This window comes from Aegilops tauschii, chromosome 7 (assembly GCF_002575655.3).
Source record: "Aegilops tauschii subsp. strangulata cultivar AL8/78 chromosome 7, Aet v6.0, whole genome shotgun sequence".
In the NCBI taxonomy this organism is placed as follows: domain Eukaryota; kingdom Viridiplantae; phylum Streptophyta; class Magnoliopsida; order Poales; family Poaceae; genus Aegilops; species Aegilops tauschii.
In genome coordinates this window covers 245458061-245530149 of record NC_053041.3, presented here as the reverse complement: position 1 = coordinate 245530149, position 72089 = coordinate 245458061, and the positions used below count along the sequence as shown (strand labels likewise).

Here is a 72089-nt window from a genome sequence, read left to right as displayed (position 1 = left end):
TTGGCAGAGTTCATGTTAGAGATGGAGAGAAACAAGCATGAGTCTAACCGCTTGTTAGCATGTATCGAGGAGAACACCGCACCCCAGTGCAAAGAGTCAGCGACCATCTATAATTTCATTGGTATGAAACCACCTACCTTCCATCATTCCGTTGAGCCACTCGATGCAGATGACTGGCTCCGTAGTATCACTCACAAGCTGCGTTCTGTGAACGTAGCTGAAGGTGACAAGGTCACCTATGCTGCATATCACCTGGAAGGTCCTGCTAGTCTTTGGTGGCAGAACTATGAGGCTATGCTTCCAGCTGGCCAGATACCTACCTGGAGAGATTTCACTGAGGCTTTTCGCAAGCATCACATTCCTCAAGCCCTCATCGATCGCAAGAGAGAAGAGTTCTGTAGTTTCACCTAGAGTAAGATGGTTGTTGATGCTTACAGTAGAGAGTTTGAGAACCTCGCCCGCTATGCTACAGAAGAAGTGTCCCCGGACGCCAAGAAGCAGGCTAGGTTCCGGAAAGGTCTAAACCCCAAGTTGCGTCGTGATCTTCACTTGAACCATTGCAATACATTCTAGGCTCTTGTGAACAAGGCCATTAACGCAGAGACAGCTCACTTATGAGGAGTCTTGTAAGAACACCCGTGATTTGGGTTCTTCCTCCGGTTCTAGTTCTCAGAAGCGCCGGATTTGGGTTCCGAACTCTGCTCTTCCACCCGGATATTCACCGAGGCCATCTTATGTGGCGCCTCACCCAGTTCAGCAGTATGCTCCACCCAGGCCTATTGGTAGACCGCCTTCCAATGCGGGTCCACGTCCTACTTCAGGGACTTGCTTCACATGCGGAGAGCCAGGACACTATGCACGTGACTGCTCTCAAACCAACTATGCTCCACCCCAGCCCGAGAAGTCTGTTGGCCGTGGTAAGCCATCACGCAAGATGATTAGTGTCAAGTCAGCTCCCATTGAACGTGGACGTGTGCATCACGTCTCAGCTAAAGACGCTCATGATGATCCGGATGTCGTCCTTGGTATACTCCTTGTCAATTGCCATCCAGCTTCGGTTCTATTCGATACCGGAGCATCTCACTCCTTCATCTCTGAAGGCTATGCTCATTTGCACGACATGTCATTTTGTGATATGCCAACTCCGCTTGAAATCCAAACTCCGGGGTCTAGATGGCAAACTACCAGAATAAGCCATGCTAATGAAATCCTTGTTGACAGACTTATATTCCTTGCATCACTTGTAGCCCTCAAGTCTTAAGATATTAACATCATCTTGGGTATGGACTGGATGGCAGCTCATCATGCCAAGATTGACTGTTACACTAGGTCTGTTCAGCTTACACACCCATCTGGCAAGATAGTCACTGTCTCCACCAGAGTTGCAAAGCGCCAACTCTATTCTCTTAATGCCAGCCCTCTTCCAGACCTTGAGGATATCCCGGTAGTCCGTGACTTTCTGGATGTCTTTCCAGAGGAACTGCCAGGCATTCCACCTGACAGAGATGTAGAGTTTGTCATAGATCTTATCCCAGGAACCGCCCCAATTTCTAGGAGACCTTACAAGATGGCACCCTTAGAGCTAGCTGAGCTTAAGAAACAACTTGATGAGTCCTTGCGAAAGGGTTTCATCCGTCCTAGTTCTTCTCCTTGGGCTTTCCCTGTCCTCTTCGTCAAGAAGAAGGATGGTACGGATCGGATGGTTGTAGATTATCGTCCTGTTAATTTGGTCACGATAAAGAACAAATATCCGCTCCCCAGGATCAACGACATGTATGATCAGCTCGCTGGATCCTCAGTCTTTTCCAAGATGGATTTGAGGTTAGGCTACCACCAAATCAAGATTAGAAACGGGGACATTCCTAAGACGGCTTTCGTCACTCGTTATGGCCAGTACGAGTACACCGTCATGTCTTTCGGTCTAACCAATGCTCCAGCCACATTCTCCCACTTGATGAACTCGATCTTCATGGAGTACTTAGATAAGTTCGTCGTGGTTTACCTCGATGATATCCTTATTTACTCGAAGAACGAGGAAGAGCATGCCGAACATCTTAGACTTGTGCTAGAAAAACTCAGAGAGCACCGCCTTTATGCCAAGTTCTCCAAGTGCGAATTTTGGTTGCCAGAAGTGACCTACCTAGGCCACGTGATCTCTGGTAAGGGCATTGCTGTCAATCCCGAGAGAGTTCAGGCCGTCCTTGATTGGACTCCACCTGAACAAGTTAGGAGTTTCCTTGGTCTAGCCAGTTATTGTCGCCGCTTCGTTGAGAATTTCTCCAAAGTGGCCAAACCTCTCACGGAACTTCTCAAGAAAGATAAAAAGTTTGAGTGGTCCCCATAGTGTGAGTACAGTTTTTAGGAACTGAAAAGACGCCTGACTTCTGCTCCCATACTTGTGCCATCGGATTTCACTAAGGACTTTGTTATCTATTGTGATGCCTCACGACAGGGACTAGGTTGCATTCTTATGCAGGATCGTCATGTGATTGCCTATGCATCTCGACAGTTGCATCCACATGAGGATAATTATCCTACACATGATCTAGAGTTTGCAGCCGTAGTCTATGCACTTAAGACATGGCGACATTACCTTCTTGGTAAACGTTGCGAGATTTACACCGACCACCAGAGTCACAAGTATATTTTCACCCAAATAGATTTGAACCTTAGGCAAAGACGTTGGTTGGAGTTGATCTCAGATTATGACTTAGGGATTACCTACACCCCAGGCAAGGGCAATGTCATGGCTGATGCGCTAAGTCGTAAGTCCTATTGCAACAATCTTATGTTGCAGCAGGGCCAACCACTTCTCCATGAGGAATTCTGTAAGCTTAACCTTCACATTGTTCCTCACGGATTCCTTTCTACCTTGGTGGAGAAACCTACTCTTGTGGATCAGATCATCTCTGCTCAGAAGTAGGATACGGGAATTTCCCGGATCAAGAGAAACATTAATAAGAGGGTTGTTGGTTGTTTCTCTATGGATGATCGAGGTGTTGTTTTCTTTGAGAACCGCTTGGTAGTTCCCAAGAATCAACATCTTCGGCAACTGATCCTTAAGGAGGCTCATGAATCTCCTCTCATGATTCATCCCTGTAGTACTAAGATGTATCAGGATCTACGCCAGAGGTTCTGGTGGACTAGGATGAAGAGAGAAATCGCTGAGTTCATTGCTAACTGTGACGTTTGCCGTCGCGTTAAGGCAGAACATCAAAGGCCTGCTGGCACCCTTCAGCCTTTAGCTATTCCTGAGTGGAAATGGGATAAAGTTGGTATGGACTTCATCACCGGCTTTCCCAGGACCAAGAGAGGGAATAATGCGATCTTCGTAGTCATTGATCATCTTTCCAAAGTGGCTCACTTCCTACCTGTTCGAGAGAATATCACTGCTAGTCAGCTCGCTGACTTATATATTTCTCGAATAGTATCACTTCGTGGTGTTCCACTAGAGATCAATTCAGACCATGGTAGTCTTTTCACTTCTCATTTCTGGGAGAGTTTCCAGATTGCCATGGGAACCCATCTTTCTTTCAGTACCACTTTCCACCCTCAGTCAAGTGGTCAGGTGGAACGGGTCAACCAAATCCTCGAAGACATGCTTAGAGCTTGCGTTATCTCATTTGGTAAGGATTGGGAGAACTGCCTTCCTTTCGCCCAGTTTGCTTATAACAACAGCTACCAATCCAGTCTCAAGAAAGCTCCTTTTGAGATTCTCTATGGACGAAGATGTCGAACACCTTTGAACTGGTCAGAAACCGGTGAAAGACAATTCTTTGGACCGGACATGATCCAGGAAGCAGAAGAGCAAGTTCACATTATTCGTGAGAATTTGAAAACAGCCCAATCTCGTCAAAAGAGCCAGTATGACCGTCGTCATAAGGAAGTGGCTTATGAAGTTGGCGACAAGGCTAACCTTCGGATTACTCCTTTGAAGGGTACCCATCGTTTCGGTATCAAGGGCAAGTTGGCTCCTCGTTACATTGGTCCTTTTCGCATTCTCGCTAAACAAGGAGAGGTTGCCTACCAGTTGGAACTACCCCCACATCTTTCCAGAGTGCACGATGTCTTCCACGTCTCTCAACTCAGGCGTTGCTTCTCGGATCCCATCCGCGGAGTGGACCACGAAACGCTTGATCTCCAAGATAACCTCACTTATCGAGAGTATCCGGCTCGCATTCTTGATCAAGCAGAGCATGTTACCCGACGTCAGAACATCAAGTTTCTCAAGGTTCAGTGGTCTCATCATTCCGAGAGAGAAGCTACTTGGGAGCGAGAAGATCGTCTTTGACTGGAGTACCCCACCTTTCCATCGACCCCTGAATCTCGGGACGAGATTCTTTCAAGTGGGGGCGAGTTGTCACATCCCTAGTTCTGGTATGACCTAGACTAGCTAGTCATGTGTGCATCATGTTTAAATTTCATTTAAATTTGAAATGGGGATTTGTGAAACCCCTAGAAATCATTTCTGGAAATGACCCAAATAAAAATTGCTCCAGAAAGGTCCAAGAAAATGTTCATGTTACTCTCTGAAAATATTGGTCAGAATTAAAATTCAAACCAATATTTTTAGGAGCTCATAGATATTTATTTTGGGCATTTGGAATTAATGCAGTAATTATTTGCTTTGGATATATATTGTTATATATATAATATTGTCCAAAAATTATGCTAGTTGATAAAGAGCTCTGGAATAATACCACTAGCTCCTACAAAAAATTGGCATAAGAAGATAAATTAGTTTGGTATTGTTTTTAAATCAAACAAATGTCAGAAAAACAGAAAAGGAATCAGAAATGGAAAAACTTACCTGTGCTGACCTCAGGCCTGGCACTGTGCGGCCAAGCTGGCCGGCCCAGCCAGCTGGCCGTGCCGGTTGTCCCCTTCCTCGCGCCAGGAGGACAGGGGCATGTGCCCGCCGCGCGCGGCCACGCCTCCTGCCTGCCTGTCCTCCCCCTCGTCGCTCTGGATGCCCCGCGCGACGCCACGCGCCGCCTTGTACCCCTCTCACTCTCCCGTGCCCATTCCTCTCCTCTCCCTCGCTCTCTCGCGCGACGCCCGAGCACCCCCGTCGCCGCCGCACGCCGTTGCTGCGCCCACCGCCACGGCCTCGCCCTCGCTTCGTGCCCAGACGCTCCGCCTGCTCGGCTCCAACCGCTCCGACGACGCACACGACCAAGGACGTGCTGCATCGCCATCGTCTTCATCATCGGCCGCCCGAGATTGCCGTCGACGCTCCGTCGACTCCAGAGCCTCCCCCAAGCCGCTGAGCACGCCTTCCGAACCAACGTGAGCTCCTGCACGTCCTGCCCCTAACCCCGTGGCTTGCCGCTCGCCGTAGCTTCGTTCCCCGCCATAGCCGTAGCGGCGAGCTCCGCTCCGGCGAGCTCCGGCGCCCCCACAGCCTCCCACCTGCTCCTCTGGATGCGAACGACGACGGGCTACGCCCCGGTGGTCTCCGCGCGTCCAGCCGCCGCTCGTAGCGCAAGCCCGGCGAGTCGCCGCCGTGGTATTGGTCGCCGCCGGCCAGAACTCAGGCGGGCTGACGTGGCCTTCTTAGTTAGGCACTAATTACCCCCTAGAGACACTGACACTGGGCCCCAGCGCCCACTAATCCTTTTTAGTTAGGTTTGGAGTTAGGATTAATTAACTCTGTTAATTAACTATGACACTGACGTGTGGACCCCACATGTCAGGTTTGACACGGTCAGCCACGGTTGACTCACTGACGTCATGCCACTAACACGCTGACGCAGATATTCATTTTCTAGTATTAAAATATATCAGGAAATTCCAGAAAATGATATAAACTTCAAAAATTCATAGAATTTCAACCGTAGCTCAGATTGAAATAATTTATATATGAAAAATTATCAGAAAAATTCAATCTATCCATCTGTACAAGTTTCATGCATGAAAAACCAATTTATACCTTCTGTATAGGTGAAAACACATGAATGGCATTTATAAAGGCTTAATTTGGACTTGCATTTGAATCTTTGGTTCAAATGGACTTCATGCAAATGAATGCTAGCTGCATTAGCTCAAACAACATCACATCTACATGCCATGTTAATGCATCATATTGTTGCATATGATTGTGTATTGATTGTCGACACTGTTCCTTCTCGATAGGTCCTGCTCCGGAGAATGTTCCAGAGTACCTGTCTGAGAAGCAGTGCCCCTCTGTTGATCTATCAGGCAAGCAAAACCCCTTGTTCATTCTGATATAATCCCACTCTCTCGCTCCTACTCTTTTTTATTGCATTAGGACAACAATGATTCAACTGCTACTTTATGTTGTGGTAGTTGAACCCATTCCTCTGCATGACCTGTCATTGCCACAGTAAATAGTTAAAACCCACTAGCATGTGTAGGAGTTCATTGAGCCATGTTGTGTTCCTACCATACCATGCCTGCTATTGCTTAGAGTTATGTCAGGTCTGATTCATTGGGAATGGATTGGAGTGTTATATATGTTCTGATGCTGAGAGTTAAGTGTGTGAACACGATTTGGTAAAGGTACGGTAAGAGGCCATGTAGGAGTACATGGTGGGTTGTCTCATTGGGACCGTCCTTAAGAACTGAGTTCTGTGTAAGTTGTCAAATGACTAGCTACACCACACATTGGGCTCCGGGCACTCCAATCTCTCTCGACTTATTAACCACCTTGATCTCTGTCCAGGAGTTGCAACTAGTTTCTGGTGTTTGTAGGTAGTGCTATTTTTCTACCAAGTGGCACCCGGCAGGGTGGACTTGGGACAGACTAGGCACACGTGGCCCGGTGTATCGAGTGGCACCCGGATGGTGGGCTCGGGAACCCTGCACACATCGTTTGGGGCTGTGAGTGAAACCCCGGCCGGATCTCCTTGCGGATGGAACCCGAATAGGCGATAAACCTGGATTAGAGTCTTGCGTGGTTACTCAGGTCGTGGCCGACACCCTCGCCAGGCTTCCGCTTGAAGGTTGCCGAGATACATGATGTGTACATGGCGGTAAGTGGCGAGTGCGTGTGTGAAGAAGTACACCCCTGCAGGGTTAACATGATCTATTCGAATAGCCGGGTCCGCGGTTATGGACTTCTTGGATGCTTACGTGGTACATAGACAACTTGAAGTGGTTACTCTAAAATGCTCAAGACAAGTGTGAGTGCTATGGATGGCCTTCTCGTAGGGAGCCGGGAATGAATCCATAGTAGTGTATTGATGTGGTGATTAGTGGACTCGTGTGCGCTTTCTCACCTCAAAGAACTTACTCGTAGTCGTAGAAAAGGATAGCCACTGAGTCAAAGCTGGCTTGCTGCAACTAAACCCCACATTGCCTTCTTGATACTAATGCATGTATGATAGGATCTGATGTAAGTCTTGCTGAGTACCTTTGTACTCATGTTTCCTTAATTTATGTTTTGAAGATGAGACATCTGTCTCACTAGTAGTTCCGCTTGGACTTCGACGAGTAGCTTGTTACCTCAGCTACGATCTTGGACCCTTGGGAGGGTCTTGTAGATAGTCAGGCTTCTCAGCCTTTTTCTTTTGTAGTTGTCTGTACTCAGATATGTAATGCTTCCGTTGCTTGTATGCTCTGAATGATGGGTCATGAGACCCCTGTTTGTATTAAATGCTATGTGGCCCTTCTGGGCCTTTATCTATATGAGTTTGAGTTATGTTGTGATGCCATGTTGTACAGCACATACTTGCATGTCATGCGTACGTGTGACGTGTATTGCTATGTGTGGGATCCGACAACCTAGTTGTCTATCCTTGGTAGCCTCTCTTATGGGGAAATGTAGTCTGGTGCTTCCACTGAGCCATGGTAGTCCGCTACAGCCCGGTTCACCGGAGTCCTGCTAGCCCAGCACTACTGCTCCGGAACACTTAGACTGGCCGGCATGTGATTCACATCGTTCCTGTGTCTGTCCCTTCGGGGAAATGTCACACGGTGACTTCCGGAGTCCTGCTAGCCTGCTACAGCCCGGATTTCCGGAGTCCTGTTAGCCCAGTTGCTACAGCCCGGATTCACACGCTAATTTCCGACATGCTCGATGTTGTTTCATGTATGCCTGTCCCCGTAAGTTAGTGCCACTTTGGGTTCACGACTAGTCATGTCGGCCCGGGTTCTCTGTCATATGGATGCTAGCGACACTATCATATACGTGAGCCAAAAGGCGCAAACGGTCCCGGGCCAGGTAAGGCGACACCCGTGGGAATACCGTGCGTGAGGCCGCAAAGTGATATGACATGTTACATGCTAGATCGGTGTGACTTAGAATCGGGGTCCCGACACTTTTCCTTAGTTTTACCTCGACCCCCTTTAACACTACGGTATTTCCTCTGACTCAAGAAAGAGAAAACAAAATTACGAAAACAAAAGTCTTCACGCTTCATGTTCCTCGCACGAATATCAAGTCTTCAGGATCACACCAATTTCTTCACTTTCAAAGTCTTCAGTTGAATACATTCATTTTTAGGGGTCGACTTTCTCTGTAAATATCAAACTCCACATAGACTTATAGACCTGTGTACACTGACAAACACATTAGTCCCTTAACCTATAAGTCTTCAATACACCAAAATCACTAAGGGGCACTAGATGCACTTACACTCTACTACATGTGTCGGGTTATCAAGGTCATGTATTTATTCAATAGGCGGTAAATTCTTAACATCTTCAGCTTTAATACCTTTTTCTTTCATAGATTTCTTTGCCTCTTGCATATCTTCAGGACTGAGAAAAAGAATACCTGTTTTCTTTGGAGTTGGCTCAGGAGTTGGTTCAGGAAGTGTCCAATCATTATCATTACTCCATATATTATTCAATAGCAATTCAGCTTGCTCAACAGTTCATTCCCTGAAAACACAACTAGCACAACTATCTAGGTGGTCCCTAGAAGCATCGGTTAGTCCATTATAAAAGATATCAAGTATTTCATTTTTCTTGAGAGGATGATCAGGCAAAGCATTAAGTAATTGGAGAAGCCCCCCCTCCAAGCTTGTGGGAGACTCTCTTCTTCAATTTGCACAAAGTTAAATATTTCCTTTAAAGCAGCTTATTTCTTATGAGCAGGGATTTTTTCCAGAGAAGTAGTAAATCATATCCTGCGGACTACGCACACAACCAGAAGCAAGAGAATTAAACCATGACTTAGCATCACCCTTTAACGAGAAAGGAAACAACTTAAGAATATAGTAATAGCGGATTTTTTCCTCATGAGCAAATAGGGTGGCTATATCATTCAATTTAGTAAGATGCGCCACAACAGTTTCAGATTCATAACCATAGAAAGGATCAGATTCAACCAAAGTAATTAACTTAGGATCGACAGAGAATTAATAATCCTTATCAGTAACAAAGATAGGTGAAGTAGCAAACTTAGGATCATATTGTATTCGAGCATTCAAAGACTTTTCTTTTAGCTTAGCTAACAGTTTTTTAAGATCTTCTCTATCATTGCAAGCAAAAAAGTCTCTAGCAGTTTCTTCATCCATAATATAACCTTCAGGTACAACAGGCAATTAATATCTAGGGGGTGAATCATAATTTTCAGTTTCAATAATATCATCAGTTTCAGTAATTTCATTCTCTCTAACCTTAGCAAGTTGTTCATCAAGAAATTCACCTAGTGGCATAGTATTATCAAGCAAAGAAGTAGTATCATCATAAGCATCATTCATAGAGAAGTGGCATCATCAATAACATGTGACATATCAAAATCAATAGCATGTGTAGGTGTCGCAAGTTTATTCAAAACAGAAGGTGAATCAAGTGCGGAGCTAGATGGCAGTTCCTTACCTCCCCTCGTAGTTGAGGGATAGATCTTGGTTCTAGTATCTTTCAAATTCCTCATAGTGATCAAAAAATATAAATCACAAGTGACTCAGAGAATAGATCTATGCTCCCCGGCAACGGCGCCAGAAAAAGGTCTTGATAACCCACAAGTATAAGGGATCGCAACAATTTTCGAGGGTAGAGTATTCAACCCAAATCTATTGATTCGACACAAGGGGAGCCAAATAATATTCTCAAGTATTAGCAGCTGAGTTGTCAATTCAACCACACCTGAAAGACTTAATATCTGTGGCAAAATATTTAGTAGCAAAGTAGTATGGAAGTAACGGTAATAGTGGCGAAAGTAACAATAGCAGTTTTGTAGCAATCGTAACAGTGGCAATAGAAAAGTAACTTAGCAAAGATCAATATGAAACGAACTCGTAGGCAATGGATCAATGATCGATAATTATGTCGGCATTCATCATGCAACAGTTATAACCTAGGGTGACACAGAACTAGCTCCAATTCATCAATATAATGTAGGCATGTATTCCGAATATAGTCATACGTGCTTATGTAAAAGAACTTGCATGACATCTTTTATCCTACCCTCCTGTGGCAGCGGGGTCCTAATGGATACTAAGGGATATTAAGGCCTCCTTTTAATAGAGAACCAGGCCAAAGCATTAGCACTTAGTGAATACATGAACTCCTCAAACTACGGTCATCACACGGAAGTGCCCTGACTATTGTCACTCCGGGGTTGCCGGATCATAACACGTAGTAGGTGACTATAACTTGCAAGATAGGATCAAGAACACAAATATATTCATGAAAACATAATAGGTTCATATCTGAAATCATGAAACTCGGGCCCTAGTGACAAGCATTAAGCATAGCAAAGTCATAGTAACATCAATCTCAGAACATAGTGGATACTAGGGATCAAACCCTAACAAAACTAACTCGATTACATGGTAAATCTCATCCAACCCATCAACGTCCAGCAAGCCTACGATGGAATTACTCACGCACGGCGGTGAGCATCATGAAATTGGTGACGGAGGATGGTTGATGATGATGATGGCGACGATTTCCCCTCTCGGGAGCCTAAAACGGACTCCAGATCTACCCTCCCGAGGAAGAACAGGAGGTGGCGGTGGCTCCATATCGTAAAACACGATGAATCCTTCTCTCTGATTTTTTTCTCCCCGAACGTGAATATATGGAGTCAGAGTTGAGGTCGGTGGAGCTTCGTGGGACCCACAAGGCAGGGGGCGCGCCCTAGGGGGGCACCCCCACCCTTGTGGACAACTGGTGGGTCCCTTTCGGTTGATTCTTTCGCCAATATTTTTTATATATTCCAAAAATATTCTCCGTGGATTTTCAGGTCATTCCGAGAACGTCTATTTCTGCACAAAAATAACACCATGGCAATTCTACTGAAAACAACGTCAGCCCGGGTTAGTTCCATTCAAATCATGCAAATTAGGGTCCCAAACAAGGGCAAAATAGTTTGGAAAAGTAGATACGATGGAGACGTATTAGCCACCTCCATTGCCAACCTGGGGCCACCCCCTGGGTCACTGACCCGTGGGCCCCTTGACCAGTTGACCCGGTCAACCTGCTGACTGGGCAGCACCCAGCCGCTGAAAGGTGGGGTCCACCCCCTCAAATTAACTAAAAGTGTTTTAGAATGAATTAATTAACCTAATTAGTGGCTGACAGGTGGTCCCAAGAGATTAATTAGTTTAACTAGATTAGTTCTTAACTCTGTTACCCCTCTATCAATGACATGTGTGGCCCAGACATCAGTTTGACCAGTCAACTGGCTAGTTGACTGCTGACGTCAGGATGACATCATGCTGATGCAATAACTCTATTTTTGAATTAATTTAAATAATAATAATTCCAGAAATTCAATGAAACTTCTAAAATTAATATAAAATAATTCGTAACTCACATGAAAATACTTTATACATGAAAGTGGATCAGAAAAATATGAAAAATCCGAATATGTCCTCTGTTCGTCTGCCATACATCCCTAGAATAGAGAACGTGGAACCGTCCCCTCCGTTTCATCTGTCCAAAAATGCCAAACTTGGGAAAACATTCCCAGATGTTTTTGTTAGGGAACATAGTAATTTCAAAAAATTTCCTACGCACACGCAAGATCATGGTGATGCATAGCAACGAGAGGGGAGAGTGTTGTCTACGTACCCTCGTAGACCGACAGCGGAAGCGTTATCACAACGCGGTTGATGTAGTCGTACGTCTTCACGATCCGACCGATCAAGTACCGAACGCATGGCACCTCCGAAGTTCTACACACGTTCAGCTCGATGACGTCCCTCGAACTCCGATCTAGCCGAGTGTTGAGGGAGAGTTTTGTCAGCACGACGGCGTGGTGACGATGATGATGTTCCACCGACGCAGGGCTTCGCCTAAGCTCCGTGACGGTATTATCGAGGTGTAATCTGGTGGAGGGGGGCACCGCACACGGCTAAAATATCGTATATCAAGTGTGTATAGAGGTGCCCCCCTGCCCCCGTATATAAAGGAGCAAGGGGGAGGCCGGCTGCCTATGGGCGCGCCAAGGAGAGGGGGGAGTCCTCCTCCTAGTAGGAGTAGGACTCCCCTTTCCTAGTCCTACTAGGAAAAGAAGGGGGGAAGGAAAGAGAGGGAGAGGGAGAGGGAAAGGGGGCTGCGCCCCCCTCTCCTAGTCCAACTAGGACTCCTCCTGGAAGGGGGCGCACCACCTCCTGGCTGCTGCCCTCTCTCTCCCCTCAAGGCCCACTAAGGCCCAATACTTCCCCGGGGGTTCCGGTAACCCTCCGGCACTCCGGTTTAATCCGAAACTTCTCCGGAACACTCCCGGTGTCCGAATATAGTCGTCCAATATATCAATCTTTACGTCTCGACCATTTCGAGACTCCTCGTCATGTCCGTGATCATATCCAGGACTCCGAACAACCTTCGGTACATCAAAACATATAAACTCATAATAAAACTGTCATCGTAACTTTAAGCGTGCGGACCCTTTGGGTTCGAGAACTATGTAGACATGACCGAGACACCTCTCCGGTCAATAACCAATAGCGGGACCTGGATGCCCATATTGGCTCCCACATATTCTACGAAGATCTTTATCGGTCAGACCGCATAACAACATACGTTGTTCCCTTTGTCATCGGTATGTTACTTGCCCGAGATTCGATCGTCGGTATTTCGATACCTAGTTCAATCTCGTTACCGGCAAGTCTCTTTACTCGTTCCGTAATACATCATCCCGCAACTAACTCATTAGTCACAATGCTTGCAAGGCTTATAGTGATGTGCATTACCGAGTGGGCCCAGAGATACCTCTCCGACAATTGCAGTGAAAAATCCTAATCTCGAAATACGCCAACCCAACAAGTACCTTTGGAGACACCTGTAGAGCACCTTTATAATCACCCAGTTACGTTGTGACGTTTGGTAGCACACAAAGTGTTCCTCCGGTAAACGGGAGTTGCATAATCTCATAGTCATAGGAACATGTATAAGTCATGAAGAAAGCAATAGCAACATACTAAACGATCGGGTGCTAAGCTAACGTAATGGGTCATGTCAATCACGTCATTCTCCTAATGAGGTGATCCCGTTAATCAAATGACAACTCATGTCTATGGCTAGGAAACATAACCATCTTTGATTAACGAGCTAGTCTAGCAGAGGCATACTAGTGACAATCTGTTTGTCTATGTATTCACACATGTATTATGTTTCCGGTTAATACAATTCTAGCATGAATAATAAACATTTATCATGATATAAGGAAATATATAATACTTTATTATTGCCTCTAGGGCATATTTCCTTCAGTCTCCCACTTGCACTAGAGTCAATAATCTAGATTACATAGTAATGATTCTTACACCCATGGAGTCTTGGTGCTGATCATGTTTTGCTCGTGGAAGAGGCTTAGTCAACGGATCTGCTACATTCAGATCCGTATGTATCTTGCAAATTTCTATGTCTCCCACCTGGACTAAATCCCGGATGGAATTGAAGCGTCTTCTGATGTGCTTGGTTCTCTTGTGAAATCTGGATTCCTTTGCTAAGGCAATTGCACCAGTATTATCACAAAAGATTTTCATTGGTCCCGATGTACTAGGTATGACACCTAGATCGGATATGAACTCCTTCATCCAGACTCCTTCATTCGCTGCTTCCGAAGCAGCTATGTATTCTGCATCACATGTAGATCCCGCCACGACACTTTGCTTGGAACTGCACCAACTGACAGCTCCCCCGTTCAATGTAAATACGTATCCGGTTTGCGATTTCGAATCGTCCGGATCAGTGTCAAAGCTTGCATCAACGTAACCCTTTACGATGAGCTCTTTGTCACCTCCATATACGAGAAACATATCCTTAGTCCTTTTCAGGTATTTCAGGATGTTCTTGACCGCTGTCCAGTGATCCACTCCTGGATTACTTTGGTACCTCCCTGCTAAACTTATAGCTAGGGACACATCAGGTCTGGTACACAGCATTGCATACATGATAGAGCCTATGGCTGAAGCATAGGGAACATCTTTCATTTTCTCTCTATCTTCTGCAGTGGTCGGGCATTGAGTCTTACTCAATCTCACACCTTGTAGTACAGGCAAGAACCCTTTCTTTGCTTGATCCATTTTGAACTTCTTCAAAACTTTGTCAAGGTATGTGCTTTGTGAAAGTCCAATTAAGCGTCTTGATCTATCTCTATAGATCTTAATGCCTAATATATATGCAGCTTTACCGAGGTCTTTCATTGAAAAACTCTTATTCAAGTATCCCTTTATGCTATCCAGAAATTCTATATCATTTCCAATCAGTAATATGTCATCCACATATAATATCAGAAATGCTATCGAGCTCCCACTCACTTTCTTGTAAATACAGGCTTCTCCAAAAGTCTGTATAAAACCAAATGCTTTGATCACACTATCAAAGCGTTTATTCCAACTCCGAGAGGCTTGCACCAGTCCATAAATGGATCGCTGGAGCTTGCACACTTTGTTAGCTCCCTTTGGATCGACAAAACCTTCCGGTTGCATCATATACAACTCTTCTTCCAGAAATCCATTCAGGAACGCAGTTTTGACATCCATTTGCCAAATTTCATAATCATAAAATGCGGCAATTGCTAACATGATTCGGACAGATTTAAGCATCGCTACGGGTGAGAAGGTCTCATCGTAGTCAATTCCTTGAACTTGTCGAAAACCTTTCGCAACAAGTCGAGCTTTATAGACAGTAACATTACCATCAGCGTCAGTCTTCTTCTTGAAGATCCATTTATTTTCAATGGCTTGCCGACCATCGGGCAAGTCAACCAAAGTCCATACTTTGTTCTCATACATGGATCCCATCTCGGATTTCATGGCTTCAAGCCATTTTGCGGAATCTGGGCTCACCATCGCTTCTTCATAGTTCGTAGGTTCACCATGGTCTAGTAACATGACCTCCAGAACAGGATTACCGTACCACTCTGGTGCGGATCTTGATCTAGTTGACCTACGAAGTTCAGTAATAACTTGATCTGAAGTTTCATGATCATTATCATTAACTTCCTCACTACTTGGTGTAGATGTCGCAGAAACTGATTTCTGCGATGATCTACTTTCCAATAAGGGAGCAGGTACAGTTACCTCATCAAGTTCTACTTTCCTCCCACTCACATCTTTCGAGAGAAACTCCTTCTCTAGAAAGGATCCATTTCTAGCAACAAATATTTTGCCTTCGGATTTGTGATAGAAGGTGTACCCAACGGTCTCCTTTGGGTATCCTATGAAGACACATTTCTTCGATTTAGGCTCGAGCTTATCAGGTTGAAGTTTCTTCACATAAGCATCGCAGCCCCAAACTTTAAGATACGACAACTTTGGTTTCTTGCCAAACCATAGTTCAAAAGGCGTCGTCTCAACGGATTTCGATGGTGTCCTATTTAGAGTGAATGCAGCCGTCTCTAAAGCATAACCCCAAAACGATAGCGGTAAATCAGTAAGAGACATCATAGTTCGCACCATATCTAATAAAGTACGATTACGACGTTCAGACACACCATTACGCTGTGGTGTTCCGGGTGGCGTGAGTTGCAAAACTATTCCGCATTGTTTCAAATGTAGACCAAACTCGTAACTCAAATATTCTCCTCCACGATCAGATCGTAGGAATTTTATTTTCTTGTTACGATGATTTTCAACTTCACTCTGAAATTCTTTGAACTTTTCAAATGTTTCAGACTTATGTTTCATTAAGTAGATATACCCATATCTGCTCAAATCATCTGTGAAGGTGAGAAAATAACGATATCCGCCACGAGCTTCAATATTCATCGGACCACATACATCTGTATGTATGATTTCCAACAAATCTGTTGCTCTCTCCATAGTTCCGGAGAACGGTGTTTTGGTCATCTTGCCCATAAGGCACGGTTCGCAAGTACCAAGTGATTCAAAATCAAGTGATTCCAAAATTCCATCAGTATGGAGTTTCTTCATGCGCTTTACACCGATATGACCCAAACGGCAGTGCCACAAATAAGTTACACTGTCATTATTAACTCTGCATCTTTTGGCTTCAACATTATGAATATGTGTATCACTACTATCGAGATTCATTAAAAATAGACCACTCTTCAAGGGTGCATGACCATAAAAGATATTATTCATATAAATAGAACAACCATTATTCTCTGATTTAAATGAATAACCGTCTCGCATTAAACAAGATCCAGATATAATGTTCATGCTCAACGCTGGCACCAAATAACAATTATTTAGGTCTAAAACTAATCCCGAAGGTAGATGTAGAGGTAGCGTGCCGACGGCGATCACATCGACTTTGGAACCATTTCCCACGCGCATCGTCACCTCGTCCTTAGCCAAACTTCGCTTAATCCGTAGCCCCTGTTTCGAGTTGCAAATATTAGCAACAGAACCAGTATGAAATACCCAGGTGCTACTGCGAGTATTAGTAAGGTACACATCAATAACATGTATATCACATATACCTTTGTTAACCTTGCCATCCTTCTTATCTGCCAAATACTTGGGGCAGTTCCGCTTCCAGTGGCCAGTCTGCTTACAGTAGAAGCACTCAGTTTCAGGCTTAGGTCCAGACTTGGATTTCTTCTCCTGAACAGCAACTTGCTTGTTGTTCTTCTTGAAGTTCCCTTTCTTCTTTCCTTTGCCCTTTTTCTTGAAACTAGTGGTTTTACTGACCATCAACACTTGATGCTCCTTTTTGATTTCTACCTCCGCTGCCTTTAGCATTGCGAAGAGCTCGGGAATTGTCTTATCCATCCCTTGCATGTTATAGTTCATCACGAAGCTCTTGTAGCTTGGTGGCAGTGATTGAAGAATTCTGTCAATGACGCAATCATCCGGAAGTTGAACTCCCAGTTGAATCAAGTGATTATTATACCCAGACATTCTGAGTATATGCTCACTGACAGAACTATTCTCTTCCATCTTACAGCTATAGAACTTATTGGAGACTTCATATCTCTCAATCCGGGCATTTGCTTGAAATATTAACTTCAACTCCTGGAACATCTCATATGCTCCATGACGTTCAAAACGTCGTTGAAGTCCCGGTTCTAAGCCGTAAAGCATGGCACACTGAACTATTGAGTAGTCATCAGCTTTGCTTTGCCAGACGTTCATAACTTCTGGCGTAGCTCTTGCAGGAGGCCTGGCACCTAGCGGTGCTTCCAGGACGTAATTCTTCTGTGCAGCAATGAGGATAATCCTCAAGTTACGGACCCAGTCCGTCTAATTGCTACCATCATCTTTCAACTTAGCTTTCTCAAGGAACGCATTAAAATTCAACGGAACAACAGCACGGGCCATATATCTACAATTAACATAGACAAGCAAGATACTATCAGGTACTAAGTTCATGATAAATTTAAGTTCAATTAATCATATTACTGAAGAACTCCCACTTAGATAGACATCTCTCTTATCATCTAAGTGATTACGTGATCCAAAGCAACTAAACCATGTCCGATTAACACGTGAGATGGAGTAGTTACAATGGTGAACATCACTATGTTGATCATATCTACTATATGATTCACGCTCGACCTTTCGGTCTCTGTGTTCCGAGGCCATATATGTACATATGCTAGGCTCGTCAAGTTTAACCTGAGTATTCCGCGTGTGCAACTGTTTTGCACCCGTTGTATTTGAACGTAGAGCCTATCACACCCGATTAACACGTGGTGTCTCAGCACGAAGAACTTTTGCAACGGTGCATACTCAGGGAGAACACTTTTATCTTGAAATTTTAGTGAGAGATCATCTTATAATGCTACCGTCAATCAAAGCAAGATAAGATGCATAAAGGATTAACATCACATGCAATCAATATAAGTGATATGATATGGCCATCATCATCTTGTGCTTGTGATCTCCATCTCCGAAGCACCGTGCTTGTGATCTCCATCTTCGAAGCACCGTCATGATCACCATCGTCACCAGCTCGACACCTTGATCTCCATCGTAGTATCGTTGTCGTCTCGCCAACTTATTGCTTTTACGACTATCGCTACCGCTTAGTGATAAAGTAAAACTATTACATGGCGATTGCATCTCATACAATAAAGCGACAACCATATGGCTCCTGCCAGTTGCCGATAACTTGGTTACAAAACATGATCATCTCATACAACACATTATATCACATCATGTCTTGACCATATCACATCACAACATGCCCTGCAAAAACAAGTTAGACGTCCTCTACTTTGTTGTTGCATCTTTTACGTGGCTGCTACGGGCTTAGCAAGAACCGTTCTTACCTACGCATCAAAACCACAACGATAGTTTGTCAAGTTGGTGCTGTTTTAACCTTCGCAAGGACCGGGCGTAGCCACACTCGATTCAACTAAAGTGAGAGAGACAGACACCCGCCAGTCACCTTTAAGCAACGAGTGCTCCGAACGGTGAAACCAGTCTCGCGTAAGCGTACGCGTAATGTCGGTCCGGGCCGCTTCATCTCACAATACCGCTGAACCAAAGTATGACATGCTGGTAAGCAGTATGACTTATATCGCCCACAACTCACTTGTGTTCTACTCGTGCATTGCATCAACGCATAAAACCAGGCTCGGATGCCACTGTTGGGGAACGTAGTAATTTCAAAAAATTTCCTACGCACACGCAAGATCATGGTGATGCATAGCAACGAGAGGGGAGAGTGTTGTCTACGTACCCTCGTAGACCGACAGCGGAAGCGTTATCACAACGCGGTTGATGTAGTCGTACGTCTTCACGATCCGACCGATCAAGTACCGAACGCACGGCACCTCCGAAGTTCTACACACGTTCAGCTCGATGACGTCCCTCGAACTCCGATCCAGCCGAGTGTTGAGGGAGAGTTTCGTCAGCACGACGGTGTGGTGACAATGATGATGTTCCACCGACGCAGGGCTTCGCCTAAGCTCCGTGACGGTATTATCGAGGTGTAATCTGGTGGAGGGGGGCACCGCACACGGCTAAAATATCGTATATCAAGTGTGTATAGAGGTGCCCCCCTGCCCCCGTATATAAAGGAGCAAGGGGGAGGCCGGCTGCCTATGGGCGCGCCAAGGAGAGGGGGGGAGTCCTCCTCCTAGTAGGAGTAGGACTCCCCTTTCCTAGTCCTACTAGGAAAAGAAGGGGGAAGGAAAGAGAGGGAGAGGGAGAGGGAAAGGGGGCTGCGCCCCCCTCTCCTAGTCCAACTAGGACTCCTCCTGGGAGGGGGCGCACCACCTCCTGGCTGCTGCCCTCTCTCTCCCCTCGAGGCCCACTAAGGCCCAATACTTCCCCGGGGGGTTTCGGTAACCCTCCGGCACTCCGGTTTAATCCGAAACTTCTCCGGAACACTTCCGGTGTCCGAATATAGTCGTCCAATATATCAATCTTTACGTCTCGACCATTTCGAGACTCCTCGTCATGTCCGTGATCATATCCGGGACTCCGAACAACCTTCGGTACATCAAAACATATAAACTCATAATAAAACTGTCATCGTAACTTTAAGCGTGCGGACCCTTTGGGTTCGAGAACTATGTAGACATGACCGAGACACCTCTCCGGTCAATAACCAATAGCGGGACCTGGATGCCCATATTGGCTCCCACATATTCTACGAAGATCTTTATCGGTCAGACCGCATAACAACATACGTTGTTCCCTTTGTCATCGGTATGTTACTTGCCCGAGATTCGATCGTTGGTATCTCGATACCTAGTTCAATCTCGTTACCGGCAAGTCTCTTTACTCGTTCCGTAATACATCATCCCGCAACTAACTCATTAGTCACAATGCTTGCAAGGCTTATAGTGATGTGCATTACCGAGTGGGCCCAGAGATACCTCTCCGACAATTGGAGTGACAAATCCTAATCTCGAAATACGCCAACCCAACAAGTACCTTTGGAGACACCTGTAGAGCACCTTTATAATCACCCAGTTACGTTGTGACGTTTGGTAGCACACAAAGTGTTCCTCCGGTAAACGGGAGTTGCATAATCTCATAGTCATAGGAACATGTATAAGTCATGAAGAAAGCAATAGCAACATACTAAACGATCGGGTGCTAAGCTAACGTAATGGGTCATGTCAATCACGTCATTCTCCTAATGAGGTGATCCCGTTAATCAAATGACAACTCATGTCTATGGCTAGGAAACATAACCATCTTTGATTAACGAGCTAGTCTAGCAGAGGCATACTAGTGACAATCTGTTTGTCTATGTATTCACACATGTATTACGTTTCCGGTTAATACAATTCTAGCATGAATAATAAACATTTATCATGATATAAGGAAATATATAATACTTTATTATTGCCTCTAGGGCATATTTCCTTCAGTTTTCCCCCTTCGTTGGTATCGTATAGCACTGCGTTAGAACACCCCAAGCTCTGGATGTTATCGTGTTATGCACTTGTATGCTATGTATTTATTGTTTCTTCCCCCTCTTCTCTCCGGTAGACCCCGAGACCGCTGCTGATGCCACTGTGATCGTCTACGTCGCCGACGACCCTCCTTCCCTTTCAGCAGAGCTTCCAGGCAAGCAACCCCCCTTGATCATTCTGATATTGCCCATTCTATTCTCTCTCATGCTTGCATTAGATTTTGCTACTGTTATTGTTTGCTCCTATTCTGATGCATAGCCCGCTTTTGTAACCTACTCTTGTACCTTACCTGCATATCCTAAACTGCTTAGGATAGGTTGGTTGGTGATTCACAAGTGCCCCCCCCCCACTTTGTCCCAGTTGCCTCGGCTTGTTGACCGATGACTCTGATCGACGTCCACGGCCCGACACAGCACATCACACCCCCCTTTTGTTGCTTGACTCTGCAGAGCTACTATCGAGCGCCGAGGGTGATACCTCGTAACGCACTCCTGATGATAACTCTGTAGTGTAGCTATTCGGTCGTGGTCATCGAGGGTGATTCCTCCCTCACCACTCCCGATACAGCTCTGTCGTGAAACGCCTCAAGTGTGAACCTCGAGGGTGATTCCTCCTAAGTTCACCTTAACGATTTCATCAAGTGGATTCCATCGAGGGTGATTCCTCGGATTCCCCCTTGATGTTATGGACACACGGTTACCTGGACTTTACTTGAGACCATTGTTGAAGTTGGGTCACCCCTGAGGGGTACCCGCGAGTTGATGTGAAAGTCGGGCGGGCCCGAAGAGCACCCGTGAGATAATTACGAGGCACGGCCGGGCAGGTAGACCGCTATAGAGAGAGAGAGAGAGAGTTGGGCCTGGCCCTTGCCGTATTTCCTCGAGACGGGGCGACCGGGTCACATTATCATGAGTCTCTGCTAGTCTCTGCGAGCTCCTAATACGCTAAGGGTTTGGGTATTTGTTCTGAGTTGGCCACTGGCCTTTACGCACTAACCACCACGTGGGAACAGTTATGGGCACTCGGCGTCGCAGTATCAGTCGAAGCTTTGTCAGACGTCTAGTTCAGCATTGCGGCACGACCAGGCCGACACCATCCATGACTGTGGTGGAGCCTGGGTCCGCCCTGCTCGCAACGGCCCAGAGTGCAACGGGCGATGGGCCCAAGACCCTGGAGTGCTTAGGATGTAAACCGGCAGGGACCTCTCTGCTGAGCCTAGGTAGGGATGCGACATGTTGATCTTCCGAGGCCGGGAATGGACCCAAGAAAGTGTGTCTGGCCAGAGTAATCAAGCGTGTTGGGTAATGTCGTGCACCCCTGCAGGGAAGTTATCTATTCGAATAGCCGTGTCTAACGCTTGGAGTGGCATTCCGATCTATTACAACTAGAAATGGATACTTGAGGTATGTGATGGATATGTTGGCTCCGGGATTGCTTTCTCGCAGGGAGTCAAGGAAGGATCTTTGGGCATTAATGCTACAACATGCTTGTTAAATGTTAAAATGTTGTTCTATACTCTTCTGAATGCTGCAAGATGCTTGAAGATGCTAGTCTTCGATAGGTTAGGCTTTTTCCCTTCTTCTCTGGCATTATGCAGTTCAGTCCACGGATACAACCCTTCCATTTGATACTCATGCATACTTAGTATAGATCTGATACTTGCAAGTACTTTGGATGAGTACTCACGGTCGCTTTGCTACCCCTTTTCCCCCTTTCCCCCCTTCTTCTCCCTTCTTTCCGGTTGCTGCGACCAGATGGTGGATCCCAGGAGCCAGATGTCCGGAATATAAAGCCTGTATTCGAGCCCTCAAGGCCCCTGGCTTGTAATATAAAGCCTGTATTATTTTATTTGTGTCTAGAGTTGTGCTCTGATATCTTCCCGCGAGTCCCTGATCTTGATCGTACACATTTGCGTGTATGATTGAATCGGGGCGTCACAAAAATCTTGAGAATGCCAGACCTCTTGCCTTCTTCTTCTTCTTCTTCTTGCTCGTGTTGGGATCGGTTGTTGTCCCAACTTCAAATGCGGTGGTGGCCTCCAATTCATACTCCATTTCGGTCGGATCTTCATTGTCATTGATCATGTTCGACAAGAACGCCTCCTACATGATTAAGATTTATAAGCATTCATCATGAGCGAAATGAACTAGTTGTCCATGCTAAAATATGATCGGACAAGAGCAAAGAAAACGCACCGACTCTTGTTCAGTCATTTCGTCGAACATATTGAGGGCAGCCCGGGCACTGCCGGAGCCCATGCTCATCCGCGCCCGAACGAGCTGCAGCGAGTCACACACGTCGACCGCCGGCATCTGCGTGGGCGGAAAGCTGTCCGGAATGGCCCAGCCGGCGGTCGGATCATCCTGTGTCCCAAGGGGGTCGGACAGCGTAATCCGTGTAGGCGCTCGGAGGGAAGGGGTGCGGGGATCCGGGCGCGACGGAGGAGATAGCTGCTCCACCACGTCTGAATCTTCCTGCGCCCCCGCCGCCTCTCTCTCTTGCTGTCGACATCGCCGCAACTTGCGGGCGACGTTCTCCGCCTTGCAAGTCACCGCCGACGAGGACGAGGCGGACTGTCTCTGTCGCGGCGGTATGGGTCAGGTTGGACGACATCTCCGGTGGTGGATCGGGACTAGAGGTGAGGATTGGGAGCAAGGGTGGAGTCCGACGAGGGTCCGGGCATGGGAATGGTTGGAGAACGGCGGGAGGAGGAAGAGTTTGGTGGATTTGGTGCAATTTGGGGTGGGGTCGGGCTGTCGGGTCCGACGTGGCTGGCGTGCCCGGACGCCCCATATTTGGGCTGGATATGGGGGTGCCGGTCAGTCCGAGCGTTTGAGGGCCGTTTGAGAGGCCCGTCTGGGTCAAAAAACCGTGACCGGACAGTGACCAAGCGGCCCACCCGGATGTATGAGATGGGTGTGAGAGGTCCAGATGTAGATGCTCCGGCTAGCAGACCCGCAAAAGAACCTATCAATTTTCCCGGGGAAAAAAAAAGAACCTATCATTTTTTTTGAGCTAAAGAACCTACCAGCTACACGTATCTCACCCTTCTCCCATACACCCCGTTGAAAGCCAGCAAACGCGCGCCGTGCCCCACGCTTCATCACACTTCACACCTCACGCGCGTACGCCTGTGTGCTTCGTCCCCCTCGCCGGCGACCCACCCATCCACTGATGGCAGCGACGGCCGCCGCTAGGGGCGCCGCTTCTCGCTCCCCTCTCCTCCTCCACCACCACCGACTCCCTCAGGTCGGCTGCCCAACCTCTCGCCCCCCATCCCCCCCTTCGCAATTGAGTTTTGGGTTCTGTTGCGTAGCGTAGTCCGTCTCTAACCAATTCGGGGGTTTATTGGCCTGTGGCAGGTTCCAGCCGGTGGGGGAGGTTCGCTGAGGGTGGGCGCGCTCGGGGCAGGACGGGATTGGAGACGACGGGTCCGGGTTCGGGTCGGGGTTAGGGTTTTCGCGCGCTACTCCTCCCAGTCACAAGACTTCTCCAGTCGACTCCAAGGTAATTTAATGATTACTAATCGCGGCGTCTGTGACTCTGAATATTTCATTCCATGCAGAAATGGCTAGGTATTTTCCATACGAGTGATACGAAAATGGACATAGATATGTTGTGTGGCTCTGGGGATGGTTGTAGTTTTGGTGTGATGTTGGTGACTATGTTTGAGGTGGATAAGGGGTACTAAGGGCAATTTGGTGATGGAGTAATACATGGACATGGGTTGAATGTGTGGAGTTCAGTTTGCTATTGTCTGAAAAACTTACCTTAGAGGTTTCCAATTTTCGCCCAATTGCAGATAGAGCTGGCGAATTGCCGAAATTAGTCGAGGATCTTCTCCAGACGTCGATTAGCACAGGGCCTCGAGGTGCCTTTAGGATGGCGCAAGGGATCCAAGCTCTCCTTGGGGTTGGTGGGGAGTGGCTAAACGACTTCTCGAAGGTTGTTACTCGTTTTATTCTTCTTCTGTTATTTCTGTAAATCTTGGTATGAATGAAAATATAAATGCTCTTCGTACATTTAAAAAGGGAGACAACCCACGCAGTGTAGACTCATTAATATAGTTTGTTTTCTGATGCATTTGGTGGCATGTAACTGATCATACAAGCATAACTGATAATAACACTAAGAAAGATGAGCATGCATGGATTCATTCAATCCTTTGTAGTTTATTCTAGTCACAATGCCATTCCTGTTGCTAAAATCAGTTGCAAAATAATAATACCATATTACATACTCATTGTACATTCCAGTTTTCTCCGATGTTTTCTTTTGTTCATGTGAATAGCTTATTGTGGATCAAACTTACTAACCATTGATGATAGCCCAAATCAATTGAAAACCTTTCATGAATTACTTGCTCTATACCGACTTATAATTTTTTTTGTAAAAGAACTAATTATAATTTATGAAACTCTTGTTCTGACAAGAGTTACTCTACTTATCTGTGAGCATAGTTCCATGTCTGTCTCTGCTTATGTTGTCCTTTCGGGTCTCTACCATATTACATACATTAAATTGAACTGGAAACAAATGGCAGTCACCAGTATTAGGTTGTTGAGTGCAGGTTTTGATTTCGAAATGAATTGCTTGGACTATGTAAAATTTAGGTCGAGTCTACTGTGTCATCTCAAGTTGACATTCAAGCCAGTGGACGAAATATCTCTGCATGTGCATGCCCCACATATGTGCTTGCACAGGCGTATGCAGGCATATTGAGGACCCCCAAAGGGTCACAGAGGGCATTGATAGGTTTAACATCAAACTGCTGAAGTACTGGTGGGTTGAGTTGGGTTAGGTGTAACTTGTAAGGAAGAGTATAAGATATTGTTGTATTGAGGCCTACTCTTTATAGAAGATGGTGCTGTTTGCTTTGGGTTGGTTTTGCACAATTTTCAGTTTTAACTGGTACAGCTATTAGTGGTCTTGGTTGTTTCAGCAGACTTTTTTATATTACCGTGTTGTCAATCAAATGCAGACAGCTAACACGTCAGAAGGAATTCCAGCTCAGATGCGGCTTGGTTTGCTTTCCCCTCTTTATCTCAGAAGGCTTTTTGAACGCATGGGTGCAACTTATATAAAGCTAGGTCAGGTAAGGGCATGTTCATACTTTATACTACCATCAAGAGATAAGGTTTACACCAGAATTAATAGCATGTCTTCAAATGTATACCTATGCGTCAGAAAAGAAATTCGGCTGAAGCGGGTCTCAGAAAAAGGGTGTTTTGTTGGTTTCAGCTTTTTTCATGGGAAGCCACTATGGAAGCCCACCAAATAGGGCCTAAGTTGTACAACTAAGAATTCATATTCACACGCCATCCATCTAAATTTCTAATGATGGTTAGAGTTTCGAAGGGTACCATATGGAAAATTTGAGAGCACATGACCTTTTTGGGGGCGGTGTTTTGGGGCAGGTGCGGAGAGGGTGCCTACTAAGTATTTGTTCTGTTCATAATCATATGCTTGTGTCTGATTACTTGGCCTGCATAGTCAACTGACTGAGTGATTGTGCAGTTCATAGCGTCTGCACCAACTTTCTTTCCTGCAGAATATGTTGAAGAATTCCAGAACTGTTTTGACCGAGCACCACCTGTTCCTTATAGCGAGATCGAGTCGATATTGCATGAGGAGTTGCAGCGGCCATTGGATAGTGTTTATGAGTACATTGATCCCGTGCCAATAGCATCTGCTTCAATAGCACAGGTTTCTGTTGGGAGCATCTCAATTGCCTTCTTCAGTCTAGCATCAAAGTATTGAGGTATCTTTATTATCATCCAGGTTCATGGGGCTAGGTTGAAGAGCTCTCAGAAGGATGTGGTAATTAAAGTCCTGAAACCTGGAATTGAAGATACTTTGGTTGCCGATCTGAATTTTATCTATCTTGTTGCACGTGTTTTGGAGTTTCTAAGCCCTGAATTAGAGAGGACATCACTGGTAAGAGATCTCTTAATCATAGTTCCATATACGTCGACATCCTTGACTTTCTTGTAGCATAAAAATATGTTGGTAAACTTGAATTCTCTCTGTTTTAAAATAACAAGCATGCAGTCTGTTTTTTTTTAATGAGGGGTAAACCTTATTTTTATACAAAATGACCGTTCAACCAAGTGGTTCTTGGATCACAAGAGACCAAATTCCACTAAAACTGAAGTTTATGTCCTTTTTACGGCTTCCTGTGTACCATATTTATTTGGTTTTTGGTTTGATTATGCAGCTTGCAAAACTTGCCAATGAACAAACTTGCTCCTATGAGCATATGCTCGTTTTGTTTTGAAAAGGCCGAGCCAAGATACAATGATGTAGATTGGTACGAGAGTGAATTAGTCACTGCGATAGAGTGATTGCATTTAGGTATATCAAACAATACACGTTACATCAACAAATCCAGAGTACTGCCATTAATCAGAACATTACAATGAGTTATTTTTTTCCGAGAAAGTTACAGTAAATTTGTGTCCAGAAAGAATTTGATTCTGCAAATAACTCACACACCATAGTATTTTGTGGTTCAAGCATGTCAAAATAACAGATAGCTTTGTGAAAACATCTTAGACATGTTCCTGTATTTTTGGAGGTCAACATTTTGTGATGCCGTTGAGTTAGATAATGCAAACTGGAAGTATATATTACTCAATTCTGAGATGCACTGCAAAAAAAAGGATGCTCTATATATTCTTTTCTTAGGTAGCTATCATCAAGGACATAAAGGAATCAATGCTTGAGGAAGTTGATTTTAGAAAGGAGGCTGTAAATATGGAGGCTTTCCAGAGATACATCGAAGCAATGGGATTTGATAGGCAGGCCAAATCTCCATTTGTATATCACCACTGTAGCACAAAGCGTGTCTTAACTATGGAAAGATTGTATGGTGTTCCACTCACCGATCTTGATTCTATAAGGTCTCTTGTTCCTGATCCTGAGTTGACTTTAGTCACTGCGCTCAATGTCTGGTATGTTTCACTTCCACCAGCTGCCTCGGTTTATCTTCTGGTATAACAATTGATTTGGATAATTATGTGGTAGTAGTCAAATCTTGGTATAAGCATATTGATAGATCCACTTAATGTGTAGGTTTGGAAGCTTGATCTCATGTGAATCCTTCCATGCGGATGTGCATGCAGGAAACCTATGGTTGCTTCGTGATGGACGTGTTGGATTTATTGATTTTGGTATGTTTAAGACTTAAGTTCCTCCTACAGTGATCTTACTATTGCCATTTTGCGGGCATTATGTTCTCATTGGAATTTATGATAAGAGTCTTTACTTACTCGTTAGCATTTAGCCATAACATCTTGTCGACAAAGTATAATAATATTAGTTAATATACTTAACAGGAATTGTTGGTCGAATATCCCCAAGGACTTGGGCTGCTATGGAGATCTTTTTGGCTTCTTTCGCAACTGAGGATTACAATGCTATGGCATCAGCCCTTTCCGAAATGGGTGCTACAGGGAATGATATAGATGTTGACTCCTTTGCAAAGGACTTGCAAAAGATATTCTCATCGTTACAGGTAATGTCTACTGAAGGGCACAAGGATACTTCCTTTTATCACCAACAGAAGGATACTTGATTTGATATTCGAAAGGCTTGATCAGCCTTATTGATTGTGGATGGTGTGCTTTAATGAAGAAACATCCTGCCGAAGTCCAAAAGTATAAAACTCGATGCCAGAGCAGACCTGGCCTGAATGCTTGTGGCAGCTCAATTTGGATTTAGGTAGCTTATGTGAAGCAACTAATGTGGCTAGCCTTGTAGTATTTCTTAAGTACTTGACATCCCACTGTACTAGTTTATTTTATGGTGCACAATACCCATGCATTTTTTTTTTGTGAAGCAGGAGCTGGACACTGAAATTATAGTGGCAGCTGCAAGAAGTTCTGATGCTACAGCTGTATCTGCTAATGTTGTTGTAGACGAGAGGCAGATGAATGCACTGTTTCTTGATCTGGTGAGCTTCTTGATTTTCTGATCCTATCTAGAGAACACAATGTAGAACTACGAACAAAATGTTCAAGTATAGTTTTATGAAATGCCATTCCTCCCGCTGCTAGTATTCCTTATTGTCAGACATTTTCCGCTATAGTCAATAGTTAGGGAGATATGCAGATCTGTATATGTATTCTTGTTCTATTTTTTTTTAAACTCGGTCAGTAGGCGTATTCTTACCTTTAGGACTGCAGTTCACAATGGGTTAAGATCCTCTGTTTCGCACTCCAAACTGTTGAGTCCAAACCACGAGCTCAACAAGATCGGGCGCAATTTCAACTGGCACGATGACATCGACAGCACGTCGGGTGGGTTGGTCAACTAGCCCACGACCTGTCGCTCGAAATCGCTTGGCCGCCTTGGCTTTGCTGGTCAGGAGAAATTTGATCGGGTGCTGAGGCTGAGAACTCCGTCTATGTTGTCTCTGTTAGGAATAAGCAACTTGTATTCCCATGAGGCCATAGGCCGATATATATACATGTACAGGTGTGGTACATATGCAGGAAACCCCTTATACTACGGGATAAATACAAAGGGGTATACATGACTTATATTATAACTCTAACACCCCCCCTCAAACTCATGGTGGAGGAACAACACTGAGTTTGGAGAGATAAAAGCCATGTTGTGCTCTAGTCTGGGCCTTCGTCAGGAAATCCGCCAACTGTAACTCGGAAGGCACATACTGAAGAGCAACAACCTGATCCTGCACAGCAACGCGCACATAGAAAGCATCAACACCAATATGCTTGGTGAGCTCATGCTTCACAGGATCGCGCGCAATGCTAATAACACCTGTACTGTCAGATAAGAGCATAGTCGGTGTAGTGACAGAAACACCAAAGTCCTGAAGTAACCACCGTAACCAAGTCACCTCTGCCGTCAAAAGAGCCATAGCTCGCAACTCAGCCTCAGCACTCGAACGGGAAACTGCAATCTGTTTCTTCGTCTTCCAGGCAATGAGAGAACCACCAAGAAAAACACAGTAAGCAGAAAGCGAACGGCGATCAGAAGGAGCACTAGCCCACGTAGCATCCGCATAGGCCTGAAGCTGTAAAGAACTGGAGCTAGGAAAGAAGAGACGGTGAGAGATCGTGCCCCGAAGATATCGGAGAACACGAAGGAGATGACTATAATGAACCGATGTGGGAGCAGAAACAAACTGACTCAGAATATGAATCGGATAAGAGATGTCCGGACGAGTGACAGCTAGATAGACAAGACTGCCAACGAGATGACGATAACGCGTCGGGTCAGGAGAGGATCACCATCAGTAGCACGGAGGTGAACATTGAGCTCCATAGGAGTCTCAACAGTGCGCTCGTCAGAAAGAGCAGCACGAGCAAGGAGATCCTGGATATACTTTTCCTGGGATATAAAAAAGCCATCAGAGGTAGAAGAGACTTCAATCCCAAGAAAATAGCGAAGAGGTCCAAGATCAGACATAAGAAACTGCTCACTAAGACGGGCCTTTACAAAGGCAATATACTCGGGGTCATCCCCAGTGATGACCATATCATCAACATAGAGAAGAAGAGTCCGGCCACGAGGAGAAAGGTGAATAAACAATGCGGGATCATGAGCACTTGCTGAAAAACCAGCAGTAGTGACCACAGAAGCAAAATGCTCAAACCAGGCGCGAGGGGCTTGCTTAAGGCCATAGAGAGAGCGATGAAGACGACACACCATGCCATCAGGAACAGAATACCCAGGTGGTGGCTGCATGTACACCTCCTCACGCAGCTCACCATTAAGAAAGGCATTCTTAACATCAAGCTGAGATATAGACCAGTGGCGTGCAGAGGCAACGGCAAGAAGTGTACGAATAGTGGTCATATGGGCCACAGGAGCAAAAGTCTCGTCATAATCACGACCATGCTCCTGCTGAAAACCACGAGCCACGAGACGAGCTTTGTGACGCTCAAGAGAACCATCGGAGCGAGTCTTAACCTTGTAGACCCACTTACAAGTGATGGGACGGACTCCGGGAGGAAGAGAAACAAGATCCCAGGTACCAGTGCGTTCAAGAGCAGCAATCTCCTCCGCCATCGCAAACTGCCATTCAGGATGAACAACAGCCTGACGGTAAGAAGTCGGCTCAAGAACAGCAGCACCAGCGGTGGGAAAGCCAAAGCGATCAATAGGCGGACGAGGACGAGCACGCAGGCCATAAGTAGGCTGAGAGGAAGAGGACGACTCATCCAAGGAAGCATCCACAGGTCGTGAACGACGAGTGTAATGCTGCGGAAGAGATGGAACAAGAGAAGGAGGAATCACCAAGGTAGAATCAGGGGGTGGCGACGAAGAAGTCACCGGAGATGAAGGTGTAGAATCCGGTGACATGCTAGGTGAGGAGACCGGGGAAGATGGTGGCAGTGAATCGACGAGGGGTGGAGAAGCAGAGGGAGTGGGACGAATAGGCACAGGCGCGACGGGAGTGATAGGGGAGTCAGGAAAAGTGAGAAAAGAGATATCCTTCACTGAAAAGACCGAGGAAGATGGTCGTGGATAAAAAGGACGAGACTCATCAAAAGTCACATCTCGAGAGATACGCATCCGACGATCGACAGGATCCCAACAACGATAGCCCTTATGCTCATCACTGTAGCCTAAGAAGACACACTCAACAGACTGAGCGGTCAGTTTGGTGCGTTCGCGAGGGGCAAGAAGAACATAGCAAACACAACCAAACAAGCGAAGCATCGAATAATCGGGAGAGCGATCAAACAGACGCTCAAAAGGAACACCACCCTGCAAAGCAGCAGATGGCTGAAGGTTGATGAGATAGACAGAAGTGGAGATAGCCTCGGCCCAAAAATGAGGCGGAAGAGAGGCGGCGATCATCATAGCACGAGCCGTCTCAAGAAGGTGACGATGCTTGCGCTCAGACACACCATTCTGAGCATGAGCACCAGGACAAGAGAACTGGGCAAGAGTACCCTGCTCAGCAAGGACACCACGCAACATCTTAGAGATATACTCACCAGCGGAGTCAGCACGAAAAACACGAATGGGTGAAGAGAACTGAGTATGAACCATGGCAGCAAAACGCTTATAAATAGACAACACCTCACTACGTGAAGTCATGAAATAAAGCCATGTGTAACGAGAAAAATCATCGATGAAAATAATATAGTATTTATGACCACCTTTCGAAGTGAAAGGAGCCGGACCCCATACATCAGAATGGACTAAATCGAAAGGACGCTGAGACACTGACTCACTATGAGAATATGGTAGCTGAATCTGCTTGCCAAGACGACAACCCTGACACTCTAAAGAGACATCTCCTGAGACAGACCCCAGAAGACCTCGACGAACTAAAGACGATAATCGAGAACCACACAGATGACCAAGTCGATGATGCCACTGCTTGAAGGAACCAGTAACAGAAGCGACAGCAGCGGAGGAACTGGCGATGGTGGTGGCAGCGGAAGGAACATGAAGCCAGTCTAACTCCCAAAGACCCTGAGAATCACGGCGGCGAGGGCCAGCCCCAACCAGAGTGTGCGTGCGACGATCCTGGACAGAACAAGAGTCAACATCAAGGATGACACGACAACCAGAGTCAGTAAGTTGACCGGCAGAAAACAGATTCATAGTAAGTCGAGGAACATGAGCAACATCAGGAACAGAATAAGGAGTAGAAAGATGGCCTCTACTAGCAACAGAAAGTGGAGTACCATCAGCAGTGAAGACATGAACAGGAGAATCCAGCGAGCGAAGAGAAGACAAAGCGGAAGAATGAGAAGACATATGAAAAGAAGCTCCAGAATCCAGAACCCATGGGGATGTACCTGACTGTGTAGAGGGCGGGTGCTCAGTGCGGGAAGCATCAGTCACAGAACCAGCAGTACCCGTCGAGGAAGAACCTGAAGCCGCGAGCAGACGCTTAAGTCTCAGAATATCCTGCTCGGTCAAAGCAATGGATGAAGCTGGCGAGGGAGATGACGAAGTCCCTGAGGAGGATGATCGCGCCTTGCGCAGGTGTTTCCGCTTTGTGTAGCACTGGGACTCAATATGACCATCATTGTTGCAGTAGTCACAATGTGAACGGGGCCGACCTGAGCCTCCAGAAGGAGTGGGCAAGAGCGGCGGAGCACTCGAGCGAGAATGGGGCGGTGCAGCAGGTGGAGTGGAAGAAACCCGAGTAGCGAGCACAGAGGGAACCTCCAGCAAACCAGCACCACGTAGGCGAGTCTCCTCAGCACGAATCTCTGAAAGCGCCTCCATGAGAGAAATACGGCCACGAGCAAACAACTGAGCACGCCGGGGCTCAAACTCCTTACGGAGCCGAGACAGGAACTCATAGACGCGATGAAACTCCAAATCGGCCTGGACAGCCTGGCAGCAGGGGCAAGTACGACAACCAGCACTGCGGAGAGAATCAAGCTGGCGCCAGATAGCAGAACTCTGTGCATAAAAGTCATCAACAGTAGAGTCACCCTGCTGAAGAGCATGCTCCTGACGAACCACAGAAAGATATAAGGCATCACCAGAGGGCTCATAGCGCTGACGAAGACAGGTCCACATCTGGAAGACAGTAGGAAGATCCAGAAACTCAGAAGCAAACTGAGGCAGAACACTAGCAGTGAGAACAGCTGCAGCACGAGCATCATCATCAAGCCACCGAGTGTAAACAGACAAAGCACCATGATACGTCTGAAGAGCCTCCTCATAAGCCAAAGCCCGCTCATCATAGGCACGATCAGCAGCCTCATCAGCAATCTTAGCCGCATCCTTGGCGGCCTGATTAGCATCCGTAGGAAGAACCAGTGGAGTCGGCAGAGTAGGGGCCACCGGAGGAACCGGACGTGGCGGACAGCAGACCTCGCCAGAAAGAACACCCCAGAGACGGATGCCACGCATGTGAATGCGCATGAAGCCAGCGAACTCGGTGTAGTTAGTACCATCAAAGATCACCGGACAGCGAGGGACAGAAACATAGCCCGATGCAGCAGACATTTTTTTTTGAAGAGACCCGGAATCAGAGGAACCACCGAACAGCAAGCGGAAGACCACGGGAGACCACGCGCGAACAGCGGCCGCGGGGCCTGGTACGGGGGCGCGCGAGGGAGAGCACGAAGGCCCGCAGGTCACGGTGGCCGAGCACGGGGAGAGCTGCGGCGGCGGCCTACTTCGAGCGGGAGGGAGCTTCGGGCGGGAGCAGCCGCAGTCGACGACGACTTCGAGCGGGAGGACGGCGACTTCGAGCGGGAGCAGCGGCGGCCGACTCCGCGGGAGCGGGAGGGAGCGTCGGCGGGGAGGGAGCTTCGAGCGGGAGCAACCGCGGTCGACGACGACTTCGAGCAGGAGGGGTGACTTCGAGCGGGAGCAGCGGCGGCCGACTCGATCAGGACGGATCAATAGCACGAGTTGCGGCGTGCAAAAAATTGACCTAGCCCTAATACCATGTTAGGAATAAGCAACTTGTATTCCCATGAGGCCATAGGCCGATATATATACATGTACAGGTGTGGTACATATGCAGGAAACCCCTTATACTACGGGATAAATACAAAGGGGTATACATGACTTATATTATAACTCTAACAGTCTCAACATAACCGGTCCCAAGCCCGGGTAAAGGAGGAGGGTTGTGATAGGCTTGGCGAGTCAACGTAAAGACTCAACCACTTTTATGGAGATGAAACCCAGAGTTGCAGTTTCAGTACTACTAGGCGCGAGGAAGAGGTTAGCCTTGATGGGCAGGTGGTCAGAAGGACACCTTTCGATATTTGGGGTTAATGCTGCAGATGGATGGGGGTACTGATGAAAATGTGAACCATCGAATCAAAGCCGGATGGATGAAGTGGCGCCAAGCTTCTGGCATTTTCTGTGACAAGAGAGTGCCACAAAAGCTGAAAGGCAAGTTCTATAGGACGGCGGTTCGACCCGCTATGTTTTATGGCGCTGAGTGTTGGCCGACTAAAAGACGACATGTTCAACAGTTAGGTATGGCGGAGATGCGCATGTGTTTGGCCACACGAGGAAGGATCGAGTCCGGAATGATGATATACGAGATAGAGTTGGGGTAGCACCAATTGAAAAGAAGCTTGCCCAACATCGGCTGAGATGGTTTGGGCATATTCAGCGCAGGCCTCTAGAAGCTCTAGTGCATAGCGGACAGCTAAAGCGTGCGGCTAATGTCAAGATGTCACGACCCTCGTCGGATCGGACCAGGGGAGGTGGGGGGGGGGGGGGGATCAGAGAGGAAGGAGGGGATCGGGGAAGACGTTGAGGAGAGGGGATGAACTTGTTGAACGAGAGAGAAAGAGTTCAAAAGATTCAATTACAATCGCTGACTTGGCCTCTGGCAGCACACACATTTATAACACTCTCGGTGGCCTAGGCCCCACTTGCCATACACACCCGCCTATACGAAGACTAGTCTTCCCTCACTGACTATGGCCCCTTTCGTTCTTCTCTGGTAGGCGCACCAGCGGTGCCTTGCTGTCCACCTTCTCCACTGTGGAGACAGCAGGGGAGTAGGGCGTGACACAAGAGAGGTTGGGTAGACCGAATTTGACATGGGAGGAGCCCGTAACGAGAGATATGAAGGACTGGAGTATCACCAAAGAACTAGCCATGGACAGGGGTGCGTGGAAGCTTGCTATCCATGTGCCAGAACCATGAGTTGGTCGCGAGATCTTATGAGTTGGTCGCGAGACCATGAGTTTGGACCAATCCCGAGCGGCTGTGGGTGCGCTCCACCTTGCAATGTGATGATTCAGGCATGGATTTTTATAGGCATCGGCCACTATCACAATTGGAAATGGCGCAAAGACTGTTCTGGCATGACAACTGGAGGGGCAAAGGTCTGCTCAAGTCTTACGCCCCCGAGCTGTACAGAAGCGCCACTAGGAAGCAAAGGTCAGTTATGAAGGGGCTTCAGGATGATAACTGGATTCGAGCCGTAGCACGCATGCACACCCTGTCCCAGCTATACGAATTTGTCAACCTTTGGACTTTGTTGGCTTGCACGAACCTTGACCCTGATGGGGATGATATCATCTCCTGGAAATGGACTTCCAGTGGCGTCTACTCTCCGGCCTCCGCCTATGCTGTTCAATTCCACGGACCTCACCCCAAGTTCCTGTGCACGAAGATCTGGTGGGCGCATGCTGAGCCAAAATGCAAGTTCTTCTCCTGTCTCGTTCTTCAGGGTAGAATCCTCATTGCCGACATGCTTGCCATCCGTGGGTGGCCGCACGACCCGATCTGCAAGCTATGTCCGCGTGCCCCTGAGACTGCCGTGCATCTCTGCAAAGACTGCCCCTTTTCCCAGGCTGTCTGGAGCAACGTTCAAGCTTGGAATGGTGAGATCATCCAGGCTACTACCGTGCAGGGCACAACTCAGGGGGTCTCGGATTGGTGGAGACCATGATTGAAGCTGCACCGAAAGAGTTTAAGAGGCGCCGCAGTGGGAGACCTCTCTACACGATTTGAAACATCTGGAAGGAAAGAACCATCACACTTATAATGGGATCCGCCTAACCCTCCGGGTGGTCGCCGCGCTGGTCTTCAAGGGCATAAAGCAGCGTCACATGGCATTTGGCCACGCAAGGGCAAGTGAGGGTATCGGTTAGACTCACGTGCTTTTCCTCATGTTTTGGGGGTCCTGATGAGTCCCTTCACAATCTCATCACATTTCTGTACAAAACCCTTCTATTCGTTTAATATGAAAAGGCAGCGCTCCTGGCGGTTTCTCGAAAAAAAACTGCTAAGGTAGGTATGGGCTCCTTCCTTTTGGCTTTCTGAAATATATTGTTCTATCCTTTTATTAATGTCCTCTTTAAGCCGGATAAAAGATGCCATTCTGAGAGGCAAATGTTGTTTAATACTAATTGAGTATCTAGTTGCAGATTTGAATCCTGAGCAGGATATATTGTTCTTGGAGAACAAAATAAACTAAGCTAACTTTTTAGTTGTTGCATCTCCAGGTAAGGGTTAGCGAGTCATATGGGCTGAAATTTCCTAGGGAATTCGCTCTTCTCATGAAGCAGCTTCTTTATTTTGACCGGTACACAAGACTGCTGGCTCCCAGCATGAACATGCTGCGAGATGAGAGGATTAACATTACTTCCAACAAGCAGACAAGAAGAATGAATTGATTCTATCTTCCATCATCGGAGGAATTGGTGCAAGACATGGACAAGTGACATTGTGAGTTGTGACAAGCTTATGTAACCATGCTAGAACTGTATATAATTTAATACGACCAGCATAGAAGTGAATCACGTAAGAAGAACAGTTTTGCTAGAACTCATCTAGATGAGATATAGTTTGGTCTCATTCACCTTTTATAGCCATTGGATGTGATGCTATAAGATGCGTGTGTGCTGACGTGGGTTGTTTTTGTTTTCGTTTTCAAGGTGAATGAGACCAAATTATATCTCATCTAAATGAGTTCTAGGCACTCCCTAAGAAGAAACATAACACTGGCTCCTGTTGTGGAACTTAGGCATCTTGGAGCGGAAATTGCTTTTGGATCTCAGGCTCCATGGAGACTGGAATTTGAAAATTATAAAATCATAGTTTCAAGTTCAAAAAATTTCTGAAAACATACACACCTACAATGGGATGTATACTACTGCTCTGTTCACTTATATATTCACGTCCATGTACAAAATCAGGCACGTAATGATTTTTTTTCCACTTTTCCGTTATACGCCACACTACTCCGTCTCTTGTTCCCATCCTCTCTATCCCTAGCTAGTCTCTGATTGTTGGGTTGTCGCTGTCGGAGTTATGGGAACCAGGGTATCCAGACTTGCCTGCCTGCGGTCCATGACGTGGCTTCATCAACGGCCTGGTACGACCTATCTTCAGCATCGACAAAGCAAGTCCCTCACGGGAGGCCAAGCCTTGCGAGGCGGACGGCGTCAAGACCTCCAGAGGGAGCGGCCTCCCTAGGTTGGCTCCTGAGGAGCGGAGATTCCTATGCAGGTGCTCATCTCATGAGGTTAAGGTGACGCAAGCCATGACGACCAAGGCCAAGCGGGCGCAGTATTGCAGGTTTCCTCTTTGGTGCTACAGAGGCAAGCGCAGGCGCGGAGTCCCGAGGAATCAGCCAAAAGTTCCAATTCCTGTGCTACAAGACCAAGACTGCCAGGAGGGCGGGACGGAGGTCATCGCTGAGCCCACCACGACGTCACGACCAGAAGCTTTGCAGGCGAAGACCACCTTTCGTTAGGATAAGATATACTATTTATCTTCCTTCAAACTTGGCTGTTGTGGGATCCCTTCCCGCCTTCATTTTGGGGAAAGAGGACCAAGGCCACTATACATATAGCTTAGCCACCACCATAGGAGGGAGAGATCCAATCCGAAACCCCACCAGCTCACTCCAACACAAGAACAGACCTCCTGAGATAGTTCTTTCTCGGTACTAGTTCATCCTCAGCCCACCGCGAGGCTAATCCACCACAAAGCAGGAGTAGGGTTTTACACCGCAAGGTGGTCCGAACCTGGGTAAACTGTCGTGTCTCTTTCCTTTCCCGTTCATCGAGTTAGGCTGAGAGAGCGACGAGTTGGTAGGTTGGGGAGATCGAGTTCTTCGCACGCACCCCAGAGTTCGAATCTTTCTTGGGTCCGCGGAGCCTTGAATTCGACAGATGGCGCGCCAGGTAGGGGCGCGTCGGAGCCTCTCTCCCGCCGGTTGATTCGCCACCGTTCTGTTGTTCTCATGGCTGACGCTCGTCGAGTTCGCGCTGAGCGCCCCTCGCCGCCCGCGTCGCCCAGACAGCACCTGCGGGCGACGGCGCCCCCCGTCATTCCCCATCGCCTGCGGCAAACGCTGCCACCGACCCCGCGGCCATGAGCAGCAGGCTTCGTCGCTGCAACCTTCTGTGCGGCGTGATGGACGCACCGCCACTCCATCGCTGACTCCGGCGGCTGCTTCGTCTTCCCATCCTCGTGGCGGGCCGGCGAACGCGCAGGCTGCATTGCTCATGGCACGCGAGCTTCTGCGCTATCACCAAACCGATGACCTCTACGAGGACTGGCTGGACCGCATCGCCGAGCTTGTCAGCGCCGCTGGAGAGGCCCCTGCACCGTCTCGCTCGCTGCCTCCCCCGCTGCCTCTTGCGGGCGACGTGGCCCACGGTGCGCCTCCTCCACCTCCCAGGCAAGATGTTGTCCTCGAGCCAAGGCGTGAGGCCCCTCGGCGCGACCCGCCGCGCAGGGCGCCGGCGCACGACGAAGAAAGGTGCCAAGTGGCGCATCGGCCCCAAGGAGAGGCGCATGCGCTCCCAGCACCGTCACGTCAAAACCGCGTGCTGCCCGAGGCGGCGGTGCGCGAGCGCCAAGACCAGGCTCCCCCTCTACGGCCCTCCCCAAGCTCGAGGCGTCGCGTCCGCTCAGGTGGTCCAAGTACGCCATCACCTTCGACTCTACTGACCAGCTCAAGTGCGCGGCCACTGCCGGCGCGCTCCCAATGCTCTGCTCGCCCACTATCAGCAACGTCCTCGTTACCAAGACACTCATCGATGGCGGTGCGGGGCTTAATGTCCTCTCCGTCGAGACGTTCGACACGCTCCAGGTGCCGTACGACCAGCTTCAGCCTACCAAGCCCTTCTCGGGAGTGACCGACGGCTCCACCGTCCCCATAGGGCAGATCCGCCTCTCTGTCACCTCCGGCAAGCGCGACAACTATCACATTGAGCTCATCGACTTTGACGTCGCCCACATTCGCCTCGCCATCCTTGGATATCCAGCCCTGGCCAAGTTCATGGCCCTGACTCACCACGGCTACAATGTCCTCAAGATGCCAGGGAGCGGAGGCATCATCACGGTCGCCTGCGACGAAAAGGATGCAGTGTGCTCCCTCGAGCGCGCTTACCAGGCTGCGGCGGTCGAGAACCTGGATGACGAAGGCGCAGTCTTACCCCCTGAGGTCATCCCCAAGAAGAAGCAGTTGCTCCACCGAGGATCTCAGGAGGATGGGGCGTCCGATTACCGTGCCTTAGGCCCCGCGCCCATCGATGGGGCGCCATCCCCTCTCGCATAGGAAGGCGCGCCCGGCGCACCTCTCAGGCTGGGCTCAGGGGCTCTTCTCTGGAGGGCCTCAGACCTGGCCAGCGTCGCGAGGGAGGCGTTCGGGCACCATGTGGAGGCGTGCTTCAACTCGCGCTTCCGCGAGAGGAGCACAGGGCGTGAGGCGCCGGGTGCTCATGAAGGAAATATGCCCTAGAGGCAATAATAAAGTATTATATATTTCCTTATATTATGATAAATGTTTATTATTCATGCTAGAATTGTATTAACCGGAAACATAATACATGTGTGAATACATAGACAAACAGAGTGTCACTAGTATGCCTCTACTTGACTAGCTCATTAATCAAAGATGGTTATGTTTCCTAGCCATAGACATAAGTTGTCATTTGATTAACGAGATCACCTCATTAGGAGAATGACGTGATTGACTTGACCCATTCCGTTAGCTTAGCACTCGATCGTTTAGTATGTTGCTATTGCTTTCTTCATGACTTATACATGTTCCTATGACTATGAGATTATGCAACTCCCGTTTACCGGAGGAACATTTTGTGTGCTACCAAACGTCACAACGTAAATGGGTGATTATAAAGGTGCTCTACAGGTGTCTCCAAAGGTACTTGTTGGGTTGGCGTATTTCGAGATTAGGATTTGTCACTCCAATTGTCGGAGAGGTATCTCTGGGCCCACTCGGTAATGCACATCACTATAAGCCTTGCAAGCATTGTGACTAATGAGTTAGTTGCGGGATGATGTGTTACGGAACGAGTAAAGAGACTTGCCGGTAACGAGATTGAACTAGGTATCGAGATACCGACGATCAAATCTCGGGCAAGTAACATACCGGTGACAAAGGGAACAACGTATGTTGTTATGCGGTCTGACCGATAAAGATCTTCGTAGAATATGTGGGAGCCAATATGGGCATCCAGGTCCCGCTATTGGTTATTGACCGGAGACGTGTCTCGGTCATGTCTACATAGTTCTCGAACCCGTAGGGTCCGCACGCTTAACGTTACGATGACAGTTTTATTGAGTTTTGATGTACCGAAGGAGTTCGGAGTCCCGGATGAGATCGGGGATATGACGAGGAGTCTCGAAATGGTCGAGATGTAAAAATCGATATATTGGACGACTATATTCGGACTTGGGAAAGGTTCCGAGTGATTCGGGTATTTTTCGGAGTACCGGAGAGTTACGGGAATTCGTATTGGGCCTTAATGGGCCATACGGGAAAGGAGAGAAAGGCCTCAAAAGGTGGCCGCACCCCTCCCCATGGTCCGGTCCGAATTGGACTAGGGAAGGGGGGCGCACCCTTCCTTCTTTCTCCTTCCCCCTTCCCTTCTCCTACTCCCACAAGGAAAGGAGAGTAGGACTCCCCCCTATGGCGCGCCTCTCCCCTTGGCCGGCTGCCTCCCCCTTGCTCCTTTATATACGGGGGCAGGGGGGCACCCCAGAGACACAACATGATCCTTGAGATCTCTTAGCCGTGTGCGGTGCCCCCCTCCACCATATTACACCTCGATAATACCGTTGCGGAGCCTAGGCGAAGCCCTGCGTCGGTGGAACATCATCATCGTCACCACGCCGTCGTGCTGACGAAACTCTCCCTCAACACTCGGCTGGATCGGAGTTCGAGGGACGTCATCGAGCTGAACGTGTGTAGAACTCGGAGGTGCCGTACGTTCGGTACTTGATCGGTCGGATCGTGAAGACGTACGACTACATCAACCGCGTTGTGATAACGCTTCCGCTATCGGTCTACGAGGGTACGTGGACAACACTCTCCCCTCTCGTTGCTATGCATCACCATGATCTTGCGTGTGCGTAGGAATTTTTTTGAAATTACTACGTTCCCCAACAGTGGTATCAGAGCCTGGTTTTATGCGTTGATGCTATGCACGAGTAGAACACAAGTGAGTTGTGGGCGATATAAGTCATACTGCTTACCAGCATGTCATACTTTGGTTCAGCGGTATTGTGAGATGAAGCGGCCCGGACCGACATTACGCGTACGCTTACGCGAGACTGGTTTCACCGTTCGGAGCACTCGTTGCTTAAAGGTGACTGGCGGGTGTCTGTCTCTCTCACTTTAGTTGAACCGAGTGTGGCTACGCCCGGTCCTTGCGAAGGTTAAAACAGCACCAACTTGACAAACTATCGTTGTGGTTTTGATGCGTAGGTAAGAACGGTTCTTGCTAAGCCCGTAGCAGCCACGTAAAACATGCAACAACAAAATAGAGGGCGTCTAACTTGTTTTCGTAGGGCATGTTGTGATGTGATATGGTCAAGACATGATGTGATATAATGTGTTGTATGAGATGATCATGTTTTGTAACCGAGTTATCGGCAACTGGCAGGAGCCATATGGTTGTCGTTTTATTGTATGCAATGCAATCGCCATGTAATAGTTTTACTTTATCACTAAGCGGTAGCGATAGTCGTAGAAGCATAAGATTGACGAGACGACAACGAGGCTACGATGGAGATCAAGGTGTCGCGCCGGTGACGATGGTGATCATGACGGTGCTTCGGAGATGGAGATCACAAGCACGGTGCTTCGGAGATGGAGATCACAAGCACAAGATGATGATGGCCATATCATATTACTTATATTGATTGCATGTGATGTTAATCCTTTATGCATCTTATCTTGCTTTGTTTGACCGTAGCATTATAAGATGATCCTTCACTAAATTATCAAAGTATAAGTGTTCTCCCTGAGTATGCACCGTTGCGAAAGTTCTTCGTGCTGAGACACCACGTGATGATCGAGTGTGATAGGCTCTATGTTCAAATACAACGGGTGCAAAACAGTTGCACACGCGGAATACTCAGGTTAAACTTGACGAGCCTAGCATATAACAGATATGGCCTCGGAACACGGAGACCGAAAGGTCGAGCGTGAATCATATAGTAGATATGATCAACATAGTGATGTTCACCATTGAAACTACTCCATCTCACGTGATGATCGGACATAGTTTAGTTGATATGGATCACGTGATCACTTAGAGGATTAGAGCGATGTCTATCTAAGTGGGAGTTCTTAAGTAATATGATTAATTGAACTTAAATTTATCATGAACTTAGTCCTAATAGTTTTTTACAAATTATGTTGTAGACCAATAGCTCGCGTTGTTGCTTCCTTGTGTTTATTTTTGATATGTTCCTAGAGAAAATTATGTTGAAAAATGTTAGTAGCAAAGATGCGGATTGGATCTGTGATCTGAGGATTATCCTCATTGTTGCACAGAAAAATTATGCCCTTGATGCATCGCTAGGTGACAGACCTATTGCAAGAGTGATGCAGACGTTATGAACGTTTGGCTAGCTCAATATGATGACTACTTGATAGTTTAGTGCACCATGCTTAACGGCTTAGAATCGGGACTTCAAAGACGTTTTGAACGTCATGGACCATATGAGATGTTCCAGGAGTTGAAGTTAATATTTCAAGCAAATACCCGAGTTGAGAGATATGAAGTCTCCAACAAGTTCTATAGCTAAAAGATGGAGGAGAATCGCTCAACTAGTGAGCATGTGCTCAGATTGTCTGGATACTACAATCGCTTGAATCAAGTGGGAATTAATCTTCCAGATAAAATAGTGATTGACAGAATTCTCTAGTCACCATCACCAAGTTAGTAGAACTTCGTGATGAACTATAGTATGCAAGGGATGACGAAAGTAATTCCCGAGCTCTTCGTGATGCTGAAATCGACGAAGGTAGAAATCAAGAAAAACATCAAGTGTTGATGGTTGACAAGACCACTAGTTTCAAGAAAAGGGCAAAGGGATAGAAGGGGAACTTCAAAAGAACGGCAAGCAAGTTGCTACTCAAGTGAAAAAACCCAAGACTGTACCTAAGCCTGAGACTAAGTGCTTCTACTGCAAAGGGATTGGTCACTGGAAGCGGAACTACCCCAACTATTTGGTGGATAAGAAGGATGGCAAAGTGAACAAAGGTATATTGGATATACATGTTATTGATGTGTACTTTACTAGTGTTTGTAGCAACCCCTCGGTATTTTGATACTGGTCCAGTTGCTAAGAGTAGTAACTCGAAACGGGAGTTGCAGAATAAACAGAGACTAGTAAAAGGCGAGGTGACGATGTGTGTTGGAAGTAGTTCCAAGATTGATATGATCATCATCGCACACTCCCTGTACTTTCGGGATTAGTGTTGAAACTAAATAAGTGTTATTTGGTGTTTGCGTTGAGCATGAATATGATTTGATCATGTTTATTGCAATACGGTTATTCATTTAAGTTAGAGAACAATTGTTGTTCTGTTTACATGAATAAAAACCTTCTATGGTCATACACACCAACGAAAATGGTTTGTTGGATCTCGATCGTAGTGATACACATATTCATAATATTGAAGCCAAAAGATGCAGAGTTGATAATGATAGTGCAACTTATTTGTGGCACTGCCGTTTAGGTCATATCGGTGTAAAGCGCATGAAGAAACTCCATACTGATGGACTTTTGGAACCACTTGATTATGAATCACTTGGTACTTGCGAACCGTGCCTCATGGGCAAGATGACTAAAACACCGTTCTCCGGAACTATGGAGAGAGCAACATATTTGTTGGAAATCATACATACAGATGTATGTGGTCCGATGAATGTTGAGGCTCGTGGCGGATATCGTTATTTTCTCACCTTCACAGATGATTTGAGCAGATATGGGTATATCTACTTAATAAAAACATAAGTCTGAAACATTTGAAAAGTTCATATAATTTCAGAGTGAAGTGGAAAATCATCGTAACAAGAAAAATAAAAGTTTCTACGATCTGATCGTAGAGAAGAGTATTTGAGTTACGAGTTTGGCCTTCAGTTAAAACAATGTGAAATAGTTTCACTACTCACGCCACCTGGAACACCACAGCGTAATGGTGTGTCCGAACGTCGTAATCGTACTTTATTAGATATGGTGCAATATATGATGTCTCTTACCGATCTACCACTATCGTTTTGAGGTTATGCATTAGAGACAGCTGCATTCACGTTAAATAGGGCACCATCAAAATCCGTTGAGACGACGCCTTATGAACTGTGGTTTGGCAAGAAACCAAAGTTGTCGTTTCTTAAAGTTTGGGGTTGCGATGCTTATGTGAAAAGTTTCATCCTGATAAGCTCAAACCCAAATCGGAGAAATGTGTCTTCATAGGATACCCAAAGGAGACAGTTGGGTACACCTTCTATCACAGATCCGAAGGCAAGACATTCGTTGCTTAGTATGGATCCTTTCTAGAGAAGGAGTTTCTCTCGAAAGAAGTGAGTGGGAGGAAAGTAGAACTTGATGAGGTAACTGTACCTGCTCCCTTATTGGAAAGTAGTTCATCACAAGAAACGGTTCCTGTGACGTCTATACCAATGAGTGAGGAAGTTAATGATGATGATCATGAAACTTCAGATCAAGTTGTTACTAAACCTTGTAGGTCAACCAGAGTAAGATCCGCACCAGAGTGGTGCGGTAATCCTGTTCTGGAGGTTATGTTACTAGACCATGACAAACCTACGAACTATGAAGAAGCGATGGTGAGCCCAGATTCCGCAAAATGGCTTGAGGCCATGAAATCTGAGATGAGATCCATGTATGAGAACAAAGTGTGGACTTTGGTTGACTTGCCCGATGATCGGCAAGCAATTGAGAATAAATGGATCGTCAAGAGGAAGACGGACGCTGATAGTAGTATCACTATCTACAAAGCTAGAATTGTCGCAAAAAGGTTTTCGACAAGTTCAAGATGTTGACTACGATGAGAGTTTCTCACTCGTATCTATGCTTAAGTCTGTCTGAATCATGTTAGCAATTGCCGCATTTTATAAAATATGGCAAATGGATAAACAAAACTGCATTTCTTAATGGATTTATTAAAGAAGAGTTGTATATGATGCAACCAGGAGGTTTTGTCAATCCTAAAGATGCTAACAAAATATGCAAGCTTCAGCGATCCATCTATGGACTGGTGCAAGCATCTCGGAGTTGGAATATACACTTTGATAAGTTGATCAAAGGATATAGTTTTATACAGACTTGCGGTGAAGCCTGTATTTATAAGAAAGTGAGTGGGAGCACTACAGCATTTCTGATAAGTATATGTGAATGACATATTGTTGATCGGAAATAATGTAGAATTATTCTGCAAAGCATAAAGGAGTGTTTGAAAGGAGTTTTTCAAAGAAAGACCTCGGTGAAGCTGCTTACATATTGAGCATCAAGATCTATAGAGATAGATGAAGACGCTTGATAAGTTTTTCAATGAGTACATACCTTAACAAGATTTTGAAGTAGTTCAAAATAGAACAGTCAAAGAAAGAGTTCTTGCCTGTGTTACAAGGTGTGAAATTGAGTAAGACTCAAAGCCCGACCACGGCAGAAGATAGAAAGAGAATGAAAGTCATTTCCCTATGCCTTGGCCATAGGTTCTATAAAGTATGCCATGCTGTGTACCAGATCTATTGTATACCCTACACTGATTTTGGCAAGGGAGTACAATAGTGATCTAGGAGTAGATCACTGGACAACGGTCAAAATTATCCTTAGTGGAATAAGGATATGTTTCTCGATTATGGAAGTGACAAAAGGTTCGTCGTAAAGGGTTACGTCGATACAAGTTTTGACACTAATCTAGATGACTCTAAGTCTCGGTCTAGATACATATTGAAAGTGGGAGCAATTAGCTAAGAGTAGCTCCGTGCAGAGCATTGTAGACATAGAAATTTGCAAAATACTTACGGATCTGAATGTGACAGACCCGTGGACTAAAATTATCTCACAATCAAAACATGATCACACCTTAGTACTCTTTGGGTATTAATCACATAGCGATGTGAACTAGATTATTGACTCTAGTAAACCCTTTGAGTGTTGGTCACATAGAGATGTGAACTATGGGTGTTAATCACATGGTGATGTGAATTATTAATGTTAAATCACATGGCGATGTGAACTAGATTATTGACTCTAGTGCAAGTGGGAGACTGAAGGAAATATGCCCTAGAGGCAATAATAAAGTATTATATATTTCCTTATATCATGATAAATGTTTATTATTCATGCTAGAATTGTATTAACCGGAAACATAATACATGTGTGAATACATAGACAAACAGAGTGTCACTAGTATGCCTCTACTTGACTAGCTCGTTAATCAAAGATGGTTATGTTTCCTAGCCATAGACATAAGTTGTCATTTGATTAACGAGATCACCTCATTAGGAGAATGACGTGATTGACTTGACCCATTCCGTTAGCTTAGCACTCGATCGTTTAGTATGTTGCTATTGCTTTCTTCATGACTTATACATGTTCCTATGACTATGAGATTATGCAACTCCCGTTTACCGGAGGAACATTTTGTGTGCTACCAAACGTCACAACGTAAATGGGTGATTATAAAGGTGCTCTACAGGTGTCTCCAAAGGTACTTGTTGGGTTGGCGTATTTCGAGATTAGGATTTGTCACTCCAATTGTTGGAGAGGTATCTCTGGGCCCACTCGGTAATGCACATCACTATAAGCCTTGCAAGCATTGTGACTAATGAGTTAGTTGCGGGATGATGTGTTACGGAACGAGTAAAGAGACTTGCCGGTAACGAGATTGAACTAGGTATCGAGATACCGACGATCAAATCTCGGGCAAGTAACATACCGGTGACAAAGGGAACAACGTATGTTGTTATGCGGTCTGACCGATAAAGATCTTCGTAGAATATGTGGGAGCCAATATGGGCATCCAGGTCCCGCTATTGGTTATTGACCAGAGACGTGTCTCGGTCATGTCTACATAGTTCTCGAACCCGTAGGGTCCGCACGCTTAACGTTACGATGACAGTTTTATTGAGTTTTGATGTACCGAAGGAGTTCGGAGTCCCGGATGAGATCGGGGATATGACGAGGAGTCTCGAAATGGTCGAGACGTAAAAATCGATATATTGGACGACTATATTCGGACTTGGGAAAGGTTCCGAGTGATTCTGGTATTTTTCGGAGTACCGGAGAGTTACGGGAATTCGTATTGGGCCTTAATGGGCCATACGGGAAAGGAGAGAAAGGCCTCAAAAGGTGGCCGCACCCCTCCCCATGGTCCGGTCCGAATTGGACTAGGGAAGGGGGCGCACCCTTCCTTCTTTCTCCTTCCCCCTTCCCTTCTCCTACTCCCACAAGGAAAGGAGGAGTCCTACTCCCGGTGGGAGTAGGACTCCCCCCTATGGCGCGCCTCTCCCCTTGGCCGGCTGCCTCCCCCTTGCTCCTTTATATACGGGGGCAGGGGGCACCCCAGAGACACAACAATTGATCCTTGAGATCTCTTAGCCGTGTGCGGTGCCCCCCTCCACCATATTACACCTCGATAATACCGTTGCGGAGCTTAGGCGAAGCCCTGCGTCGGTGGAACATCATCATCGTCACCACGCCGTCGTGCTGACGAAACTCTCCCTCAACACTCGGCTGGATCGGAGTTCGAGGGACGTCATCGAGCTGAACGTGTGTAGAACTCGGAGGTGCCGTACGTTCGGTACTTGATTGGTCGGATCGTGAAGACGTACGACTACATCAACCGCGTTGTGATAACGCTTCCGCTATCGGTCTACGAGGGTACGTGGACAACACTCTCCCCTCTCGTTGCTATGCATCACCATGATCTTGCGTGTGCGTAGGATTTTTTTTGAAATTACTACGTTCCCCAACAGCTCAGGAGTTCATCACCAAGGCAATCGAGGAGCTTCAGGAAGCGAGAGCCATGCGGGGCGAGCGCCGCCTCACCCCACCCAGCGCAGCTCTCTTCCCTAGCGAGGGCAACGAGCTGCGCCCCTGCGTCAACATCCCAGGGCTCAATAGAGCCGCGTCTCAGGAGCTCTTCTGGCCATCCCATGTTGGCCGGTGCGAGCACTACAAAAAAAGACACATCCGTGACATTTTGGGCCGACCGAATTTTTTCTGTCATGTTTATGACACTTCTATGACGATAATTGTGACAAAACCCGGTATCATCATAGGTGTGGTGGGCTCCTAATTCTATGACTAAAAATCATGACAGAAAATGGGCTTTTCGTCCTAGGTGGGCCGGAGACGCAGCTGCATGACATTCTTTGGGCAGTCCATGACGGAAAAAATCGTGGTAGAAGCGAGGGCGAGGAAAATATCACAGAGTTCCCAGTTACTGTGGGTGGTCGGTGTGACGCCCCTGAATCAATCGTACACTAATCATGCACGCAAACATGTACGATCAAGATCAGGGACTCACATGAAGATATCACAACACAACTCTAAAACATAAATAAGTCATACAAGCATCATAATACTAGCCAGGGGCCTCGAGGGCTCGAATACAAGTGCTCGATCATAGACGAGTCAGCGGAAGCAACAATATCTGAGTACAGACATAAGTTAAACATGTTTGCCTTAAGAAGGCTAGCACAAACTGGGATACAGATCGAAAGAGGCGCAGGCCTCCTGCCTGGGATCCTCCTAACTACTCCTGGTCGTCGTCAGCGGGCTGCACGTAGTAGTAGGCACCTCCGGTGTAGTAGGAGTCGTCGTCGACGGTGGCGTCTGGCTCCTGGGCTCCGACATCTGGATTGCGACAACCAGGTAGAAGGGAAAGGGAGAAAAGAGGGAGAAAAGCAACCGTGAGTACTCATCCAAAGTACTCGCAAGCAAGGAGCTACACTACATATGCATGGGTATATGTGTAAAGGGCCATATCGGTGGACTGAACTGCAGAATGCCAGAATAAGAGGGGGATAACTAATCCCGTCGAAGACTACGCTTCAGGCCACCTCCATCTTGCAGCATGTAGAAGAGAGTAGATGGTAAGTTCACCAAGTAGCATCGCATAGCATAAACCTACCCGGCGGTCCCCTCCTCGTCGCCCTGTTAGAGAGCGATCACCGGGTTATATCTGGCACTTGGAAGGGTGTGTTTTATTAAGTATCCGGTTCTAGTTGTCATAAGGTCAAGGTACAACTCTTGGTCGTCCTTTTACCGAGGGACACGGCTATTCGAATAGATAAACTTCCTTGCAGGGGTGCACCACATAACCCAACACGCTCGATCCCATTTGGCCGGACACACATTTCTGGGTCATGCCCGACCGCGGAAGATCAACACGTCGCAACCCTACCTAGGCACAACAAAGAGGTCAGCACGCCGGTCTAATCCTAAGCGCGCAGGGGTCTGGGCCCATCGCCCATTGCACACCTGCACGTTGCGTGGGCGGCCGGAAGCAGACCTAGCAACCTCCATTACAAAGGAAGTCACGTTACGCGGTCCAATCTGGCGCACGCCGCTCAGTTGCTGACGTCACGAAGGCTTCGGCTGGTACCACGACGTCGAGTGCCCATATCTTTGCCACGTAGTTGGTTAGTGCGTATAGACCAAATGGCCAGACTCAGATCAAATACCAAGAACTCGTTAAGCGTGTTATTTTGAAGTAACCGCGGACGCCGACCAGGGCCAGGCCCACCTCTCACCTAGGTAGTCTCAACCTGCCATGTCGCTCCGCCACAAAGATCCACCCAAAGGGCCATCGGGACAAAGGTCCTTTCAGCCCCCAATCCGTGAATCACTCGCGGGTACTCCTCGAGCCGACCCGACTTTAGTCACCACATGTATCATGTATAAAGTATATAAGTATATACCCGTGATCACCTCCCAAGTGATCACGGCCCGATAGTATAGCACAACAGACGGACAAGAATGTAGGGCCACAGATGGAAAACTAGCATCCTATACTAAGCATGTAGGATTGCAGGTAAAGGTAAGAACAGTAGTAGCAAGGACAGGCTATGCATCAGGATAGGATTAACGGAAAGCAGTAACATGCTACACTACTCTAATGCAAGCAGTATAGAGAAGAATAGGCGATATCTGGTGATCAAGGGGGGCTTGCCTGATTGCTCTGGCAAGAAGGAGGGGTCGTCAACAGCGTAGTCGGTCGGGGCACCAGCAGCGGCGTCGGTCTCGTAGTCTACTGGAGAGAAGAGGGGGAAGAAACAATAAATACAATGCAAACAAATGCATGACGATGCATGACATGACAAAGCGTGATGCTAGGCGTGCCCAATTGCGGTAGTAGGTGATACCGGCGAATGGGGGAAACATCCGAGAAAGTATTCCCGGTGTTTCGCGTTTTCGGACAGATGAACCGGAGGAGGAAAGTTGCGAGTTCGATAGGTTAGGGATGTGTGGCGGACGAACGGGCTGCGTATTCGGATTCGTCTCGTCGTTCTGAGCAACTTTCATGTATAAAACATTTTCATCCGAGGTACGGATTAATTTATATGATTTTCTAAAGATTAAAGTATTTTCTAAAATTATTCAAAATAACAGAAATGGAATATGACGCAGCATGATGTCAGTTGAGGTCAAAGGGTCAACCGCGGCTGTTCAGGTCAAACCTGGCAGCTAGGTCCCACCTGTCATAGACAGTGGGGCTAACAGCAGTGTAATTTAGCTAAACAGAGTTAATTAGTGGTTGGGCCCCACATGTCAATGACTAATTAGATTAACTAATTAATTTTAGTTAAAAAACGTTTTAATTAACTTAAAAATTGTGGGGCCCGCATGTCAATGACACTGGGTTGTCCAGTCAGCATGTTGACTGGGTCAACCTAGTCAACTGGGCCCACGGGGCCCACTGGCAGTGGCCCGGAGGTGGGGCCAGGCCAGCCACGTCGGCGTGGCCGGCAGTGAAGCTCCGGTGACGCAGATCGCGGCGGCGCAGCTCGGGACTTCGCCAGAAAAGCGCCACAGGGGGCCGTTTCGAGCTCGGCCGGGCTCGTTCGAACACGGGAGGAGCGGCGCATCCAACTGCGGCCTTAGCTCAGGCGGGGGCGGGCTGCAACGACGACGGCGTCGAGCGGGGCGGACGGCCGAAACGGGCGTTGGCGGGGATCGGGCTACGGGGCTTGGCGAGAGCAGCGGACGCGCGCGTTGGGCCCCTGGGAACCCCAGGAGCACGATGCGGCGCTCGGCCGCATGTGAAGGCGACCATGGCCACGGCACCGAGCTCGTCGGCGGCAACGCGCTCGGGCGACGGCGGGCGAGCTAGCTAGGAGGCGCGCGAGAGCGAAAGGAGAGGGGGAGGAGGGGGAGAAGCTCACGGCGAGGCTGTAGGGGGACGACAGCGTGCTCGGGGAGGTCTCGGTGCAGTGAATCGAGGCGGCGGAGGTCGGCGATCGAGAGATGGGGAAGACGGCGTCGACGGCGATCTCGAGCCCCCGAGCGCGAATAGTGGCGTGTAGATGACGCGGAGGACGACGGCGGTCCACCTGTGCACAGGTGGACGGCGAGGAGGGCACTGCGGTTGCGTGGGCGAGCTCGTTCATGGCGGCGCAGCTCGGGTGCGCTCTATTGGGAGGAGAACGAGAGAGAGGGGGGGGGGGAAACTGAGGGGCGTCTAGGGTGAGGGTTCGATCGGGGGCGTCGTCGGGGACTTGAGGTCACCGCGGAGCTGCCGGATGGTCGACCCGTGGCCGATCCGAGCTGTGGACGACACACAGGCGTCCACCGTGCTCCTGTGAACAGGAGGTAGGTGATGACCCGGTTAGCGGGCTGGGCCGGCCACTTTGTTGGCAGGCCTAAGTGCACAGAGCACTTTGCCCCTTTTCTTTTCCTCCTTTTCCATTTCCTTTTTCTGTTTTTGCTTTTATTTTTAACAGAGAGAGAAAGGGAATTATTTGGTCAACTATTTCACTTAGGAAAAATTGGGGAGGTGTCCCATTAAATCCCTGGTGATTATAGATAGTGCCATAAATATTTGGGAGACCAGAGGAATTCATTTGTATTTTTCAAAAATAGGATAGCATTAAAAATGCTGAATTGGTGCTGTTATTATTGCTAAAGCTCATCTCTGCAGGAAAGTGATGTGGTGTTCCTTAACAAATAATTGTTATGGGTTTTAGACAAATGATGAACATTTTGCCAGCAACTTTTGATCAACTTCAAACTTCACTTGAATTTGAATTGACTGGAATTTCAAATGGGATATAGAACAAAGGTGATTAAGCACTGTTGGAAAAAAAATGATTAGCTTAATCACGGAGGGTTACTGTAGCATGGCATTGGGGGTGTTACAAATCTCCTCCACTACAAGAAATCTCGTCCCGAGATTTAAGTGCGGAAGTAAAGAGTAACTTCGGGAGAACTGACCCTTATAGGGTTAATTATCTGGTGAACAATTCAGGGAATGTGGCAGAAGTATATCTCGAGTAGAAACTTAAGAAAACATCGAGAGCAAAATATGAAGGTACAATAGGAAGTTTCAAGCGGATGGACTATCGTTCGATGTCTGAAACAGAGTGTGAAAGGGGTTCAGAGCATCGAGAATAAGTTTTGCATCTGGTAGCAGAACAGATCACAATAAGGTGGCTCGTGATTTACATACGAAGCCAAGCGTGAGGATCAATTTTGGAAGACAGGGATGTACAGGAGAGTCAGGTTTCGATCCTGTGGAACTGTGGGTTATGGGCCCACCATGTGAGTTAAAAGTAGAAAGGTGCTAACATCTTGCACGACCATGATAGCAAGGCAGGTCAGAGAATAGCCTGTCAATTATGTTGGCAACAAAGTTTGGTACCAAGGGTGTGGGACGAAGAGAACCATTTTCCTGCTCGTTGAAACGAGGCGGACCAATAGGCAAAGTTCTCGTCCATCGGTGGTTACCGGAATGTCACCAACAATAGTAATAGGGTCTTACTAACAAAGTTGCACACCGTGGTGTTTGCACAAGCAGGGAATTAATACTGCTTAGATCATAATGATCACCAGAAACGTTAAACCAACCAATGGAAAGGAAAATATGATTATCAGATTAAACAGAACAATGGAAAGGAAAATGTGTTTAAACACATATTTCAGGGGTATATCCTTCCCAAGGACAATGGTTAGAAGAGAACCATTTAGGTTAGGGAAGAGGAAGTTCATGACATTACCCAAACAACGGTGTTTGAATAATTGATAACGAAAATTTAGCATTGTGCTTCAAATGTTTTTATTGAAGATCGGAGTACCACAGACATGCTTCGAGATAGCATTGATATGGTCTTCAAGCAAAGGTCGGACTTGGATAAACAAAGGATCCATTTTAGAATAAGTCTTACAATTTCCTCATGAAAGAATGGATAACCTTGCAGAAAAGGAAACTATAACGATAGGTCCTCCGCCCAGGTGTACCGAGCATGACATCACCTTACCGGGTCATGTGAAGACCAATGTTATAACTCTTCGAAATATGTCCCAACCATCATATCTGACCAAGATCCAGATCTGATTGGCGTCGGGATACCGCAGACTCGGGATGCCTGAGAAGAGAGGTGCAACACAAATTGTCGAGAAGACATTGTAAGATTCTCGGGAAATGAACGATCGAAGCGAGTTCCGAAACAAGAGTTCATCATTAAACCAAGGAGAGGATGAGGGGGTGGCTGATGGACTCAGCGACAATTCCTCGAGATTTCCAAAAAGAGGGATTTCCACACTTATGTGAACAAGGAGATAACATTTGTTAGATCAAATGATATAATGAGGTATGCTCGAGGAAAACATACACAATTAAACATTGGTTGAAAGGTGCACCCGAAATATGGGCTTAGGTAGAATGATCAATGTTAGAATGGTGATTCGATAACCAATGGTCTAAGAATGAAATATCGACCATTAACTTCAAAGCAATAGGGTTGCTAGAAGTTTTGAAGTCGCACATCATAGTTCAATTGTCGGTTTTCCGGTTAGAAACAACACGGGGACCAAGAAGAATGGTGATGTCGAGAAGCATCACTTTATCAAGAATTCTTAAGAGGTGGTGAAATTCTCACAACATTCTTGACATAAAAGATGGTAATACTCCAAGGTAAAGAACAAATGCTGGATAGCAAGGAACTCAAGGTACAACACAAACCGTGAACCCTTTTTGTGTTGCGGAAATGCAAGAATGTTGTCGATGTTAACACAATCATCGTGGGGGCAAGGATGATATCTCCCATAATGAATTCGATATATATCCTGGAAATGCTCAGAATGTTGATTATGATCACGACACATTTGTCAAGAGGTTTCATGAAGATGTAATCGGTCGGCGATGACATCAAGTCAAAGGAATGATGAAGCAAAGGGTTATTGGAACCATGGGTACGACACAAACTTGAAATCAAGTTTGCTGTTCAAGGAGAAATGATATGACGAGAAAGATTGTCATAAGATTAGCTCATCGTCGAATTTTGTGCTCCGAGAAGAAGAACCAGGTAGCATAGTTAAATTTAGCACGATAATGATGTAGCGATCAGGCTAGGAATGACATGATGGAGTATTAAACTCGTAAGCAAAGAAGACTACTAACAGTTGTTTAATCGCGATGCGGACTCGATTCAGTTATCGGTGTTTCTTGAGTGTTTAATGACTCAGAGCCCGTGAAAAATTGGAATCAGTGAGAATATAGTACTTGATGGAGGACTCATAAGAAGTTATGCAGTTCCGTGATAATCTCGAGATACCAGGGTGTAATACTCGACGAAAGATCAAAGTAAAGGTTGGACTGGTGCATTGATCTGTAGAGGATAAGTGGTTTTAACTTGTCTGAGAAATTGATTCAAAGGGGAACAATATGGTCAGAACCACATTTGTAAATGATCAAACCACAGATACAAGCACTTATAACAAGGGGGTAACTATTTTGTGAGAAGCTTCCATGATAAGATCTACATCATGTCCATGGGCATGAACGCAAAGTTCAAGGTCGACTCCCACTTCTTCAATGCATAACCTTTCATTCACTTCTCGCGTTTGATGAAGTTGCAGTGTTGAAAATTTTATCTGGCAAAAATACCAGAAGAGTATGACTCATGAAAACTTTTGAGTTCACACATATTATGGAAGGCATAGGTTCAACCCATCGGGGCATCGTGGAAACATATACCACAAGCTTCAATAGTAAATATCACCAGCTCGAAAGCAGAGCATGGTTGGCCAAATCAAGGAATAGGATTTACCAAAGGCATTATGTATCAGGGAAAGAACTTCCAAAGTGATTGAATATGAAGGACATTGTCGGATAAAATCCAACAAGGTTCTGATGGTCCATAAAGGATCTGATGTGAGTATCGGCACACAACCAGAGGAAGAATCAATGCAAAGACCTTGGATTATAGAAACAACTAAGTAACTTAGAGCTCAATTGCAAAGGAATTATGATTTACAAAGCGAAGGATCAGAAACAGACGCTCTGATCAAGGATGGATAAGTTCAATAGACATAGGGGCACAATCGACGACAATTTGATTGGCGAGAACCAGCTCACGTTTCAAATGACGTCTGAGCCGGAAGGATGAATTCTAGGATCTGATTGAGGATTGCGAGCATTCGCAACAAATTGAATCAACGGACTCAAAATGATAATGACAAGAGATGCCAATAAGATTACGAGACTTAAGATTAATCATAATGCAAGTAAGCAAGAATTTCAATAGCAAAAAGGCTCCTGAGGATTTTCGGAAGATCGAATGGTATTTTGAACACTTTTGTGAAATACTTGAATCAACTGGGGATGAGCGGATACTCGGCAAGTGCGAGAATTATCCGTAGGGGTATTTAGGTGACAAAGAACAGCAAGGCAGTAAGCTCAAAGGATTCTCGGAACAACAGAGAGAATTTCGGGGTATCTTGTAATAACAAGATCAACTGGGAAACATTGTATGAATGGCGAGTATACGTGGTTATCCATAGGAGTTTATCGATGGAAGGGAATTGCAAAAGCGATGAACACAAGTTCTCGGGTTAACAACGGAGAGTGTCTTCAGGGTCTTCACGTGCAGCAGACGATCATCAGTAATAAGGGGCTCTCCGGGTGAAAGTGATAATGATATCCTAATGTTAGATTTAGCAAAATTCATTTAACCCGAATAGGAGAGAGTTCAGAGTCCCAGAGTAAAGGTCGAGGAGTAAAAGATCCTAGTACCACCCAATGGCGACGTGGGCCCGTAAGACACACAGCCATGTTAGTAAATTTTTTTGCAATGTCTAGACTCGACTTCGGCCAAGGAGTGTGGAAGGGGGATTCCTACAGGCAGTCGGCTCTGATACCAACTTGTGACGCCCCCGAACCAATCGTACACTAATCATGTACGCAAACGTGTACGATCAAGATCAGGCACTCACAGGAAGATATCACAACACAACTCTAAAACATAAATAAGCCATACAAGCATCATAATACAAGCCAGGGGCCTCGAGGGCTCGAATACAAGTGCTCGATCATAGACGAGTCAGCGGAAGCAACAATATCTGAGTACAGACATAAGTTAAACAAGTTTTCCTTAATAAGGCTAGCACAAACTAGGATACAGATCGAAAGAGGCGCAGGCCTCCTGCCTGGGATCCTCCTAACTACTCCTGGTCGTCGTCAGCGGGCTGCACGTAGTAGTAGGCACCTCCGGTGTAGTAGGAGTCGTCGTCGACGGTGGCGTCTGGCTCCTGGGCTGCGACATCTGGATTGCGACAACTAGGTAGAAGGGAAAGGGGGAAAAGAGGGAGAACAGCAACCGTGAGTACTCATCCAAAGTACTCGCAAGCAAGGAGCTACACTACATATGCATGGGTATATGTGTAAAGGGCCATATCGGTGGACTGAACTGCAGAATGCCAGAATAAGAGGGGAATAGCTAATCCTGTCGAAGACTACGCTTCAGGCCACCTCCATCTTGCAGCATGTAGAAGAGAGTAGATGGTAAGTTCACCAAGTAGCATCGCATAGCATAAACCTACCCGGCGGTCCCCTCCTCGTTGCCCTATTAGAGAGCGATCACCGGGTTATATCTGGCACTTGGAAGGGTGTGTTTTATTAAGTATCCGGTTATAGCTATCATAAGGTCAAGGTACAACTCCGGGTCGTCCTTTTACCGAGGGACACGGCTATTCAAATAGATAAACTTCCCTGCAGGGGTGCACAACATAACCCAACACGCTCGATCCCATTTGGCCGGACACACTTTTCTGGGTCATGCCCGACCGCGGAAGATCAACACGTCGCAGCCCTACCTAGGCACAACAGAGAGGTCAGCACACCGGTCTAATCCTAAGCGCGCAGGGGTCTGGGCCCATCGCCCATTGCACACCTGCACGTTGCGTGGGCGGCCGGAAGCAGACCTAGCAACCTCCATTACAAAGGAAGTCACGTTACGCGGTCCAATCTGGCGCGCGCCGCTCAGTCGCTGACGTCACGAAGGCTTTGGCTGATACCACAACGTCGAGTGCCCATATCTTTCCCACATAGTTGGTTAGTGCGTATAGACCAAATGGCCAGACTCAGATCAAAAACCAAGAACTCGTTAAGCGTGTTATTTTGAAGTAACCGCGGACGCCGACCAGGGCCAGGCCCACCTCTCACCTAGGTAGTCTCAACCTGCCCTATCGCTCCGCCACAAAGATCCACCCAGAGGGCCGTCGGGACAAAGGTCCTTTCAGCCCCCAATCCGTGAATCACTCGCGGGTACTCCTCGAGCCGACCCAACTTTAGTCACCACATGTATCATGTATAAAGTATATAAGTATATACCCATGATCACCTCCCAAGTGATCACGGCCCGATAGTATAGCACAGCAGACGGACAAGAATGTAGGGCCAAAGATGGAAAACTAGCATCCTATACTAAGCATGTAGAATTGCAGGTAAAGGTAACAATAGTAGTAGCAAGGACAGGCTATGCATCAGGATAGGATTAACGGAAAGCAGTAACATGCTACACTACTCTAATGAAAGCAGTATAGAGAAGAATAGGCGATATCTGGTGATCAAGGGGGGGCTTGCCTGATTGCTCTGGCAAGAAGGAGGAGTCGTCAACAGCGTAGTCGGTCGGGGCACCAGCAGCGGCGTCGGTCTCGTAGTCTACCGGAGAGAAGAGGGGGAAGAAACAATAAATACAATGCAAACAAATGCATGATGATGCATGACATGACAAAGCGTGATGCTAGGCGTGCCCAATCGCGGTAGTAGGTGATACTGGCGAAGGGGGGAAACATCCGGGAAAGTATTCCCGGTGTTTCGCGTTTTCGGACAGATGAACCGAAGGGGGAAAGTTGCGAGTTCGATAGGTTAGGGATGTGTGGCGGACGAACGGGCTGCGTATTCGGATTCGTCTCGTCGTTCTGAGCAACTTTCATGTATAAAACTTTTTCATCCGAGCTACGGATTAATTTATATGATTTTCTAAAGATTAAAGTATTTGCTGGAATTATTCAAAATAACAGAAATGGAATATGATGTCAGCATGATGTCAGCTGAGGTCAACAGGTCAACCACGGCTGTTCAGGTCAAACCTGGCAGCTGGGTCCCACCTGTCATAGACAGTGGGGCTAACAGCAGTGTAATTTAGCTAAACAGAGTTAATTAGTGGTTGGGCCCCACATGTCAATGACTAATTAGATTAACTAATTAATTTTAGTTAAAAAATGTTTTAATTAACTTAAAAATTGTGGGGTCCGTATGTCAATGATACTGGGTTGTCCAGTCAGCATGTTGACTGGGTCAACCCAGTCAACCGGGCCCGCGGGGCCCACTAGCAGTGGCCCGGAGGTGGGGCTAGGCCAGCCACGTCGGCGTGGCCGGCAGTGAAGCTCCCGCGACACAGATCGCGGCGGCGCAGCTCGGGACTTCACCGGAAAAGCGCCACAGGGGGCCGTTTCAAGCTCGGCCGGGCTCGTTCCGACGCGGGAGGAGCGGCGCATCCAACTGCGGCCTTAGCTCAGTCTGGGGCGGGCTGCAACGACGACGGCGTCGAGCGGGGCGGACAGTCGAAACGGGCGTTGGCGGGGATCGGGCTACGGGGCTTGGCGAGAGCAGCGGACGCGCGCATTGGGCCCCTGGGAACCCCAGGAGCACGATGCGGCGCTCGGTCGCATGTGAAGGCGACCATGGGCACGGCGCCGAGCTCGTCGGCGGCAACGCGCTCGGGCGACGGCGGGCGAGCTAGCTAGGAGGCGCGCGAGAGCGAAAGGAGAGGGGGAGGAGGGGGAGAAGCTCATGGCGAGGCTGTAGGGGGACAACAACGTGCTCGGGGAGGTCTCGGTGCAGTGAATGGAGGCGGCGGAGGTCGGCGATCGAGAGATGGGGAAGACGCCGTCAACGGCGATCCCGAGCCCCCGAGCGCGAACAGTGGCGCGTAGATGACGCGGAGGACGACGGCAGTCCACCTGTGCACGGGTGGACGGCGAGAAGGGCACGGCGGCTACGTGGGCGAGCTCGTTCATGGCAGCGTAGCTCGGGTGCGCTCTATGGGGAGGAGAACGAGAGAGGGGGGGGGACTGAGGGGCGTCTAGGGTTAGGGTTCGATGGGGGGCGTCGTCGGGGACTTGAGGTCGCTGCGGAGCTGCCGGATGGTCGACCCGTGGCCGATCCGAGCTGTGGACGACGCACAGGTGTCCACCGTGCTCCTGTGAACAGGAGGTAGGTGTTGACCCGGTTAGCGGGCTGGGCCGGCCACTTTGTTGGCAGGCCTAAGTGCACAGAGCACTTTGCCCCTTTTCTTTTCCTCCTTTTCCATTTCCTTTTTCTGTTTTTGCTTTTATTTTTAACAGAGAGAGAAAGGGAATTATTTGGTCAACTATTTCACTTAGGAAAAATTGGGGAGGTGTCCCATTAAATCCCTGGTGATTATAGACAGTGCCATAAATATTTTGGAGACCAGAGGAATTCATTTGTATTTTTCAAAAATAGGATAGCATTAAAAATGCTGAATTGGTGCTGTTATTATTGCTAAAGCTCATCTCTGCAGGAAAGTGATGTGGTGTTCCTTAACAAATAATTGTTATGGATTTTAGACAAATGATGAACATTTTGCCAGCAACTTTTGATCAACTTCAAACTTCACTTGAATTTGAATTGACTGGAATTTCAAATGGGATATAGAACAAAGGTGATTAAGCACTGTTTGAAAAAATGATTAGCTTAATCACGGAGGGTTACTGTAGCATAGCATTCGGGGTGTTACAGTCGGGGCCAAGCGATGCATTGTGGTTTGCGCGTTTGTCTCGTGTACGGGCGTGTGTGCGAGGCGTTGGCTAACTGAACCCGAGCGATCGCACGTTACTGAACCCGAGCAATCGATCCCTTGGCTGTTAACTGAACCCGAGCAATTCATTCGCTGCTGACTGAACCCGAGCAATTCCTTCGTTGTTGCTGCTAACTGAACCCGAGCGATCGATCATTGCTGCTGCTTACTGAAGCCGATCGAGCCCACGTGCGAGACGTAGCCAGCCGGTGTTGGGTTGCCTCTCGATGAACAGTGATTGTTGCTACCGTGCGCGCGGTACGTAGAACGAGTCGAGACGTGGTGAGTCGAGCGGGTTGGTTGGCTGTGGATGAACAGTTCCCGATGGGGGTTGGATAAACAGGACCCCGTGGTAGTAGGCCGTTGCCGCTGGATGAAGAGGACCCCGAGGAGGCCGCCGCACCCCAGCCGGTTGGGGGTGGATGAACAGGACCCCGTGGAGGCTCTATGAACAGCAGCCGGTGGAGGCTGGACGAACAGTAGCCATGGATGGACAGTAGTCCGTGGAGGCCGGAGGAGGTCGACGGTGGATGAACAGTATCCGTGGAGGCTGGAGCGAGGCAGTAGACGGTGGATGAACAGGACCCCGTTTCGACCGTAGGCGCTCCAACACAAGTCCGTTTCCTTCGTTTTGCGGTAGGCCACACCCCTCCCGATCAACAGGACCCCGTTTCGACCGTAGGCACTCGAACACAAGTCAGTTTCCTTCATTTTGCGGTATGCCAGACCCCTCCCGATGAACAGGATCCTGTTTCGACCGTGGCCGGTCGAACAGAACTGTTTCCTCCATTCTACGGTACGCCAGACCCCGTTTCGGCTGTTCCATCCAAGCCGGTTGGCTCCCATTGAACAGGACGCATTCTGACCCAGTCGGTTACTTCCCGATGAACATGACGTTGTTTCTCCGTTTCGACCCAGCTGGTTCGCTGCCCAATGAACAGGACGCCGTTGCTGCTGTCTGTTGCTGTCACAACCCTAGAATTTGATTGCAAATAGTTGCACAAGCATCCATGCGTCATGTTTAAATTTCTCAGAAACTTGAAATGGGGATGACAGAAACCCCCAGCACCACTTAAACCAACTAGGGTTTACTAAAATCCTTTTCAATGAACCTGAAATGCCCTTCTAAAATGTTCATCATCTTTGCCTTGGTCTAGAACCTCTGACAAAAATGGTGCACAATTTTCTAGGACATCATTGGGTCACTGGATTAAATCATACTCTATTTGCATTTGGGCATTTAAATGCTATAAAATATTTTAAATGTCCAAATAATCGTAAACTAAAATGTTTACTGTTGGATATACTCTAAACAGTAGCCATGAGTAGTGTCATGATTTTTGAGAATGTCTAGGTATTTTTAATAAAGCCCTGAAGCTACAGAAGAAATAGAAAACTGAAACAATAGAAAAGAGAGAGGGAGAAAGCACTTACCTGGCAGCCCATCTGGCCGGCCCAGCCCACCAGGGGCAGGGAGGTCTTCTTCCTCCTGTCAGTCGGATGCACAGCGCGTGCCCGACGCGCGCACGGCCACCGCACGCCACCTCCTTCTTGCCGCTTCTCCCTCTGGACGCCCTGGACGTCGACAAGCACCCCCTGGACCCCCTCGACCTTTCCCCTCACTCCCTGGTTCTCTCTCCCTCTCTGGTTCTCTCCCCACAGCCGCCCAAGAACGCCGCCGTCGCGCCGACGAGCACCACCGCGGCCATCGCGCACCCCGCACCCTTCCGCTGAGTCCAGAAGCACTGCCGAAACCTCCTCGTCCTCCCAATCGAGTTACGAGATGCCAGGAGGCCCTGCTTCATCATCATCGCGGTCATCTTCAACCTCGGGCACCCGAGCCCCTCGCCGTCGATTCGCGCCGTCAAGGACGTCCCGAGCCCACTGACCTACTGCGCTGCCTCCCTGTGAGCTCCTGCTCCCAACCCCTCTCTCCCCGCCGTCGAATCCATCCTCTAGCCCCCCTGGCCACCGCGGCCGAAGCTCGCCGCCGCCGTGCCTTGTCGCCGTCGTGGCTAGAGACACTATTGCTCGAAGCCAAGCACACCACTGTGCTCAACGCAGCTCCAGGAGCCCGCCCAGCCTCTTAGCGAGCTTGCTAGCCAAGCGTAGCCCGTGCCCGCGCATAGCCGTGCTCCGGCCGCCGCTGTCGCCTTTGCCGTCGTCGCTGTAGCCCGTCCCGGCACCACCAACGGCAACCACCCGATGCGCCTCGACGCGCTGCATCTTGCTTAGCATTGAGATGGCCGGACGAGGAGCGCCGCCGCGTCCTGCTTAGCACCGGCGGCTAATCGCCAGTTAGGTGACGTGGCGGATTTGTTTAGCCACTAACCCCGCGATTAGTTTAACCAGGTCACGCTGACAGTGGGCCCAACCATGTTAATCATTACATTAGGTTTATTTTAAAACCTGTTAGCTAACTGAGCCAATGACATGTGGGGCCCACGGGTCAGGTTTGACCAGGACTGACCCTGTTGACAAGCTGACGTCAGCATGACCTAGAGCTGACGCAGTAAGCATTTTCTGGAATATTTCTAATTCAAAAATGATTTGGAAATTTCAGAAAATGTTGCAAACTTTGAGAAATCATAGAAATTCAACCGTAACTCCAAATGAAATAAGTTATATATGAAAAATGATCAGAAAAATCCAATCTATCCATCTGTACTGGTTTCATGCATTTTTAAGCAACTTAACCTTGCTGTTTAGTGCAAAACATGATAAGGCACTATTTAAATTCATAAGTTGAGTTTGGGATTGAACCTTTGGTTCAAAATGGCTCAAACCCATCTGGTTCTAGCTGCATTAGCCCAACACACTCATTTTGCCATGTCATCATCATGCATCATAATTTTTGCATTGCATTGATTGTGTTCTTCCTTGTTTGCCGGTATTTGTCCCCTTTGAGTAGACGTGGTTCCGACGATGAGTTCGATGACACTGATGAAGAGCTATGCTATCTTCAGAAGTGCCAGGCAAGCAAAACCCCCTTGTTCATTCCGGTACAATCCCACTCTCTCGCTCCTGCTCTCTTTTACTGCATTAGGACAACAACGTTTCAACTGTTACGTGCTGCTGTAGTTGAACCCCTTTCCTCTGTATGACCTGTCATTGCCACAGTAAATAGATGAAACCCACTAGCATGAGTAGGAGTTGTTTGAGCCCTGATGTGCCTACTCATTCATGCTTTTTTGTCATGCCTGCTATTACTTAGAGTTGAGTCAGGTCTGATTCATCGGGGATGAATTAGAATGTGGTGAACATGTCCTACTATTGAGAGCTAAGTGTGTGAACACGATTTGGTAAAGGTAGCGGTGAGAGGCCATGTAGGAGTACATGGTGGGTTGTCTCATTGCCGCCGTCCTCAGGAACTGAGTCCTGTGTTTGTGATCCATGAACAGTTACTACCACACATTGGGCTCCGGGCGCTCCAAGCTCTCTCGACTTATTAATCAACCTGATCTCTGTCCAGGAATTGCAACTAATTTCTGGTGTTTGTAGGTAGTGTTAGTAGTCTACCAAGTGGCACCCGGTATAGGTGGGCTTGGGACAGACTAGGCACCGTGGCACGGTGTACCAAGCGTAGATCCATCCGTCGAGGTGGGCTTGGGAACCCTGCACACATCGTTCGGGGCCGTGAGCGACACCCCGGCCGGATCTCCTTGCGGATGGAACCCGAGTAGGCGATAAACCTGGACTAGAGACTTGTGTGGTTAGTCAGGTCGTGGCCGACTCCCTCGCCAGACTTCCGCTTGAAGGTTGCCGAGATACACGACGTGTACATGGTGGTAAGTGGCGAGAGCGTGTGTGAAGAAGTACACCCCTGCAGGGTTAACATCATCTATTCGAATAGCCGTGTCCGCGATAAAGGACTTCTGGGTTACCTGTATAGTTCATAGATAACTTGAAGTGGATACTCTAAAATGCGCAAGATAAGCGTGAGTGCTATGGATGGTGTTCTCGTAGGGAGACGGGAGTGGATCCATAGTGGTGTATTGATATCGTGAATATGTGGACTCGTGTGCGCCACCTCAAAAGAGTTACTTGCAGTCGTAGTACAGGATAGCCACCGAGTCAAAGCTGGCTTGCTGCAGTTAAACTCCACCACCCCTTTGTTGATACTGATGCATGTGTACTTAGTTCTGATGTAAGTCTTGCTGGGTACATTTGTACTCACGTTTGCTTAATTTATGTTTTGCAGAGAGACTTCAGTCTCACTAGTAGTTCCGCATGGACTTCGACGTTTAGCTTGTTACCTCAGCTATGATCTTGTACCCTTGGGAGGGTCTTGTAGATAGTCAGGCTTCTCAGCCTTTTTCATTTGTAGTTGTCTGTAATCAGACATGTTTATGCTTCCGCTTGATGCTTGTATGCTCTATATGGTGGGTCATGAGACCCATGTTTGTAATATCTGGCTCTTTGGAGCCTGGTGAATAAATACTTTGAGTTGTAGAGTTTTGTTGTGATGCCATTTTGTATTTACACATATCGGGCATATTGTGTGTATGATTGAAATGCTTGGTATGTGTGGGATCCGACAACCTAGTTGTTTGTCCTTGGTAGCTTCTCTTATGGGGAAATGTAGTCTTGTGCTTCCACTAAGCCATGGTAGTCTGCTACAGCCTAGTTTACCGGAGTCCTGCTAGCCCAGTTACTACTGCTCCGGAACACTTAGACTGGCCGGCATGTGATCCACTTCGTTCCTGTGTCTGTCCCTTCGGGGAAATGTCACATAGTGACTTCCGGAGTCCTGCTAGCCTGCTACAGCCCGGATTCCCAGAGTCCTGTTAGCCCAGTTGCTACAGCCCGGATTCACACGCTAATGACCGACACGTTCGATGCTGGTTCATGTATGCCTGTCCCCGTAAGTTAGCGCCACTTTAGGTTCACGACTAGTCATGTCGGCCTGGGTTCTCTGTCATATGGATGCTAGTGACACTATCATATACGTGAGCCAAAAGGCGCAAACGGTCCCGGGCCAGGTAAGGTGGCACCTGTGGGAATACCGTGCGTGAGGCCGCAAAGTGATATGATGTGTTACATGCTAGATCGGTGTGACTTAGAATCGGGGTCCTGACAGTTGCCTCTCCATGTACACAAGCCCTGGCCGTCTGTATATATGCACGAGTACGCGCTCAAGACCCCGCCCGTATGTACGTACGTGGCCGTATTTTTTGCCCTGTGGCTGTACGCCCATATGTCGGGTGCTCAACAACGACACGTGCCGCTATTTACTCGGCCACGGTTCATACTTGCAGAGAGACCGATCGACCAGTACGTACGTACACATTCGCGACCTGACAGACAACGCTACGTACGCTTTGACCGGGTGTAGCGACCCGACCTCAGACGGTCAATTCTCTGTGCTTAAGTGTCATCCCTGGATCGATATTGCTGACACACACAGTACTCGAGAATTTATTGCAGAGTTCAATCACACACTTATTACATCGAATGTCTCAAAAAAGAGAACTTATTACAATAATATGTCTGAAGGCCATCTAAATAAGATAACTGCGGAAACTTCGAAGATAAATGAGTCCATCCAACTCCACGGCAAAACTGAGTGCACACAACGACCTAGCGCACCTTACTCTTCATCTGAAAATTCTGCAACATGATACGTTGCAGCCTGTGTAGGCCAGCACATGGAATATGCTGGCAAAATAACACTACAGAGCAATGAACAGAATAACAGCTATCACTACATGCATATATGGCTGGTGGAGGCTCTATGGTTATCATTTTTGCATAAAGCTAGTTTTTCCCTACAATAAAGGAATATATTTTATTTAACTACAAAGTTGGTTGAAAACATTAAGAAGGTAACCTCAACTCAATCCCAAATTAAAAGTTAATAACCCAAAAAATTAATTAAATAGAGTGATGAGATCAACAATAATGATACTCAAGATGTCCATAACCGGGGACACGGCTAACCATGATTAGTTTGTACACTCTGCAGAGGTTTGCGCACTTTTCCCCACAAGACTCGATCTCCTCCATTGAATTTCTCGCACTACATGATGTTTGAGAAAAGATATAAACTGAAAGTTCAAGTGAAGAGCTTCGATTTGCAAAAAGAATCAATTGAATCGGAGTTACGAAACTCAAACTACGATAAAAAAGTTCAAATTCAAATCGGCTTGAAACCAAATTTTAAATTGTCAAAACCATGTTCAAGTTGATTATCTGGACAGAGGGGATCGAGACGAAGATTTTGGCGTTGGTTTCACTGGATTTGCATAAACGAGCAAAAAGTAGCAAAGGTTTGAAGATCAAGGACTAATCTGTGATAAAAGTAATTACAGATAGGTCCCTGAACGAAAATAAACAGAAAAAGAAAAATCTATGGAACGAACGTTCGCTATCAGGACTAAACGAACGAAATCGTTCGTTATAAGAAACTAACGGGTGAACGTTCGCTAATTAGCGAACCCTAAAAAAAAAACAATCTAAACGAATAAACCGAAAAAAACCGGAGCGGGCTGTTCGGTTTTATACTGGCTCGGGGTGAGAAAAGCGGCGGCGGCTTCCTCCGGCGAGCGGCGGCAGCTTCGGGCGGCGTCGGCGACGGGGAGTGGCGGGGCAGCGGCGCGGCGCAGGCGGCGGCGCGTGCGGCTCGGGGTTAGAAAACCGGTGGCTGCGGTGGCTTCCTCCGGCGAGCGGCGGCAACGGCGTCGGACGGCGGCGGTGGCTGGCGGCGTCGGCGGCGGGGAGTGGCGGGGCGGCGGCACATCGCAGGCGGTGGCGGCGTGTGCGGCTGCGGCGGCGGGTGGCGGGGTGCCGCGGCTGAGGAGAGAGGGGCCGGGGCGGCGCCTTATAAAGGCCGGGGGCGAGGCGGCGGCCCCGTCCGACTTGGAGGAGGGGTCGGGCGGCGCGGGGCGGGGCATGCTCGGACTCCTCCGGAGTCCGACGGCGTCACGGCGGCGCGGCGCGAGGAAGGCGGTGGCGGCCTGCTGGGCCAAGGCCCGGCCCAGCTGGGCCGACCCGGTTGGGTCGCGCACAGTTCTTTTTGTTTTTAAATTTCGCTGAAATGAAAAAATCCAAAATAAAAATAAAAATCCTAAAATCCCCAAAACAATTTTCACGGTCCTCTACTAATATTTAGGACAACATGAGCATTTTTCTGGGCTAAAAATACAATTTTTAAAAATGCAATTTTTTCCTAATTTACTCAAATAAAATCTCAGATAAAATTCGAATAACACAATATTTTTATTTAAAATTAAATTTCCATTATTTCCTCTATTTTGTTATCTTCTCTCATTATTTTATTTATTTCCAAAATAATCAGAAAGAATAATTTCAAATAAAAATCACTTTGATCCAAATTACTAATTTTGAAGAATTCAAAAATGGATTTTTATGAAGGGATTTTTATTTCTGTGCCCATGGTTCCTTAGCTCTATTCATTCATCCCCACTCTGTTAACTTTTGCTCACTTTTCCCCACTCCCTTGCCCGAAACCCTCATACAGGTTATAACGGACATTGGCATCGGGTCAATGCCTTTGACCGTTAGCTGAAGAGTGGGGCCGCGTATACGTGGGCGCATGCGAGACCGCGGTCGTGGGGTAGCACATGTCCATGGACAGGCCCGAAACGTCCCATCATATAAAGAGGGCAACTACCTCCATCGCCCCTACCATTTTCCCCCAAATCCCCTCCCTGCCGCATCGTCTTCCTCTCCCCCACCGACGTCGTCTCGCTCTCCTCCACTGCCTCCACAGCACCGTCTCGCTCTCCCCCACCGCATCCTCTTCCTCACCTTCATCGTCTCCCCCTGTCAGATGGCTGACGCTCGTGGCGACGCCGGTGCAGCGGCCAGAGATGTGGTGGAGCTGCAGGGTCCAGGCGTGGTGACCGCGGATGTCGGCGGCGTCCACGGCGGTGCGGAGAAACTCGCAACCGTTGCGGATGTGGCGGGCTTCGCCTCATCGATGCAGAAGGTGAAGGCGCCGAGCGGCACAGTCCATCCAGATGCCCCCGTTGCGCCGCCTGCCATTGAGGAGCAGGTATTTGCACTTGCTTAGCTTGTAGAGTTAATTACTCCCTAGTTGCATTGGTTAGATTGTGATTCATACAGTAGTTCAGATGGTTAGAGTAGTTGGTTTGACGGATGGGCCGGGGTTTTCTGTAGGGTATGGGTTGGGGGGACGGGGGTTTTTGGACTAGGGTTTGTTGGATAAATTCTTTGCAAAATGCTATGTTGTGAACTATGATTTTAGGTGCTGCAATGATTGGGGTTTTTAGATTTGGATAAATTCGTTGCAAAAATGCTAGATGTTGTGAACAGATTGGGGTTTTTTTAATGCTATGATGCTTATTATATTTGTTTTTAGTGCTCACAGATTGGGGTTTTTTAATGCTACTCAGATTCGTTGCCTTAGATTGGGTCCCTATTAGATTTGTTTTTGAATGCTACTCAGATTGGGGTTTTGAATGTCATATGCCCAAATGGAATCCATTGATTAAGAAGTTATTTGATTCATTAGTATATAAATTTGTCCATAATATGTAGTTATATTAGCTCTGTTCTTCAATGTGTGTGCATGACCAATGATCAATGTGTTATTTGAATGTCATATTGGGGTTTTTGATCAATGTGTGTACAAATCTAATACATTGATATACTAGTGATGGATGTGGTTTTTGAATGCAGAGCTAAGGGGCACAGAAATAAAAACCCCCACTTCTAAAACATTTCTGATATTGGGAGTATATTAGCCCTATGATCAATGTGTCATCTGTGCATATCTGAATTTTCAATTGGATACTAGTGATGGATGTAATTGTATATTCAGGAGGATGATGGTTGGTGGGGGGAGAGGAAGCTGGCCGACTACGACCCATACGAGGGGACGTTTAGTGACGATTCTGAATATGAGGTAAGCCTATCCCTTGTTCATTTAGTTCCTTTGACATGATGTACATGAATCTATAATGTATTAATGCAATTCATTCATGTGTGCAGTATGATTCTGGAGATGATGTGTACAATGGCAAGGTCGCGTCCTTCACAGCCAAGGAGGTGGAGAAGATCAAGGCCAAGGGAGTTGCTTCCTTCTACAACCGCAAGCTCAAGAAGTGGCACTGCCCCTACTGCACCACCAAGCCAAAGCCCAAGGATGGCCGCTTCGATCACCTTCTGTCTCATGCAGAGGATGTAGCGATCCGCGGGGAGGACTACATGATCAGGGGGCAACATGCTGCGCTCGCGAAGGCCCTGACTCCGGCATGAAGTGATGTGATGCTGTGATGCTGTGATGGTGTGAACTGAATCTTAATCTTTTGGGTACTTAGGGTCCGGTTACTTTTGGAAACTTAATGTGGCTGTTTATGGTGTGAACTGAATCTATGGTGATGCTAGTAATGTATTCTATCTATATTTTTCTGTCCTTATATTTGCCTGTGGGTGTATGGTTAGTTCTGTTTAGATGTTGTGAATTATGGTGTGAACCGAATCTATGGTGATCACACATGTTGTTTCATTGTTGCTTCACTGATCAGACATGTTGTTTCAGTGTTGCTTCACTGATCACACATGTTGTTTCAGTGTTGCTTCACTAATCACACATGTTATTGGTCTCATGTTTATTAATCAAATCAAATGCATGCTTTTTCCCACCAGCAAATTATCTATGGATGTTTGTGTAAATTCAAGAAAATGCAAAAAAACAAAACCTTGGCAAACTATCTATGTTTGTGTAGGAGATCATGTGTGCAAAATCTGAGGTGATTTAGAGGAGGTAACAAAAATTTGAATTTGAGAAATATGCTCCAAATGAGGTCGCAGGCTAGGGTAAACAACCCATTTCTAATCAAGTTTTTTTAGACCTACTCTAAATGAGCCAAATGTTTTGTATTAACACCTATTCAAACTATATAGTGTAGATTCGAAGTCTCACTATTTTTTGAATTAATGTTCATATTTTTACACTTTCTTTTGAAAAATATGCTTTAATATAAAAACTATTAAAAAGGCGTTTAAAATATGAAAATGTAAAACTAAGTTCAGATCCTTCTTATTCACTTTGAAATAAAGCTTTGGTGATTTTTTTATTTTTTTAATTTTTTCAAAAACAGAAGGTAACCCTACCTCATCTCCTTGAACTCTATGAAATCTTGTAGGTGATAGCTCATATGTGTGAAGGTTGTCTCATGAAAATGACCATAGACCAAGTTTATGATTTTCGGTTGGTAACATGTCACATAAGACAACATTGTGCGCAGGTTTCATATTTTTTTTGATTTTTTTAAGTTAATGGTGCTCATTTGACCTCGATCGTGCCAGCTAGGGTTTTTTCATGAAAATGACCATAGACCAAGTTTAGTATTTTTCCTCGTTAGTGTGTCTTATAAAACAACAAACGGCGAAGGTTTCATATTTTTTCAATTTTTTTTAAATTAGTTATGCTCAGTCAAAGCTTTCGTAACCCCGTTGACCAGCTCAAAACCCCTCTAAATCCCGCGGGGTTTCACCTAACCCTAGCTCCGAACGTCAGCCGTCCGATCATACCCTGGCGCCAAGCGACAACCCTCAGATGTGGTCTTATAGAAGGAATACGGTGGGCAGGCTGCGTGCAGGCTCCGGGCCGTTGGATCACAAGGACGGCTCCGCATCGTTGGATCGTGGGGCGATCCGCGAGAGGCGATCCTGTTGGTTGTGCTCGGCTGCTCGCCCACCAATGACTCCATGGAAAAAAAGATGGTGTTGGGCCGAAAAGGAAACCAAGCTCTAGTTGGGCCGTCGAATCGCGTCATTTTTTTGTGAACGTGCTGGCTCTGATTTTTGTGAATGTGTTGGCTCTGTTTTTTTTTGCATCGTTTGAAATTACACAACAATTGACACTACATAGAAAATTTAGTTCTTTTTGTTCTATACAAATGTAAAATGACCAAATTTATAAGGGCTAAATTTATTTTTATCATGCAAAATGGCCACAAACTATTAAAAATGGGTCATTTTGCATTTGTATAATGGCCACAAGCCCTCTATTTCTTTTTATCATGCAAAATGACCAAAATTTTAAGGGCCAAAATTATTTTTATCATGCAAAATGGCCACAAGCTCTTCAAAAACTGTCTATTTTTGTTCATATAATATAGGGTTTGACCACGAATTCCCACGCGTGCAATTAGCTTCTTTTTCTTCTTCTTTTCAAACCACCATTTCCCACGCGTGTACACTCCCGATGCAGCGGTGGGTTTGAAAACGGGTTAGTAACTTCACATTTGACCCCATTATTGCCATGGCCAAATAACACGTAGCACTACGGCTATTTAAGCCACCCTCTGCCTCTGCCATCCCTCATCCATCTGCCCTTC

General features: G+C 47.1%; 2 protein-coding genes across 6 annotated transcripts; one reads left to right on the top strand and one right to left on the bottom strand.

Annotated features, from left to right (window-relative positions):
• Nucleotides 1–23701: 23701 nt before the first annotated feature.
• On the top strand, nucleotides 23702–63761 carry LOC109780700 (uncharacterized aarF domain-containing protein kinase At5g05200, chloroplastic). 5 transcript variants are annotated; one of them, XR_012188342.1, is made up of 12 exons: nucleotides 23702–23956; nucleotides 24070–24214; nucleotides 24510–24652; nucleotides 25689–25802; nucleotides 26225–26413; nucleotides 26489–26644; nucleotides 27395–27660; nucleotides 27782–27879; nucleotides 28045–28223; nucleotides 28551–28661; nucleotides 36643–36940; nucleotides 37116–37362. XR_012188342.1 is itself a non-coding variant. In XM_040396431.3 (11 exons), exons 1-11 carry the CDS (start codon nucleotides 23882–23884, stop codon nucleotides 36811–36813), a joined length of 1647 nt encoding a protein of 548 aa, XP_040252365.1. In that variant the 5' UTR covers nucleotides 23703–23881; the 3' UTR covers nucleotides 36814–37045. The 5 variants fall into 5 exon arrangements, 1 of the variants encoding a protein (XP_040252365.1); XR_012188343.1 differs by lacking the exon at nucleotides 37116–37362 and adding an exon at nucleotides 63671–63761 and having other exon boundaries at nucleotides 23703–23956; nucleotides 36643–36865; XR_005763334.3 differs by having other exon boundaries at nucleotides 23703–23956; nucleotides 36643–36865; nucleotides 37164–37362.
• Nucleotides 32043–35289, bottom strand: LOC123495044 (uncharacterized). The gene is made up of 3 exons (XM_045231707.2): nucleotides 35102–35289; nucleotides 32497–34103; nucleotides 32043–32221 (listed from the first exon to the last, which is right to left on the bottom strand). The coding sequence occupies exons 1-3, from the start codon at nucleotides 35287–35289 to the stop codon at nucleotides 32175–32177; spliced, it is 1842 nt and encodes a 613-aa protein (XP_045087642.2). The 3' UTR covers nucleotides 32043–32174.
• Nucleotides 63762–72089: the final 8328 nt, after the last annotated feature.

What these genes read in the sequence shown, in the direction of transcription:
- LOC109780700 (XM_040396431.3), top strand. Translation starts at nt 23,882, where the DNA reads ATGGCAGCGACGGCCGCCGCTAGGGGCGCCGCTTCTCGCTCCCCTCTC. An exon ending in CATCTGCTTCAATAGCACAG is followed by an intron (nt 26,414 to 26,488) that starts GTTTCTGTTGGG and finishes ATTATCATCCAG; the next exon opens with GTTCATGGGGCTAGGTTGAA. An exon ending in GTCACTGCGCTCAATGTCTG is followed by an intron (nt 27,661 to 27,781) that starts GTATGTTTCACT and finishes CTTAATGTGTAG; the next exon opens with GTTTGGAAGCTTGATCTCAT.
- LOC123495044 (XM_045231707.2), bottom strand. Translation starts at nt 35,289, where the DNA reads ATGGCTAGTTCTTTGGTGATACTCCAGTCCTTCATATCTCTCGTTACG. An exon ending in AACGAAAGGGGCCATAGTCA is followed by an intron (nt 34,104 to 35,101) that starts GTGAGGGAAGAC and finishes ACATGGTATTAG; the next exon opens with GGCTAGGTCAATTTTTTGCA. An exon ending in CCCGCCCTCTACACAGTCAG is followed by an intron (nt 32,222 to 32,496) that starts GTACATCCCCAT and finishes TGTTCTGTCCAG; the next exon opens with GATCGTCGCACGCACACTCT.